This window comes from Leptonychotes weddellii, chromosome 12, assembly GCF_054177405.1.
Source record: "Leptonychotes weddellii isolate Sample4059 chromosome 12, ASM5417740v2, whole genome shotgun sequence".
In the NCBI taxonomy this organism is placed as follows: Eukaryota; Metazoa; Chordata; class Mammalia; order Carnivora; family Phocidae; genus Leptonychotes; species Leptonychotes weddellii.
In genome coordinates this window covers 57,593,464-57,665,552 of record NC_138380.1, presented here as the reverse complement: position 1 = coordinate 57,665,552, position 72,089 = coordinate 57,593,464, and the positions used below count along the sequence as shown (strand labels likewise).

At 36.8% G+C, this 72,089-nt stretch overlaps 1 pseudogene; it reads left to right on the top strand.

The window, feature by feature from the left end:
* Positions 1 to 14,650: 14,650 nt before the first annotated feature.
* LOC102735219 (cilia- and flagella-associated protein 276 pseudogene) lies at positions 14,651 to 33,174 on the top strand (annotated as a pseudogene).
* The last annotated feature ends 38,915 nt before the right edge of the window (positions 33,175 to 72,089 follow it).

Genomic DNA, 72,089 nt, shown 5'->3' with positions numbered 1-72,089 from the left:
TGTTTAGCAAAAGTACCCTACTTGAGAGACATACAATTCAATTAAATGTAGATTGTGAGTTTCTATATTATACCACCACCCCAGGTACTAATTTTTCAGGAACATGTGAGATAAGAGAGAGAGAGATACAGAAAACTTCATTTAATACTTTTAAATGTTTTTGAAATAATAATAAAAAAAGAAATGTAAAGGGAGATCTTTCAATAGATTTTTTTAAGAACTACTGAATAGCCCCTGGCTAACTGAAAAAAGAAAATATATTCACTGCTTTTGCACTATGCATTCATTTTAACATAAATGCTATAATTATAGGACATAAATATGCCTTTTTTAAAAAGATTGCATTGTTTATACATGGTTTGTACTATTTAATATTTTGTGTCATTGAACTTCAACTTCTCTTAGCAAAGAGAATACAATTTAAAGATACAGTAGGAAAAAGAAGTGTTACCTATTTTATAATAAATTTGTTCCATTGTTTCATTAAAATTTGGCAAATGTTATTTAAACTTGTTAAAAGTCATAAAGACAGAGCTTGGTATGTTATTTAAATAAGTTACTTGTTGCTTTTATTTATTTGAAGAGAACTTATTTCACAGAAAAAATAATACATTAAAAATATACTAAGTTCTCCCCATCCTTGTAAAAAAAAAAAGAAGAAGAAGAAGAAGAATACACTAAATTCTGGTTAATAATTCTGGCACATGTAAAAATATAGAATCATTATTACTACATTAATGAAATCTTACTACTACAGAGGCAGAATATTCTGTTTGAGTAAAAGTTCCTGAATTAGATCTTGACTGGGGTCCCATTTTAACACTGCAGAACAGGGCAGATATTATTTTGCATCTAAAAATTTAGAACAAGTTTAAATAGTTGTCTCCTTGATAACAGAAGAATATTCAGCATTATTCTTGCTGCTCTAAATGCTTTTAGCAGCACTGATTTCCAAACCATCTGCCTGCAAAATCTATCCCAAGGTAATTAAGCAAATTGATCCAAATTGGAAATGGAATTATTTAATATTGTCTATTTGAATTTTGAAGAATGTCCACCCCAGACAACTAGAGTACTTTGGTTTTGACATACTAAGCTGATACAGAATTATTCATTCCTGAGAATTAGAGAATTAATTAGAGAAAGAGGGCATTTGCTTCTCTTGGCCAATTCATTCACTCATGTCAACAGTATGAACAGATTAGTCTCCCTATTTCCCACCTTGATGGAGTGTTGATCCATCTCATCTGCTATATCATCAAGGTATCAGGATATAAATTAAAGAGAGATGGTTTAAGAGACAATTATACAGCATCTGGGAGTTATATCTGGTGAATCAGAAATCAACCCCTAACCACTTATGAACAACATGTTTAACCTACAAGCAGCTTCTGCCAATCTATGTTGGATTTACACAACTAGCTCCAGAGCTGATTTCTGCCAAAGTCCAATGAGACAAAAGAACACTAAAGATTGTTTTCTAAACATTTCCATTTTTGTACCTCAGCATTCCCATCCATAGAAGTCTAACTTATCTATTGACCAAGATAATGTAATAATATATTAGGCAATTAATAAAAGCCTTCCACTTGTTTTAGTCTTTCATCTCTCCCTCTTTCCTTCTTGTAAGACAGAAATAGTAATTATCATGCTTTCTCCTTCCTCGAGGAAACTTTGAGAGCTTAACTCACTTTGAGAACATCAGTCACCTATTATTTGTAAGATTTATTCATCTGACACATGATATTTGTTTTTGTTCATTTAGTAGATGATATAGTAGATGGTACCATGATGGGAGAATTGAGGATATTTCCCTCTTTCATAAAGTATCAGAAATCCCAGTCCCAACGCTGTTGATTAACTCTGCTGAAACAAACATAATCTATAACATCTCCATGAAACAATCCTCTATAGTCTCACCCTTTATGTAACACAATTTTCACTGAAATAAGTTGGATTTTCAAGGCATGTCCCCTACCAACTGGCTAAGAAAACTTAGTCACTCTCTGAAATACCAATAGCTACCAACAGTTGATTTGGGCACATAACTCAGCCATTTAGATAAGGACAACTAAAATACCATGAATGTCATGCTTCCATGTCTGAATACTTTCTATCTTTTTAAAAGCTGTTTAAAATTAATCTCAAGGGACGCTTGGGTGGCTCAGTCGGTTAAGCGTCTGCCTTCGGCTCAGGTCATGATCCCAGGGTCCTGGGATCGAGTCCCGCATCGGGCTCCCTGCTCCGTGGGGAGCCTGCTTCTCCCTCTGCCTCTGTCTCTCTCTCTGTCTCTCATGAATAAATAAATAAAATCTTTAAAAAAAAAAAAATTAATCTCAAAATGTAAAACCCAATGATCTACCCATATAGACTAACACTGAAAAGTTCGGGGAAATAACCAGTGAAGCCAAGCCTGCAGTAAAAAGAATGTCTTTGACCATTCCTTCCTAACATATGTCTGTGAACTATCTCTATTTAAATAAACAATGGTTCCTGACCAGAGAACCGACCTGTCACTTCTTACTTGTACATCTATTCAGAGTCTCTAATTGCTAATGTCAGTTCTTGAAGTGTCAGAATCTAAGCCCTCCAAAGTGATCTTCTAGGAAAGATTTGGTAACATTTATTCTTACCATGAACTCTTTCTTACCTTTCACTCAATTTCTGATAAAGTTGTTCAATCTCGTACTATTAACATTTGGGGCTAGATAACTTATTATTGGTTTAATTTTATTTTATTTTTGTTTTGTTTTGTTTTTTTAAGAGAGGAGAGGTGGTATGTTCTAGGCATTATAGGGTGTTTAGCAGCAACCCTGGCCTCTACCGACCAGACGCCTGTAGCAACCCCTCCTAGTGTGACAACCAAAAATCTCTTCAGACATTTCCAAATGTCAGGAGGTGGGGAGCAACCAGGTCCTCTGCTTGAGGACCACTGTAGTAAAGACTTTAACTGATTTTTCATTACAGCCCTATCACTTCTCCCCCCACCCCCTTTCTGAGTGTAGCCTGAGACAGAAGGAAAAAAAATCCTTTTATCTGCAATTGTTTTCCACTGAGGTAAGGGAAACCAGTTTCCCTCTCTATCCAGTCCCATACTCACTGCCTTCTTTCAGAATTATAATAATAAATATATTTTTAAATTAGAATACATTTTTTCAGAAAGGAGTAAAGATAAAATGCTTACATGTGTGGGTACATTTTAGCCAAGTAGGTCTCCTTCTTTAACTGCATCCCAGGAAAATAAACACCGAGATGTATATGCAACCAGTGTAGATTTTGATAGGAATAAATTGGAAACAATTCAATTCTCCAGTAAGAAGGAAAGAGAGATGAACTATGTTCCAGATATACTGGGAAGTGTTATTTATGGCAAATTTTAAGTAATATTTAATTTACTTATTTAAGGAAATTTAAGGAAAGTAATCAGAATCATTGGGAAAAAAAGTCCCACAGGGCAGTATATACATTACAGTACTGTTTGATAAACTATAAATATATATAGGAAAAAATGTGCAGGTACAGACACCAAATTATTATCAATGATGTCTTGGGGGTACAGATATTAAGTATTTTTCTTATTTTCCTTTGAGATTTTCTATGTTTTATACATTAAACATGTTACTTGTGTAAGAAGGAAAGAGAGTTGTTTAAGAAGATTATCTGTTTTCAACTATTAAGCTAACAAAAATTATTGGTGGTTATGACTGCTGATTTCTTCAAACTCTCAGAATTGTACACTAAAATTGGTGAATTTTACTGTATCAACTATTTAGAAGCAATATGAATCCTGTGTGCACCATACCTATTCAAATCAATTTGGCTTCTTTTTCTACTAATAAGAAATCAGTTTTGAAACAGTATATATTCTTGAATAAATAGAAAAAATATTTTATATGGATAAAAATAACAGATACTCAGCTCATAGCTCTTAAGGAATGTGAAAAAGAATAACTATCGACACTGAAATTGTTCCATTTAGTAATAAAATGGAGTGCTATTTTCAATGAACATTTCTTGTAGTAAAATTGTATTTGTGAAGTGCTGTCCTCAAAACTGCCACTTAATTATATCTGAAATCTAATCAGGTCACTTATTTAAGGAAAGAGATTGTAGGACTCCATTAAACACTAAGCCAAGAAACAATTGAGTTCTGGAGTTTATTTATTCTTCTATCTGTGTAGGAAGTTATCTAGAAATATTACTTCAATTAGAGTTCTTTGTATTAGCTTTCTCCTCCCTTCAGTGTTAAAATAAATATTTTTATATCTAAATAATTTAAAGAAGTTTTCCCCTAAGGCTGAATAACTGCTATTTTTCTATGCGTTATTTTTCTTGGGTTAAAAATTTTGTTAGGTCCATTATAAGTAAAATATCAATAAGGAGATAAGAGCTAGCATAAAGCCATCATGTTCCACAGACTGCACAGATTAGATGCAAATTGACTCAGGGGAGGAAAAAAATGGGTCTCCCAATCTTCACATGTTATCTCTCCTCTACCACACATCCAAAAAAAACCTTCCCAGGAACCTCAAATAATTGAGAAGTTTAGTTTTTGTAGGGAAGGGTTGTCTTTAAGTTAATGAAAACCCTCCGCTCATAATTGTTTTATTTTCTCATCCTCACATAATTAGATCATGTAAAAAGAGCACTTCAAGCTTGCTTAAAACAGTACCCTTCAAATCTTGTCCCATCAGCTCTGTGGCAGTTCAATCAATATTAGATAGCATCAAAAATCTATTTCCTGTCCCTGACAAGAGAAGGAGGTCCATAAGATTATCTGTTCTGAATGGCAAATGCAAACTCCATACTATCTCAAAATGCCAACTATGCTGTTCTTACCTACACGCATTATTGGAACCATGGTCAAAGCCATGTTCTTTTAATTACATAAAACTTTAATTTTTAATTATGATTGAAAGATAGTGTACGGTAAGCCACCAAATCATCTCAAAGTCACTGAAATGCTGAGATTGTTTTCTGTCAGGTGTTTCATTCATATTAACTGGTTGAAGCTCAGTCCTTTAAAATTAATTTCTTTCGGGCGCCTGGGTGGCTCAGTCGTTGAGTGTCTGCCTTCAGCTCAGGTCATGATCCCAGGGTCCTGGGATCAAGCCCCACATCGGGCTCCCTGCTCAGCAGGAAGCCTGCTTCTCGCTCTCCCACTCCCCCTGCTTGTGTTCCTGCTCTCGCTATCTCTCTCTCTGTCAAATAAATAAATAAAATCTTTAAAAAAATAAAATAAAGTAAAATTAATTTCTTTCAAATGACCATCAAAAATGAAACTGAGGGTGCCAGTGAAATTCTCAGAATGATGTATGTGCAAAATTATCGGACACAGTTTACCAGGAACAAGGAACACAAATCTCAACACCTTCTATTTCCTTTCAAGAAAAAAATTAAAATATAGAAACACTTTTGCTAATCTTTAACTGAAATACCCAAAGGAGTGAATACCTAAAGCTCACATGCTAAATCAGGATATCTGCTGGCAATCTCCATTTCACTTTTATAACATCTATATAAAAGAAAATTTAAAAAAGAATTATCATGGAAAGTTTTGGGAAGAAAAGCAGGAGGGAATGACAATAGCTAGCTAACACTTGACACTTACCATGTGTTAGGCACTGCCTAACTGTGTAAGTCTGTGAATTCATTTAATACTTAAAACAATCCCTCCTGGTTGGCACTGTTATTACCACCATTTTTAAAATGTAGAAACTGAAAACAGTCTTGTGGGATTCAAACTTATTTTGCAACAAGCTTTTAATGAACAATATTATACATTTCAATGTATACCATTCCTTATTCATAATCCATGTGTACCATGCCTAGCAGAATTGTATTAGTTTAAGCAGTGCAGTTTTTTTAAAGATAAGCGTGGAAATTTTTTTCTTTCAAAGAACTATCTCTAAGATTGAACATTACTATTATTTGTGTTCCTATTTTCTAATTTGTTAATTTCTGATTTTATCTCTATCATTTCTCTTTTCTTGCTTTTCTTCAGTTTGGGGTGACAGTTCTAATTTATCTGATAATAATGGTATAACCCTCTTGTTTTGTTTACTTGATAAATCTTATCCTTTAACTTTTAAACGGTCCATGTCCTTTGTTTAGGAATGGTCAAAGCATCGTAAATGCTGATGGAGGGTTTTATCTAATTAACCAAATTTGAGAATTTCTTAAACTTCTATCATGAATTCAGTCCATTTGCATTTATTATCAAAGACCTTAAGCTTGGCATTATACCCTCACCTTGTTTTTTGCTTTCCTTTTTAGTTTACTGAAACATTCTCTTTGTTTTCTACATTTTTAAAAATGTAAATTTCTTTTCCTTCAGCTATTCAAAATCGTGTGTATTTGAATTATAGTAGTGACTACCTTCCGTTTTTAAAGACCTTACCTGACTATATTTCTCTAATTGCCAATATAAATAATATAAGCACATCTATTCATTTGCACCTGTGTTATAGAAGAAAAGTAGCTTTCTTTTATTTCCGATTACTTCCTGATTGTATTGTATAATTGAACATTTTACAGAATATTGATTATTTGTTTCAACTTATCTTCTTTTAATACTCAAAATAGAAAATCATTGTAATTGTAGATGTTAAAAGTAAATGTTGATTAATATAAATCAGCAAGTCTAACCAAAATTACAATTTTGAGGAATGACTGGCATCACTGGGAAAGATATAAAGAGTGGCCATTATGGGGTGGAGGGATTTTACATGAATAATTGTAATGAGCTGAATGGTGTCCCCAAAAAGATATGAATATGTCCTAATCCCTGAAACCTGCGACTATTCCCTGATTTGTGATGACATTAAGGATTTTGAGGTGAGGAGACTGACTGTTCTGGATTATCTGGGTGGGCCCTAAATGCCATCACAAGCATCCTTATAAGAAAATGACAGAGTGAGATTAGAGGGTCACACAGAGGAGAAGACAATACGAAGATGGAGACAGAGACTGGAGTGAGGCCACCACAAGCCAAGGAACACCTCTTCTAGAGCCTCCAGAGGGAAGGGGGCCCTCTTGACACCTTGATTCCAGACTTCTAGACTCAACCATGAGAGAATTCATTTCTGTTGTTTTAAACCACCCAGTGTGTGGTAATTTGATAGGGTAGCCCAGAGAAGTGGATACCACAATCCATGCCTCCCTTTGACAATTCTAATGGGACTAGGTAAGAATGTGAAGTATTTTAAATTATATTTTCGTTCTCAAACTGCATTTCTTTCAATACTGTTTAAGGATGGGGCCATGCAAAGTGACTGAGCAGGGTAGAGAACGACAGCTAACATTAACTAAGTGTTTCCCTCCTGGAGGTACTTGTCCAGATACTTTACATACATTAAGTCTTTTCCTCATAAAAGAAGACTGTGAGGCTTCCAGAGCTTAAGCAATTTATACAAGATCACAAAAAAAGTGGCAGCGGTAGAGCTGGGATTACAACCAAGGTTTTCAGAATTTGTAACCCAAAATCTTAGTGGCTAAAAGGCACTACATTGCTTTTCATTTCAATTGTGCCTGTTCCTTTCTTATTCAAACGTTCTCTTCCTTTTTGTCAAAGAAATTGAAATGATGTCTTAGGCTGTATGAAAATTGATCTCAAGTCATACGCTGACATTGTTTCAACACAGCTTTGGGGAAACACTAATATTTCTGCTACCTGGGATCTCTACTGTTGATTCTAGAGTGCCAGTTAAAGCCTGTTGTGTCCAGACGCTTGCTGTTCACGAAATCTGACAACCTTCCCCATCTCCTCTAGACCAGTAAGCTCTGACATAGTTACTCTAATCTTTTCCTGACCCTCTCTCATAAGCCATTTTTTCCCTTCCATAATCTTTACATAATCATTTTTTTAGGAGGAGTATTGTCTAAACCAAAAAAAGGTTGAAACTCTTAGAGTGTCTTGTTGATCATTATACAAGGACGAAAGGTTCAGATCGGATTGTCCTGGGCAAACTGGCATGTACGGTCACTCTAGTTATTTATTTAGTGCATTAAATATTTCAATTCTGTCTTCCCTTACAGAGTGTAAGTCCTAGAGAGCAAAACACTGATTTATTTCTGCTCTTCATTCTATCCCCATTGCCTAGTACAGTGCCTGACACTCAGTGAATACCCAATAAATACTTGATGAATGAGTAAATCAACCTTGATATACATAGAGTTATTTTATATGGTGGTGAGAGGCACGGCTCATATTCTCTCTTTTTTTTTTTTAAGATTTTATGTATTTATTTGCCAGGGAGAGACAGAGAGAAAGAGAGAGATAGAGATAGAGAGAGAGAGCACAAGCAAGGGGAGTGGCAGGCAGAGCAGGCAGGGCACGGCTCATATTCTTATAGTACATGGTAAAATTCTTTAAGATTCACAAGTAACTATGTTGAAAAATATTGGAATTATGAAATGATTTAAATTATTGAAAATACCCTGAGCCAAGGCAAAATGAACACATCCAAATCAGACTGGCTCAATTCACAGGGGGACGTTTTAGCATCATGAGGCAGGCATTTCTTTGCTTGGGCATCGCACAGCCACAAGCAGGTGTTCCGGCAAATCAGACTTTCCCCTCATCCAGTTTGATCCTGTTCCTAGAGCCACAGGCCGAGTCACCTCTAGTGTGTAGTTCAATTTATTACGGCACTATACACTGAGCACCCTGTAGCCTGGAAGTGTGTAGAACATTAAAACGCATTTTCACTTTAAAAAAAAAATATATTATTGAAATATAGAAGGCCATGGACATTATCTCTAATCCCTGATCTTGCTAAAAGAGCTAAAGCTATTGCATGATTCTTATAATCGGTACATGATTTTAAGACCCTTGTCTGTAAAAGCCAGGCTTTCCATAGACTCTGTCATCTTTGCAAGGACTTATTCTGGTGTTTTTTGTTCATTTGTTTGTTTTTAATATAAACTGATGATATCCAAGATTTATTTTCAAAAAAAAAATGACTAGTGGACCTTATTACTTACTAAACCACGACTCAGAAGCAGAAATAGATTGAATTTGTTTGTTAACTAACTTGCAAATATTAGCCTTCCTTAAACCCACTTGAAAGCATAATGGACACCACACAAATAGATGTAAAGATTGCCCGTACTACAGGCTTGTAATTAGGCCATTAATAAGAACTAAGGGCCACTGCACACTTTTCCTGAGAAGATATGATAAGAGTGGTAACAGAAAATCTGGCATCCTTACAGTCCCATTATCAGGTCCAGAAAAATTTTGGCTGAATTGAAGCAGAAAAACAATTTACCACATCACCAATTGAAACAGGATGTTCCAGCTCATCCAAAGTCTACTTACTGTACATTTGACTCTCTCTTCCAAGAGGCTTAGAAATCATTCACGGTCAAATAACTAGTTGTCGAAAGATAGACTGACAAGCCCAATGTAGGCAAGGTAGATGCTTGTACTGATTTAGCTCCAGCCTATCATGGTTGAGCTGCTCAACCACTAAGGGAGTAAAAAGAGAGGGAATAAGCTATATGGACTAGAATTTAGTTTATATTTTAGAAGACAGAGGGCCCAAAGCAAGAAAAATCCTAATTAAATAAAGGCTGCTTTCTCTATATTATCTCATTCTTTCAAAATCTCTTTGACAATCTTGAAAGGAAAATATCTTCTCTTGTAAAATTCAGTATGTTAAAGTCTCTGTAACTCACACCCCTTAGATGCTGTTCATTAGAAATATCTGTCCATGATTTTATGAATTTCAAAACATTTTACATCTGTGTTGGATAATGTACTTAATCCTAACAGAATTGAAAGAATGTGAGATTAAATGTTGCAACAAAAGGAAGTAGAATCAAAACACTTGGTCTTTACTTGAAAGGCTTTCTGAAGAGGTTGATCAATGGAAAGATATTCAAATATGGAAATCAATCCAGCTGTCAGGAAAGTTTCACCCTTGTCCTTTAGAAAAGGTTAATAAGAATTTATTATTAATGGGCCTGAACTTATGGTTTCAGATGAAATGTGAGTAATAGTAGTGAGCCAGGTACATCATTTCAGAAGTAAAATAATGGCATGAGGTAATTTCTAGGGCACTAAATGATTATTACCTCATCCTAGTGCAACACAAAACTGGGAAACACTTTCCTCATTAGATATAAGACAGTTAAACGATAGTTTCTCAAAGATAACCCTGAAGTCCTCAGCCTCTTTGCATTGCCAGTGGGCATCTAGACTCCTGGAGACAAAGAGACCAGCATTTAAGACCCTCCCGTGGTGTGGCCACTTTGATGTGCTATGACAGATGATGGGTACAATTTTACAGTCTGTCCAGTCTTATTCCAAACAACTCAGCTTATTTTTGCTCACAAGTTTTATATATATATATATATATATATATATATATACATACACATACACACACACACACACATACATATTAAATATTCTTTATTAACACTAATATGGATTTCTAGAATAAAGAGTATATTCTGCTGATACCTAATTTATTACTTCATTCCTGGTCCAAATCATATACCTTTAAAACTACATTATCCTCATGCAATCGTGTCTAATGTAAGATTCTGCACTACTTAAGTTATATACCTGTTGTATTGCTATTCATCACTTTTTTGGAAAATAATCAATATGATGGGTGATATAAGTGATTTCAGAGGAAGGATTTGCTGATGAATATGAATTTCATCTCTCCTTTCTTCCCCTGACCACACTTTTGTAGACTTATTCATCACCATTGAAAGAGAAGGCTATAACATTCCAGAAGGGAAACAGTCTCTGGAAGTTACAAATTAAATAATGAGCTCCTAGAAACTTTTAAGGACCCTCTACTGAGAGAATTAGCATCTACTAAATATTAAGTTATATCTTTCTCCACTGAACTTCTTTACTACTAAGGGGAAGTCATATTTAGAAAATAGCTTTTCCTAAATTAAAAAATAAAACTTTCTCCTTAGGATAGCATGTGTGATTAAGCTATTTTAACTTGCTTCTTCAGAAAGTCAGTAAAGGATGGAAGAATAGATGTAAAGAAAACTGGCTTTAAGTAGAAGTACAGATCTTTTGTATTTGAAACACACAGCCTCTCTAACAATAGATAAGAACATTTTAAAATGTTATTTTTTCATTGTGTTTGAAATAACAGGATCAGGTTTTCATTTTTGACTAGTCAGAAAGTCAAGGGAGTATAAATAAGTCAAATTTCCACACCCATGTCAAATCAGTTGTAGGGGGTTCCTGAAGTGTTGACTTCTCAATGTGTGTGAAGCAACAATGTTATTGCCTGCTACCATATGTAAATAAGACCTCCAAAGTCACAAATGCTTTAATATGAAAGGCCCTCTCCATGCTTTACTGCTGCCCTACTCAGCACTATATTGCCTTAAAAAACCTATCCTAAGAAAAAGAATTAATTAGAATGATTGCCCAACTTCTTCAAAAGGACTATCAGGGGCACCTGGGTGGCTCAGTCGGTTAAGCATCTGACTCTTAGTTTTGGCTCAGGTCATGATCTCATGGGTGGTGGGATCGAGCCCCCGCATCAGCCTCCATGCTCAGCGGGAAGTCTGCTTGAAGATTCTCTCTGCCCGTCTTCCCTCCCTCCCCTCTAAAATAAATAAATAAATCTTAAAAAAGAAAAAAGGGGCGGGGACTATCAAAGCTTTCATCCCATCAAGCCTTACTTCCTTGTTTGTTTCAGTCAGGATATGACAAGAAGTCCAAGCCTACCAGCTCATCCTTCATTACAAACAGATCTATACACTCTTCAAACTGACCCATTTTCTGCCCTTCACTATCTTTCAAACTCTACCACTGGGCTGCATTGTATTCTCAACTTCTTCCCTAAATTTCCCTTTGCCTTCTTAAACCTGAAACCTGGCTACCTATGAAAAATGTACTTGTCTTTTAGCACATAGACTTCAGGACTTTTTTTCTCCCATATTCCCATACTATAACACTCATAAGTGTCCTCCTTAGTTCTCCTATTCTTCCTGATAATTGGTATGTTATTCTTCCTTAAAAGCTCTAGCATCCCTGAAGGGCATTTCATCAACTCCCTCACCGCAGTCTTCCTTGTCTCATTCCTACACTGACCTCTGGGCACTGACTCGCACTTTTGGAAAATCTTGTCATCTGGATTACATTCTTACTCCACCTTATCATATCAATATAAGATTACCTAGCCAACTCTTCACCTCCACAAGTCTAATTGTCTACCCACCTCAGGCAACATTTGTCATCAATAAGGGCACCACCAGCAAAATATAAATTTTTAGCATCCCACTTTCTGACCAAAATCTCCTATGTTTCTAGTTCATTTACTTTAGTACCTTCACATCCATCTTCTCCCCATTGATACCTCCAATCATTTGACAATCCTCACTTTTATTAGTTTTCTATTGCAGCTGTAACAATTCACCACAAATTTGGTGGTTTAAAATAACACCTACTTATCCCAATTTCTATAGGTCAGAAATCTGGGCATAGTATGGCTCAGCCAGTTCTCTGCTTAGATTTGCACAAGGCCCAAAGCAAGGTGTTGGCAGGGCTGCCTTCCTTTCTGAGATCTCTGGGTCTGATTCCACTTTCAAGCTCTTTCAGGTTGCTAGTAGAATCCTGTTCCCTGCAGTTCTAAGACTGAGGTCCCCATTTTCGTGCTGGCTGTTAGCAGGGGTTATTTTCAGTTTCTGGAGGCCACCCACATTCCTTGACATAAGTCCACTCTCCCTATTTCAAAGCCAAACAGGTTGAGTCCTTCTCATTCTTCAAATCCTTCAACTTTCCCTCTGCTTCATCTCTCCTCTCCTCCCAGCCAGAGAAGGTTCTCCACTTTTAAGGGCTTATGTGGTTAGATTGGAGCCACTCAGATAATCCAGGAAGATCTCTCCATCTCAAGGTCCACAATCATGACCACATCTGCAAAGTCCCTTTTGCCACAAAACATAACATTTCCACAGATTCTGGGGATTTGGGTGTGGATGTCTTTGAGAGGCCATTATTATGCCTTCCACACCACTTTAACTGCCCATAATCCCTCTCACCTCCTCTCCTTTCCCTTCTTACACAGTTTAGATTTCATGAGACATCACTGTAGCCCCATCCTTTGTAAAATTTCTCCATCACTTTATCCCTTTCCTTCTATTTTATTTGCCTAGAAAAACTCTAATTCTGTCTAAACCCAACTTTACACCAATTCCACACCTCTATACAACAAGCTGACCATGACTGGAGAAGAAAACACCAGAATTAATGGTATATATCTCATTTTAGTCCAGTCCTGCTGGCCACCCTCTATGTATTATTTATAAATTTAGCCTTCTCTTCTTCAAGACAACTATTTCACATGTTTTCCACTCTCCTTAAACTTTTAATACTCTCATCCCCAATTCCTTTGCAGCAGAGAATCATGTTTCTAATTTCACTGAAGAGAAAAAAGAGAGAGAAGGAACTACTCCTATATTCCCACTGCCACATTTAATCTATAGCTCATGTATTTTACTTCCATTACAGCTGAAAAATTTTCTATTCTCCTTCCTTTCTCTTATATAAGGTTACTAGATCACTGGATCAAATACTCGATTACATTTTCAAGGAGATAGCTTATGCAATTATCATTCCTCTTCCCACATCACAAATGTCTCTATTCTTTTGTATTATACCAGTTAGAATACAAGCATGGTGTATTATTTTCCATCTTAATACTTTCCCTTAATCATGCCATATCTTTACTACCATTTATAGAAAAATTTATCAGAAGAGTTTTCAGTATCTGATATCTTTTCTTCTTCACTTTTTAATTCACTGTGATCAGGCTGTTGTCCCTTTACTTTCATTGAGACCACTCTTTTCTTTATCACCAGTGAACTCTCTCTTGTTAAACCCAATGGTTAGCTATCTGTTCTCACCATACTCAACCTCTTGGCAGCAGCTGACACTGTGACCATTTTTTCCTTCCTGAAACATTTTCTTCATTTGGCTTCCAGGACACCACCTTTCACAGTTTTCCTTTTATACCACACTTACCAGTCCTCTTTAGTCCCATGGTGTGGATCTTCCTCCTTTTCTCAGCCTCTAACTATTGGAGTGGCCCACATCTCAGCAGTCCTGGGTCCTCTTTTCTACTGTCTATAAACCAATTTTCTCATTAATCTCATTAGAACTCATGATTTTAAATAACATCTATGTGTAATAACTGACAGATCCCCAGCCCCATGTTTTCCTTATTTAAAAATCCAATTACTTCTTATCCTATCTACATAATTGACATTTCAAATTTAACAAAACCAAACCAAACCCTTGACTTTATCCCTTTTGAGAGAGTCAACTAGCAGTTCCCAAATACTATTTCTTTTTCCTTAGCAAAAGATTCCCTAATTTTCAAAAGGACATATGGCTACCTAGAATCAAGACTATATTTCTCAGCCTTTCTTGCAGTTAAATATGGTCATGTTACTGAGGTCAGGCCAATGGGATATAAGTAGAAATATCATGTAAAACTTCTGTAAAGTGCCACATGCAACTTCTGGAAATTATCCTTAGAGGGAAGGTGAACACCTTCCTGTCCCCGGCAATGCTAACCCTCAAACGACAGCATGTTTCTCCCCAGATAGGAATTTTACTAGTAGATTATACTGCCACATGGAGAGGGAGTGATGTTTGAACATGGCCTTTAGACTCAAACAGTCAAGCTTTACTGGACATGGTAAGAGAGGAGTTGACCGTTTTTTCATTCAATAATATCCCTTGCCTCCCCTTAACCAGCAACTTCCCATTAACCTGGATCAAATATAAAGTACATTGTATTTAAAACATTCTAAAATCAGGATTTTAAACACGAGTATAACCATAACCCCACTTTTAATTTAGTGCCCCCACTCCATCTGCTGTCATTCTATCACTTGTAAACATCTCAGAATGTTCACTGTGTGCAAAACACTGGTTTGAGTACAGCAGTGACTTACTTCAGTGAGTATCCTGGAGTAGTTAAGCAAGGAATGAAACCCATCAAACTTGCGAGTTAGGAGGGCATACATGTGCCCTATCCATCTGTGGGCTTAATCCTGAGGTAAGAAGCTAAACTATTCCCAGATGCTCAAAGAAAATGTCATATACTTTGCTCTCACTTGTATCTATAAATTGAACATTCCACTGTAACTGTTCCACATCTCTGGATACCTTCCTTTATAGATGATGCAAAGGACGTAACTGATCATGGTGGGGGTTTTGGCAACAGTATGGAATTCTGCATGTGCATTTCTATGTGCTAATCTTATTCTTCCCTTTATTGTTTTGCTATGCCTTTTGTATATTGCTTATTCCCTCAATTTTTTATTACCACCTAAAATTCTTTGTGGAATACAGCTGAAATCATTATGCAAATAAAATAAATTTCTTGTGTCTGGAATGGGTTAACACGGCTGCCAAAGCACTCAGCAGGAAGTATGGGGTTTGGATTCAGAGCTGACAATCTATGTTTAGGTGACTACTTGGCCATTCTTTACCATACAAGTAAGATTCTTATTTCAGGAATGCTCCCCTTTGCTTAAATTTAATTGATTATGCATTGTCATTCTTTTATATTAATCCCTGCTTTTTAAATGTGTTTTAAGATGGCTGACTGACTGCATCATTGAGACAGAGATCCACTATCTGGAATAAGCACCTCATAAACCAATCACTTCTAGACTTTTCAGGCCATCAACAGTCATTTTCTCACATAGAAAAGCAAACCAGCCCTACCAAAGCCTTTCATAAGTAAAGGCTGAAATTATTCAGAACAGATGAGGTTCAATTGGAACAAGACTGGCATAAACAGAAACCTGGTAAAATGATGTGGGAAATCAGCTAGGAGGATGTGAAGTGACACTACCCTGTTATGTGGTGCATAAATAATAGAAATTATTAAAAAGACAAATACAATAAATGTTAGCATTCTGTTTCCCTTATATGCAGAGTGGACATTCTGAATCTTCAAGGTATCTTTTAAACATTATTTTAATGAAAAGAAACATGAGCAAATGATAGGGCTACCCATGTCTCCTTTCCCCTCAAACCTAATGTTATCAAGGAGAAAAGAAAAAAATAGAACTGTCATCCATCATTCTTTTCCTTTCATTTCTATATCATATTATCTAGTCACAATTTCCACACATTTCAAAGATTATGTATTAGTTCTTAAACTTCCAAATATTAGAAAGTAAAGCATGGGGTCTATATTTTGTATACACAATGTTAACTGATGTGGGAGAGCAGTACAGTGATTACCTCATTCATATGGTAATTTCTTACACGATACAGACACTTTCCAGGACAGCCCAAAATCCAATAACTCAACATAATTATGCAATGAAAATAGAACTTCAGGTAAATCACTATTTCAAAAACAGAAAGCAGGATCTCTGAGTGAATTTAATGCTTTAGGGAAGTTTAAAGAAAGATTAACTCAGTGAAAATTGTCAAAAACAGCAATTTATGTGGTAGTTCTATGTCAACTTACCTAAGCTGAACTACATTTCCTAGAATTCCCTGTCCTATATGTTTTCCATTTGGTTGGGCCACAGAAATTCTCCTGAGAGATTTGGGTGGCCCAAGTAAAGAGCAGTCATTTTGTAGCTCATCAACATTATAGCTGACTGGCTGACTCATTTTGTTGATGTGTGGCAGTAAGTAAGCCTGCAAGTACTCCACCATCCTCTAGATCCTCTTTTAGCTTCTCCAACTCCTGAGTCAGGTGTGTGTATTTTAGCTCCTTAACAAAGCTTTTGTGGGATCTCCATACCATGAAAGTCAAAGACAAGAACTGACATGTTTCAGTCCATCCTCATGGACTCTACCATTTTATATCTATCTTTCCTCACAACTGTCTTTCTTGTGAACTTTGAGTTCCAGGGTCACATAGGAAGTCAAGGACCTTAAAAGAATTTGTTTAACCAGCTCTAAATACTATCTTGGGTCAAACTGCTATAACAAACACAAATCCCTTAACACATACATATATATATATCTCCTAGCATTTCACTTCTCAAAATGAGTACTCACTGATAAATCACAATCCCTCATATATATATGTCACTTAACACACCTATAGATATGCCATTTAACACAACAGTTCTCTCTAATTCCATAGCCCTCTATATATGGGTCAGCTAGCCTGGAAAGAAGGAAACAATCTCATTTCTTTTCAGAGGCAAAACACAAATGCAACTACTTTGTGGTTCTGAAATAATTGCCTCATTTTCTCCTTTTAAACTTTACACAGTTCCAATCCAAATGATTTGGTGATCATTAAACTCCTGTAAATGTGCTGCATAATTCTGGACTGTAAACATGTCCTCAATTTTGGATTCTCTTTCCTCTTGCCTTGGACCAATAGAGATCTCCCTAAGACAGCTCCATCATTCTTCCACAGGAAAAAGGGAAATTCATGCAAATTATTCATACAATAAGAAATTTCATGTTTTGGAATGAATACATATAAAATATTCATAAATCTATATATGTAAGATTTGTCTACTTCATTGTATCTAAATTACATTTCAATTAAAAAATAAAAAGGAAACCCATGTTTTATGTTTCAGTAATTGCCACAGCATGTATTTCAACAGAATGCCGTGGAGGATCAGGGCCAGGACCAAGAGACCAAGATCACAGTTTTGCATAAATTAGGTCTGTTAGCATGTTTACTCATCATACATACATATTTCTTCAATATGAAGAAAATAACCATATCCATTTTCCCCATAAATCATAGCTTCATTGGCTTCTTATAAAATCAATGTGTTCACTGCAAAAAGAATAAATTCAAGCACTTCAGTGAAAAATTTTTAAAGAAAGAAATGCTATCACCCAGCAATAACAACTTGGGAAACTTAAGTCTGGTTATCTTCCAATGTATACACACATACACACAAACAGAGAAACAACTAGCTAAACAACTAAATAGTAAAATAGATAAAACAGTATATAACAATGGGATTCTACCATAGTTATAAAACAAGCACTGTCTTTGCTTGAGTAAAAATCTTCATATCCTCAAGTAAACTTAGTAAGTTAAATAATCTTTCTGTGTCTCGGTTTACTCATAAGTAAAATTAGGAAAAAAGTAGAACCTTTTTATAGGATTGTTACAAGAATTAAAGTAATTATTAGATGTAAAACACTGAGATCATATATTCAGTAAATGTTAATTATTATTTCATAGAGGAAAATAGTTTATTGTGTAAGACTTTAACAGAGGAAAAATAAACTGAAGACATAGCTGATTAATGTTTCTTTAATACTAGTTCCTAAAGATCTCTATACTTAAGAAGAAAATTGTTAAAAGATATCAATATGTCGGATTTATTTTTGGATATACTTCTTTTTACACAGTATTTCTGACAGCTTGTTAACAAGAAAAAGGGTGTGAGGATAACACTGATATTATTATATGTTAGCTATATTATATATTATAGTTACATATTCATTTTATATTTATATTACTTTATATTTTTATATCATTTTTCTTATTTTGTCAAGATTTACAAGATATTTTTTCTGTTTTGTATTCATGATTCTCTCATAATTCACCCTCTTAAATGTAGTTCATATTTAAGTGGCTTCGATGGTCATGACTAGTCATTGTACTGCTACTTTTTCATTTGAGTTCTTTATCTGGATTTGCCTCTTGATGAGTTGTATTTCAATTTATTCATTTATTCAGGAATAATTTGGGGGTTCTATATCTCTGAGTTTTCCATGTTTGAGATGCTTTCCTATTGCCTTAATCCAAAAATAAATACTGTTGTAACTACTCATAGGCTATTGTTGACCAGAACCTTACCAATAACATAAACAGTTGATAAACACGTATTTTGTATGTTATATGTATCATATACTATATTCTTACAATAAAATAAGCTAAAGAAGCTAAAATGTCGTTAAAAAAATCATAAGAAAGGAAAAAAGAAAATCATAAGAAAAAAGATCTCTCTTTTTTTTTTAAGATTTTATTTATTTATTTGAGAGAGAGAGACAGCAAGAGAGGGAACACAAGCAGGGGAGTGGGAGAGGGAGAAGCAGGCTCCCTGTGCAGGGAGCCTGATGTGGGGCTCAATCCCAGGACCCTGAGATCATGACCTGAGCCGAAGGCAGCTGCCCAACTGACTAAACCACCCAGGCGCCCGAAAAAAGACATTTCTAGTATTGTACTGTATTTATTGAAAAAATCCACATAAAAGTGGGCCCACACAGTTCAAACCTATGTTGTTCAAGGGTCAGCTGTACTTATCTGAATATAAATAATATCCGTGGATCACAGTTCTTCTTTAGAAATCTTTAGACTTTGTTCCATTGTCTTCTAACATTGACAGTGCCTGGAGAAGACTGAAAGTAGCTATTATAGGGGGAAATCTTCCTTTAGAATTATACTTTTCTGGTTCATTTGTTGACTTTTCTATGTCAGGAATGCCAATTATCTTTATATTTTATCTTTTTTGTCTGTTTTCATATCAGTAACTGTCTCTATCTTGCTCTATCCTCTAGGTCAATGATTGTGTTTTAGCTTTCATTCTATTTTTGCTGTTTTTAATTCATTTGTCAGATTTGCAATGGAGTTTGCTGTTGTTGTGCTCATTTTATTTCTTTTATTCTTTGATCTCATTTTGCTTCTCATTCTATTGTTTAACACCCAGTTCTTGTTTTACAGAATTTATGTGTGTGTGTCATAGAAAGTTTTCTTTTGTTTCTTGAGTTCTCTTACAGTTCAGTTTATTTTATGTGATGCGACGTCTCTTCTTTTTTTCTTTAGTCTTTTTGTAATAGTGTGTTTATGTTGTCTCCCTGTATCAGTTCTTCAATCAATGTAACTTTGCAGTTCCTCCTGAGAAGAGGCAGAATCGATCTCCCCAACCCTTAACTTCAGACAGAACTTGTGGCTTTTTTAGCCAGAGATATGGTGTATTTGTTCAAAGACTACCCCTCAAGAAACTCTGTATACTTCTACTTCCTCTCTTAGACTTCTGTCCAGCCATAATGTGAACAAGCCTGGGCTACCCAGCAAGGGGAATGAGAGACCACATGGAGTCAAGATGCACAGTCCCAAATGAGCCATCTGTGATGACCTGGCAGCTGAAACAGACTCATGACTGAGCCCAGCTGAAATAGAAGAACTCCCTAGCTGAGCACAGGCCAATTTGCCAATCTCCAGACCAGTGAATTAAATATATCCTTGTTATTTTAAGTCACTGAGTTATGGTGGTTTATTATGGAACAAAATATAATTGATACAGTCTCCATGCCATTACTTTTCATCCTCCATGCCTTAAACATTGGCAGCTTTATTCAGAACTCCAGCTTTCTCTAATATGAGTGAATTTTCTTGTGCACTTTCTTCTTTATCTCAGATAATTGGTATCTTCTATACCCTATGTTTCCTTCTCCCATACATACAGTTTTATAGGAGTGCTGGCAACTACTTCTTGTCCTTCTTGCCTGAGGGCATGGAGATGGGGTAGCATGGGAATTGGGAGGACATTCAGCATTTGCTGGGTTTCTGGACTTGTTTCATTCTTCTGAGATGCCATAACTGTTTCTTATCTGACTCCCATGGGCTTTAGCTCATCCTCCTAAGACCTTTTGGTTCTGCTAATGAACACTGATTTTTCAGAGGTGGATAAGGATGTCTACTTATTTTTTTTTTTAACTTTCAAATGTTTTTCCCTGTCTTTTCACCAGGTTACCTATTCACCTTAAAAGGCCGTTTCTCTGCAAATTGGGTCATTAGTAAAATTATTCAGTTTCATTACATATGCTTCTTTCTGTCATACAGAAAACAGGTGTTAGTGGTGAGGGGCTAGGCTATATCTCACCAGAATTTTCTTTCTCCTTAATCAGCTGCCCTTTTTTTAAAAGTTTATGGCCTGATATTATACCTCTTTTTCCTAATTTCTTTTTTCCTTTTTTTTTTTTTTTAAAGATTTTATGTATTTATTTGACAGAGAGAGATACAGCGAGAAAGGGAACACAAGCAGGGGGAGAGGGTGAGGGAGAAGCAGGCTTCTGCCGAGTAGGGAGCCCGATGCAGGGCTCGATCCCAGGACCCTGGGATCATGACCTGAGCTGAAGGCAGATGCTTAATGACTGAGCCACCCAGGTGCCCCACCTCTTTTCCCTAGTTTCTGGCTACTTGTAATTTATTATTTTTTTCATCTACCAATTTTTATTTATTTTTTAAATATTCGGGTGAGAGAGATTTTACTTTATTTTAGCCATAAGTTTGTCATATATGTATATGTTACACAAGGTTATTCACAGTAACATCACATTCACCTGTTATTTTTCAGAGAAGTCAAACCCAGAAGTAAAAAGCTCTTCATAAGTCTGAAAAGGTGAATCTGTCACTTCAATTGTGTAGTTACTCCTGCCCTAAAGATTGTTACCACTTACAAGATTCTTGAAAAGGCTTGATTCCTAACTAGGTGACAACACTTAAAACAAGTGTTCACTGTTGGAGAGGTCTAAAATTCATACAAAATTAGGGTAAACTGTTCTAGGAAGCCAGCTTGAGGTACATAGGATTCTTAAACCTGCCCAGTTCTTTTCCTTTGTTCTCCTAGCCAGAACCCTTCATGATGAATAACATGTACTCTGAGGCCTAATGCTTCCTGTGCTTCCTTTGTCCTCCTGCTTAAAAAGGCTTTATGTTGGAGAATCCCTCACATCCTGCCTTTTTTTTTTTTTTTTAATTCTCAAAGCTGGGTTTCTGGTGACACTCACTTTTAGCTGAAGGGATTTTGTATTTGCAGCTTATTTTGTGGAAGAATATAGTAAATTGGTGACCTCCTTTCTCCTGTCTGCTATGTAGAGTTTATTTAATTTAGCCTTTTGATATAAAACAGGTGTGAACTAGAAGAGGGCAGAGGAGGGTTAAAGAGTCCAGCTGAGCACCCACAAGTTAGAATCTCCAAATGCTTCTGGAACTTTTACAAATCAAGAGGTGAAAGATTTCAAGTGGAACCCTGAAGAGAAACATCAAAAGCTCCCTCTTTTCTATCTCTCCTTCAACAATTTTTTTTACTATTATCTTTTAAAAGTTTCTGTGGTGGAGGGATAAAATTGGGAAGAATTTTGGGAAAATATTATAATGTAGACATGAAATAATATATAAATTCTTTGTGAAGTTTTTCTTTTCAAGTCAGACTCAAGTTGTCACATTGTTCTTGTGTTGCTTCAGTGGAATGGCATCCGAATTACACCTAGGATCTTAGGGAAGCTTTCATAAAAGAGAGGATAGGGTACCATTAAGATTCACAGGCTTACATCGGCATCCATGCACTATTTCTGAAAATTCAATGTTACTGTTTTCTATGACAATAATTAACATCCTAAAGTAACAAATATATTCCTGTTATGATCATTGAAAAGAGATAGGAAAAATATGAAAATATCATAAAGAAAAGAATTTTCTAATTACTCTTCTTCCTTGTTCAATATACTACTTCATTGCAAAGGCAGTTGTAGGAGATTTCAGTTGGTTTTGTATACTTAGCCTCCATCCCTTATGATTTTGCTATCGGAACCCATTTTTACCCCTTTACATACAGTGTTGACTACTGTTTTCAGGATATCGCTCCCTCTTCTGTCTAAGGGTTGGTGGGCACAAAATCCAAGCTTGGACAATCAGTTTCTTCTCCACTCCAAACTTGGAATTTAAGTCTTAAGTATAATGACATATTATGAAATGAATCCAGGGGCACCTGGGTGGCTCAGTCGTTAAGCGTCTGCCTTCGGCTCAGGTCATGATCCCAGTGTCCTGGGATCGAGCCCCGCATCGGGCTCCATGTTCCGCGGGAAGCCTGCTTCTCCCTCTCCCACTCCCCCTGCTTGTGTTCCTGCTCTCGCTCTCTCTCTCTGTCAAATAAATAAATAAAATCTTAAAAAAAACCCTGAAATCCAAATGGCTCTTTTTCATCCCAAAGGTGAAATTATGAAGGATGTTTCACACAGGGAGTTTTAAAACCTATTGATGTCTGTATCTACCCAAGAGACCCTGAATTAATTGGTCTGGAGTGTAGCTTGAGCATCAAGACTCTTAAAAATTCCTTAGGTTATTAAGAAGTTCAGTGAGAACTAAGAACCACTGCTCTAAGTCATAAGAGACCTAGTTAGTTTCTGCTACCCTGATCTGTGAAATGCCCTGATTCATACCTTTTCAAAAACTGATTATTCCACTTTTTTTTTAAATGCTGTAAACTACCTTATGCCAATAAATATTGTCTACATTAGCCAAGTCAGTTTCTGTTACTTGCAACCAAGGAACCCTAATCGTAATTGTGCTGAAGATTGAGTATATGATGTTAATTATCTAAAAAAAAAAATACCTTGGGCCACCTGGGTGGCTCAGTAGGGTGTCTGACTCTTGATTTCGGCTCAGGTCATGATCTCAGGGTCCTGGGGTAGAGCCCCGCATCAGGCTCCACACTCAGTGAGAAGTCTGCTTGAGAATTCTCGGTCTCCCTCCCCCTCTGCCATCTCCCCATTTGTGCTCTCTCTTACTCTAAAATAAATAAATAAATCTTTAAAAAAATTTAAAAGTATCTTCCTAATAACTCTTCTTTCCCTCTAAAATAAGCTCCTCTACCATCCACCAGACCTCCATAAACTGTCACATCGAGTATTGAGCATCAAGGGCCCTTGGCCAAGGAGGGAATAGGGACAGGGACTATAATTTAGTCTACAATCTTTTTGCCAAACCATGTATCCTTGAAGAGGAAAATTACCCAAGGCAGGCCCAGGCTGGCAGGCCCCAGAAGATGGAAAGTTACTAGCAATATTAAGAGATCACCAGAAGCCCTACTTGAGCAAGAGATAACCAGCCATTTCTGCTTCTGTAGACAGGCTTCCAAACACAAGCTTCCTGCACTGCCCTAACTGCTACCCTAACTGCTGTTCCCGCCCAAAGCAAACCACCCCCCCACCCCCAGTTTAAAACCACCTACCAGCCGTCAGCACAGCCCTTGGAACTTGACCCCCTGCACTGCTCTGTGAAAGCTCTGTAACCCCGCTACCTGGGGCCCAGAATTTTGAGTGTGAGCTCATCTGGGTCCGCTGGTGTAAAAGAAACCTGAGTTCTACTTCTCCGAGTGTCGCTTGGTTTCTCACCGGTCTGACTTATTTTTCTGTAACATCCTGGCAAGGGAATGCATCGGCCCTGGGAAAAGACACTTTTTTTTTTTTTTTAATTTATACAAAGGCATCATCTGGTTTTCAAGTCATAAACCCATGGAACTAATCTGCCAAAAGGAGGTGTCTTTTCCTAATTTGCACAAAGAAGACCTATTTGGTACTGGCCCTGACAAGCCACATTCTAGCATGATGAATCTTTTTTTTTCTTTTAAACTTCAATACTTAGATTATCTTATCCATTTAAATACCCTAACTCTCTCTCTTTCAAGATCTGCCTCATGACCACTTTTCTTTAAATGACTTCAAATAGGTAATAGGAAAATACTTTTTATATTATTCCCATATTTATTTCAAGACTTGGTTATTATTCATTTCTGTTTATACCAGTGTCTAGAGATGATTTTAATTTACACAAGGAAGGAACATGTCTCACCTAATTATAGTGTCAGACGTTGTAGAATCAGAAAGTTAAATAGGTTAAGAATCATTGTAAGGGAAAGTGGAGCTAGGTAGGGAGAGATAGGTAGGGGGCTACGGGATCAGGCTCACAAAAATCCCAAAAATGTGGAGCTGTAAGGAAACCAGAGATAAGGGAACAAACCAGACCATCCTGTCCCAGGTGTCAGAGGTGGGGTCTTGTTATAACAGCTACTTGTGACCAACAAAGAATTACCAGACCCTAAAAAGGAAGTAAGTCATTGAAGGTGTTACCATTAGTCCTTATTCAATGGTGTTATCAATAGAGATGTTAAAAAGATTTAAGTTCCCTGGTTTAGCTTTCTATAAAAGACCAACCCTAAAAGCCCTCCGTGGCAACCCGGTCCAGACCCCTCTCACTCCTGAGAGTTTTTTCTGTATGCTCACTTAATAAAACTCGATCGCTTTACTCACTCTCCTTTGTCCATGAGATTCATTCTTCGACATCGTGAGACAAGAACCTCGCTCTCCTGCTTCAGTAACATCTACCTACTGACTTAAAGCAGTGTTGGTGTGTTGGGTGTTTCTTTTCCCCTACTCTAGGTGAAAAGATTGATAAAGAAAAATGAGGTATTGATTTACTTATCTAAAAAAATATTAAAACTTTTCACTTAAATTCTGACAGTTTTTAAAAGAAATAATGTTTATTAAAACTAAAAAGTTTTGGGGTTCCTGGGTGGCTTAGTCAGTTAAGCATCTGACTTTTGATTTCAGCTCACGTTGTGATTTCAGGATCATGAGATCAAGCCTAGCTGAGTGAGGAGCCTGCTTGAGATTCTCTCTCTCCCTCTTCCACTGTCCCTCCCCTCCCACTCACATACTCTCTCGAAAGAAAGAAAGAAAGAAAGAAAGAAAGAAAGAAAGAAAGAAAGAAAGAAAGAAAGAAAGAAAGAAAAAGAAAAGAAAAGTTTTGCTTTCAAGTGATTTGACATGATTGGACAGTTTCAATGTATTTAGTCAATTGGTAGATGTGAGTTTGAATATATTCTCCTAATTATGACTTTCTCATACCAAATTCATAAGCTGTCTCATAATGAAAATTAACAGAAGATTCTCAACCATAATATGTATTATACATGCAGCCATGATCTGAGAGATGCAACTTCAAGTATTTCAAAGATCATGATTATCAGCTTCTACTTGCTTAAATTTATATCATTGGTACACAGGATTTTTTATTCAGTATTTCAACATCGGGGCAATTTTCCTTTTACAGTTTGACATAGCCATCTAAAGTTATCCTTTAGCTTGTTTTATTTGATTTAAGTTTATATTTTATTAATCTCTCAGTATAAAACTTTAACAGATTAAATTTGTGTTATAAGATGATTGTAGGTTACCAATCAAAAAAATATTTTCCTTAAACAAAAGCACCCAATGGTGTTTGTTATTTGAGCAAATCAGCATGAAATGAAAAGTGTAATCTTTTCACACTTAATGTTAATTAAGTCTTATACAGAGTTCATAGATATCTGAGAGAAGGAAACACATCAACCAAGAGTAGTGTTTACATAAAATATATGGGAGACAAAAGGTGAAAATGACTGGCTTAATGGATTTAAGCCTTAGATTAGCCCTGTGGTTTTACAGAACCCCATGGGTGAGTCTTTAAAATATTATGTAGAATTAAAAGAAATGTGATTATTAGTAAACTGACATTCAAAAGGCATTGTTTAAATTGCTACCACAGAGTCATTGTCTCTGAAGCTATAGACAGCCCTGATTCAAGTTCATGAATTTCCACTGAGCTCTCAATAGAATGGAGCTTAATTCATATCAGAGACCAATTGGAGAGGTTTTTTTAGGTCTGATAGGATACTATTTATAAATAAATAAAATCAAAAAAAAAAAGGATACTATTTATGATCAGTGAGAAGAAAATTAGAAATATTCCACAAAATAATCAATCCCTCACTCACAGTCTAAGATGATCTGTTTTCACAAAACATGCATTAACCATCTTTTATAGTACTTGGTGAACAATACCCCCTTTGGATTTCAATAAATCTATAATCTGTATAGTTAAATTTCATATTACTAATATGGCTTAATGGAGCTACCAACCTAAATTACATGCATTATGCCAGCTTTTCATGGAGGTAATATTTACATTTATGTTAATTTGCTAATATTTGGACTTCTGTGCTTTGAATGAAACCATGTATGATGATTGATTGGAGAACTTCTCATTTTGTTCAATTGCCTCAGTAATCCCCCATAAATACATCATTTGGACAGTCTGAAGGAAAATTCAATTAGTTTACCTATTTTTATCACTTGGCATTATTGACCATATCATCTTTGAAACTGCATTATTCCTTGAGTTCTGTCTTAAATACAGTATCCCTGTGGCTCAGGCTTTGGTATATATATATATTTACTAACACTTCAACTCTTCCCTCAAAGCATTTAATTTCAAAACTATGAATAAACTCATTCCCAATCAAATGAACAGTACCATTGGGATAAATTACTGTATTAGTTATTGATTACTATAAAACCATTTACCCTAAAACTTTGCAACTTAGAACAACAGACATGTATTATTTCATAGTTTCTGTGTGTCAGGAATCTTTATTTGGCATATCTGGGTACCTCTGGCTCAAGATCTCTCATGAGATTCAAGCTAAACTATGTCATCTAAAGCTCTGATCTCACCTGAAAAGCTCAGTTGGAGAAGGAGGGTAATGCACTTCCAAGCTCACTCGTGTAGTTGTTGGCATGTATCTGTTCCTTGCCACACACATGGTCTCCAAGGCAGCTAGCTTTCCCAGGGCAAACTATCTGAGAGCAAAAGAGAGCACCAACATAGAAGCTGAAAGTTGTTTTGTTTCACTTTGTTTTATAACCTAATCTCCTAAGTGACAATCTTCTTCTGCTGTATTGGATTCATTAGGAAAAATTCACAAAACCCAGCCCACACTTGAGGGGAGATTACTCATGGGTGTGAAACACTGGGGGTGGGGATTATTAGGTGCCACCTAGAAGCTGCTTACCACAACTACTATTGTTAAATCCAAAATTTTTAATTCTGAACCTGTGATAGTCTCATCCAACATAAATGACCCTCTTAGTTTCTCTGCAGTAACACCCTTCTCCTCACCATGCCAGGTCAAAGTTTCATGTATCTTTCAACCCTACTAAAAACCCGATATAACTTGTTGAGACTCAATTTTCCATTACATTTCACTTAGATGTCTTTCTCATTTCATAGCCACCATCTTAATTCAGATCCCCATCATCTTTTTCTTGGTCTATTTAGTTATCTTCACAACTGGCTTTACCCCTTAAATTCGTATTCCATACTACTGCCAGAATAACTTTCCTACCACACAATTTTATCAGGAACTCTCATTCTAAAACTTTAAGCTGTTCACCAACTGCCTGCAGGACAGAGTCCAAGCATCTCAACCAGACCTCAACCTGATTTTTACTTATCTCTTCCTATTTTTCAATGCTGCATTCTAGCCAAATTAGCCCATTCACTGTATCCCATAATATGCTTTGCATGTTTTTAGCTCTACATCTATGTTCTTTAATTTGGATTACTTTTCAACAATTCCCAATCCTAGCATCCTGCAAAATTCATTCAAATCCAATACCCTCTTCATTCATCCCTTATTCACTTATTATTCATTCATTTAAAAAGTAAAAACACTGGTTGCTAGATGCCATGCATTGTATGCATAAGTGATAATTAAATGTTGATTGTTTTAAGTTTTAAGTTACCCAGCTCCCAGTTGTCTGTTTTACAAAATTTTTGAGCCAGTGGTTAACTAACTGATCTCAGATCCAAATGGATATGTCTAGTAGGCAGTTACCAAGTAATCCAAAACTTAGAAGAGAGGTTTAGACTATAAGCCATCTCTTATCACTTCAGCTGAAAGTGTTTTCCTTTCCCAGAATTCCTATGCACTATGTGCCTAGACAACTAATGTGACAATTATCACATTGAATCTCATATTGTGAATCTTCTTAAATTCATAGAGTCTCTGTCCCATCTAGAACATAAAATTTTAATTATGTTTTTTGTGCTTTGCATATGTAGGCACTGAAGAAAAATTTATTAGATTGATGGTTGAATAATACAAAAGAAATAAATTATTTTAGTCTAAATTACATCATTAATTGGCCTGTGGATCTCTTTCCATTCTGTGTTTATTTTTAATGTATTTCCCATTTATCATATCTAAGTGATCCTACCAATAAATACTTGAGCATCAATTTTTCCTAGAATGGGCTGTCTGGTTTAGTTGTCCCATTAGAAATAATTAAATATCTAAATGACTTTATCTTACAGCATAAATGTTTATTATAAAACATCATTTAGAAATTCTTTTAGGAAATAAGAATTTAACTTCCTTAACCATTAATACTGATCAGAGGATACTATCAAAACCTTATATATTTGCAACCAAATAAACAATGTCAAAAGATCAGAGCTTGTCTGTTTGAAAGATTATGACAGACACTATGGCAGCCTAACCAATCACCTTCTTCTCCCATGCCCTCCATTCTTCCTTTCCAGCAGAACTTGGAATTTGTTCAATCTTGTTGTAGAAGACTACAGACTCAGAATTTAGAAACAAGATTTTGCCATTTATAAGAAATGCATTACAGAAGGGAAGAGGGAAAGAGTTTACCAGCCAGGGGCTGAGAACACATTTCAGTTTCTTAAGGCATCAGAATTAAAGCTTGTCTTTTACTTTGGCGTATTTCCAAAACCCCTTTCCAGATTTCCCTCAGGATCACCAGGGAAGGAGGATCCTTGTGATACTCAGGGAAGATGAAACCTCAGATGTTCAGCAAGCTGGAGGAAAAAAAAAAACCTTTAAGATCTAAATAAGCAAACTTCAAAACAGCTATTTAAAAGAATAAAATAAGATATAATTGAAAATCATAGTAACTCACTAAAGCATCCAGGAATTATCAATGAGTTACATTTACTCAAAAGAGTAAATATGGATCTACAAAGAGATCACAGTGTTCATCCCAAAAACAAAAATTAAGAACTTTGTTAAGTAAGATCTTATTCTTTTAGTATACAAGGCATGAAGTTCTATTTATGACGGATGCTCTGATTTTGTTAAGATGAGCTATGAAAACAGGAGCTTAGGAGAGGCCCCTATGATAAAATGATGTCTGAATGAATTACTGTGGACACATGACGCTTGTCAGCAATTGGTTTAGGAATAAACATAAATAAGTCTTAGGTGTTAAATATGAATTTCTTGGTGAAAGGCAATTTGAAGGCAATTTTTGTGTTCAGAAAAAAATTATTCATACATTTACTTTGATTTAAAATTTTTTAAATATTTATTTATTTATTTGAAAGAGAAAGAGTGGGGGGCTGGAAAGGGAGAGAGAAAGAGAGAGGGAGAGAGTCTTAAGCAGATTACTTGCTGAGTGGGTCTCGATCCCACAACCCTGAGATCAGGGTGTGAGCTGAAACCAAGAGTCAGACACCTAATTGACTGTGTCACCCAGGCGCCCCTGATTTTAAAAATTTTAAATTCATTTTATTAAAGTCACATATTTAAAAAGCCAGTCCCCAAAGTTTCAGCTTATAGATTTATTATAATTCTATTAATAATCTAGCAGGTTTTAATAATTGGTTTTAAAGGCCATTTGATTAATGGCTGACACCATTTACAAACTTAACTTCAAATGTTTTAATCTATATTTATAAATTAAACGCATTCAAATATTAAAGGATTTAAATTATTTTACTTAATACAAACTTTTTGAGTTCAAAATTAGCTCTTTTATATTTAATAAATGTATTATTAGTATGATGAATCTTATGTTGTCAAAAATGTTTCAACATTGTATGCAAACTTAATAAGACTTTAATGTAAAACACAGATCAAAATTGGTATTTTAATTTTATATTTTAAATGGGAATAACCAAGCCAACTTCTAAGTCTAAGTCTACTGGAGCCAATTTCTTAAAAATTACAATTATATAAAACATCAATTATATAACCCCATGGTTTGATTATCTTAAACTTTTTGACACTGAATTCTCAATCTTCCCAGGGTTGAAAGATGCTTAACTATTTAGGTGATAGTTAATGTCATAACAGGCAATTTTGAGTAGTAACTTCACCAGAAGTTGTGATTGCTTAACAACTGTATATTTTGGCTGCATCACTGTGTTTTTGTTTTTGGTGTTTTTTTTTTTTTTTAATGTATATCCTGATAGAGTATCCTTTATAAGCTAAATAAGGTTCTCTTCACGGACTAGAACAAGGATTTTATAACGAAGAGAGCAGTTGTTCTTAGTGTCTCAGAGGCAGCAGAGTAGGTGTCCCGTTTACACACATTAATTATATGATTGCATTTTGCTTTTTAGGTCTTCAAATATATACATGTTCTGGCTGTCTAATCCTAAAGATAATTAAACTTGAGATGATCTGATCTCTTCATAAGTTCCCTAACTTTTAGGACCATACCACTTTTATGATATAAAGTGATTTCTAATAGAACCCTAGAGATTTCTCATGGTATTGCCTGATTATTCAAGGCACTTCCAAGACCATTAGACTGACACTGACCAATGGCCCCTGAAGGGAAGCCTGCTGTGGGCTTCTGGAAAAATAAGAGAGATATACAAGAGGAAAGCCATTCTTTAACAGGATGTTCTCCTGTCCACATGGGGTAATTAGAGCCCTTTTGTGAATTTGAGGCAAGCCTGTAAAACCTAGCAAATGTGCCAAGTTTGATGGAGGCAAATCTGGGGTATCTACCCCTAACTTTTTATTTAATAAGATAACACATGTCTTTTGGCTTGGCCACTTTCAGTTGGATTTTCTGTCACTTGCAGCCCTATTCACCTAACTAATAAAATAATCCAGTAAGACATCCACATAATCGGGGTACCTGGCTGGCTCAGTCGGTAGAGCATGTGGCTCTTGAGTTCAAGCCCCACAGTGGGCATAGAGCTTAAAAAATATATAAATAAATAAAAATAAACAAGTAAAAAAGATGTCTGCATAATCAAGTTATGAAGTTCAAGGGAGCCATACTGGCAAACCCCATATTATATCAAATAATGCCACCAGTTTCCAACATATACCTAGCAGTGTATCCAATACAAAGGGTTTATGCAAAATAGATTCCATGCAAAAAGTATCTCTAGGCATTTATTATCTAATGGTTACGCACAAGTAATGAAAACAATATAAACAGACAGAAGCTAAATAGCTTATATTAACAATGTGTCACCTAATACATAAGCAAATGGTCACTTGGGTTATTGTCTTTTCTAGCTATCTCTGAACACATAACAAACAACCCCAAAACTTAATGGCCTAAGACATTAGCACCATTTATTTTATTTATGGAGCTGGAATCTGATCAGCTTGTCTCTAATCCACTCAGCATCAGCTGGGAACACTTGAAGGCAGGAGGCTGTCATCACCCAAAGGCTCAACATTCAGGGAGAACGCAAATATCTGGGGTTGGCACAGCTGGGGCTCCTCAGGTGTCTCTCTCCATCTCCACAAGCTCTCTTTATAGGAACTCTCTGGTATGGCAGCTTCAGAGTAGCTGGACGTGTCCCAAGAGGAAGAGACACAGGCGGAGGCTGTACCACTTTTATGACCTAGGCTTGGAAATCATGCAGCTTCGTTTCCACCTCATTCTATTTGTCAAGGTCGTCACACGGGCCTGCCTGAGTTCAAGGAGAAGGAAACAGACTCTACCTCTCGATAGAAGAGTGGTAAGAAGAGTATGTGGGACCCGAAATATTAATGCACCCATTTTTGATACAATCTACCACACTGTGACAGCTTGGGTATTTCTCAGTTAAATCAAAAGTGATTTCTTGAAAGAGACAGATTGTTAGTCAAATCTTAAAGAATTTGAGGAACCTGGACTGTCACACTAAGTCTGCTTTTTAAAGATAGCATATTTTAAAGCAGTCATTTCTGAAGTATGCAGTTGATATCAAGAAGCAAAGAAACAGACCCGAGACCCCTTCCAGCACCCTACGTTGGATAACGATGATACCTTCCTGGGAAAACTCCGGGCTTCCAAGAAACTGCCATATAAGAACCCAGCTCACCTTGCTCAGCAACAACAACCCTGGAGTCGGCTCAGCTCAACTCCCACAATCACCTCCATGAGGCGGGATGTTTCCTTTTTTGATCCTGAGATACCAAAGGATGACCTGGATTTCTGCTTAGCAGCCTTGTACAACCACCACACAGGGACATTCAAGAACAAAAGTGAGATACTCTTACACCAGGAGATCACCCAGGATACCCATGGAATCATCAAGACCCAATTCCCTGGAGAACTTTTACCCCCTCCTCCGCCACCTTCCATCACTTCCCGAGCTAACATCAGACACTGGATCAACCCTAAGAAGGAGTCTATCCACAGCATCCAGGGATCCATAGTGTCCCCTCACACTGCAGCCACCAATGGAGGCTACTCCCGAAAGAATGATGGTGGCTTCTTCTCTACCTAATGTTGACAGGTCCCTGGACTAAACTAATCATAATGGAACATCCTGCTGCCCACCTCCATTAAATAGAATTGTGCTGGAAAAAAAAAAAAAAAAAAAAGAAGCAAAGAAACAGACAGTTCTACTTACACGTTCTCAATGCCTTCACTATCCTAATTTATAAATACCCCAAATCTAACCCTTGTCCCCTTTATCTATGTGTGCAAAATAATCTTAAAAGTAAACATCATGGAACTTTTCATGACACAGAATTTGACTAAATAAACTCAAATATCTTCAACCTTTTAAACCCTTCTTTGGGCTTAGATGAAAATAAGCTATGAAATAAACTCCAGTGGATTCTAACATAGAGGAAAAATTAGCCTTAAAATTCTTGCTTTGAACTAAAACGCAAGCTCTTTCATGTCAGAGATTTCTGTTGTTTGTGTTCAATATTCCATTCTAGTCCCCACCCTGCCTAAAGCACTGCTTTGTAAATATTAAACGCATGAATTGATAAAGCTAGTATGTATAGGACGCTTTAGTTAATAAAGCACTTTCATATATTTTACTTCACAAGAACTTGTGATGTAAATATTATTATTGGCCCCACTTAATAAAATAGAAAAATCAATAAGGTAAGTGAATTTCCCAAAGTCACAGAAATAGTGAAATTAAGAAATAAGACTTAGAACCCAAATATGTCCCTGATTCAAAAACCCATACCCTTTCTACCGATTATTGATGTATTTTAGATATTTTCATGACTTTCACTGCAATATTATTTCTGGCATGGATTTGTGCTTTGCTTGATCCTCCACAAAATACCCCAAAGTAATCATCCTACATAAAACCATCAGCCTCGGATGCTGCAGATCCACTGTCATGATTATTGTTAAATTTTCAAATTCCTGCATGAGTAATCTTATAGGTTTTCATCTCTCGTTTTATTCATTTGTTAACAGTTCTAATATAGCCTTAGTGAATGTTTTCAACACTAATACCTAGCATGTAACCCAAAATTCCTTTCAACCAAATACAGCTAGGGTGATCAGATTATGCAGACTTTACAATGTTAAGGTTAGGGGGAAAAAAATGTAAAAGAAAGGGTCAGTAATCTGTTGTAGCATGTTAACTTATCAAAGCAATGATAAATATTTAACACATGGAAATATCTAATAACAGAAACCAACTTTGTTACAAGGAAGGGCATATTCATATGTAATACATGGCCATAATTAGAGCACATTTGCATATTTACCTTGGGGAACTTTTCTCAGGGAATTTAATTTGCATTTTGACCCAGAACTCTCTGAAAAGAGGTATATAAAGAAAAATGGAAGAAGTTTTTCCAAATACATGTATATAAGACTTCTGACTCTCTGAACCTTACTTTGCCCATATATTAGGGAATGTTGAAAGAATTAGATGAGATAATGTGTTCATAACAAGAGAGAGACAGTCGTCACCGAGAGTGAAAGACATTATCCCCCTCATCATTCTTGAAGTACAATGGAATGCCTGTCCCAGACCCAGGGCTCAGAGAAAACTACTTTGTTGCTGGGAGTTCAGAGCAGGAAGGACAAGGAGGGGTAGGAGAACATGATGCACCAGCAGAGTTAACACTGAAACAAAGCTTCCAGGTATTTTCTATTTGGAAAAATCAGAGACTGGAATTTACCTTTAGAATAACATGCTCTCTCTTCCTGGGAAAAATGCCCAAGAATCCTTATGGTTATGCAAATATAAAGCAAACCTGGTGGGTAGTATTGGAACTAGGGCTCCAAACAGCAGCCTGTAACACACTGTACTAGAAGGCTTGGCACTACTCTTGCTATGTGCTGTTGCCTTTAGGAGTAACCATTCAGAACCAGGACCTACAGCCCCCAGGGCAGGCCCGAACCCAGACCCTTAGCTGAACTCTCCCTGTGTTCCAGAGATCAGAGAAAGAAGTCCCCACCCTGCGAGAAGGATAAGAACCAGGAAGGCCTGCAGCAATTGGACTGCGTACCAACACAGACCCTTGAGCCCAAGGAATAGCTCGGGGCGCCACGAAGAAGAACAAGGCATTGTCTCTGTGCAAGGACAGCGAAGGGGAACGGTATGTGATGAAGTCACCAACAAAGCAAGATCCCAGTTTCTGGAAACTGGCACAAACAAAACTTGTGGGTGACTCTGAGCCAGGATGCTGCCCTAGATTCTTCACTCTCCCATCTCCGGAACAGTCCCGTTTCCCAAGCCTGAAGGGAAGTGGTCTTAGCCAGAGGGTACTGGGAGAATATAAAGTAAATGCAAGGGGAATCATTCTAATTACCCTAAATTGTCCCACGGATGAAAGACCAAGAAGCCTAGATCAAAGCTGCGGCTTGCATCCATTCCTGCCAACAGAAAAGAACCTCTAGAAGCTGAATCTCATCTCAGTCATGAGAACCACTGCTGGCAGGAGGGTTTTGCAGCCAGGGTCACCACTGAAGAAACAGCTGCTGAAAGCCGGGACAGGGATTAGCTGCTGAGGGTGACCTGAGAAGAATCCTGGGCATGGGGCATTGCAAGGAGCAGCCAGTCCCTCCATGCTGAGCAACGCTTGCCAGTTCAGGGACCTCTGGCTCACTCTGTTTTGCCCTAGGATTACCTGTGCACAGGGAGAAAGAGAAGTTATTCCTCTAAGGGGAGGGTGGAAATTTTTGTTTTTCATTTTCTTTCTTATTACAGGAAAAAAACAAGGGTTCATGTCAATGTAAAAGTACTGAACGTCGCCTGAGCCTTGCATCTCCAGCCAGGCAGAAGAGGGTCAGGGAGAGGGAGTTAACATCTATGACATTCTAGAAAGAATAAGTTAAGAATGAGTAGGTTTCAGTATGTATAGTATATCAGATCATCATGTTGTACACCTTCAGTATGTGCAATTCGTATTTTTAAAAAGTAAATAGGAAAAAAAGAAAGAATGAGTAGGCTTTGGAAAGCCTTTTGTTTTAAGCATTATTTTTTTCTGAGTCTCTAGACTAAGGTTAGTTGTATCTAATTCTAGAGAACACGAAAGTTAATTCTCAACCTTTTCCAAAGGTGGTGGTATTCTTGTTGTTGTTGTTATTGTTTTGTTGTTGTTAGAAGCCAATTAATCCTGTGCTATTTCTATGAATAATTGACTTTTCTATTCATGTTTTTTTAGAATATAGGTCTTTGTTTTATGGTTTAGGTTAGTCTCAGTTTTATTATAATTAACACACCTTAAATAAACCACTTAAAATTTTGGTTAAGTTTTAAATGTGTTCTTAGTCTTCCCAGACTCTAACATTTTAGGGGAATTTTCAGTGAACAGAGAGAGTTCTGTCATAGCTAACAAACAAGAAAATCTGACACCAACACTCAAGTCCATCCAAAATGACCAAACATTTTTTAAAGCAAGAAATATAAATAAAATACTTACTTTAAAATGTATTTTTACATTAAGACTGAAAATCAGGATTTACCTCACATGAAAGCTTGCAGCATAATTCTAAGTAATTAGTTTAATCTATATTTTCAAATATAAAAAACGTAATAACAGCTCTTTGAAGCAAACATTATAGAGAGACTTTTAAAATTAAGATGAGAGCAATTTGATCAAAATACTTTCTTTTTCTGCTCAGTTCAAAGCCTGATTCAAGTCAAGAGGTCATATGGTGCTCTAGATATATTCTTGGGTTTTCTCATTATTCCTCCACTCATTCCTACCTTCAGGAGTTTATAAAATTTCAGGTGGAGGCAAATAGAGAGCTACCTCTCCTTGAATGGGAAAGAGTATTCTGTGTTCCTTAAGTATTTACTGGTAATTACTGATTTAAGGTATTTTGCTTAAATCTTGCAGTAGATCAACCTGGGTAGTCATTCCCCTATGCTAATTGGCTCATTAACATTAAGACTGTCTATGCATAGCTGTTTCATTTAAAAACCTCCTTTCATTAACTTCTGATGTTGTTTGAGATGAGAATACATAAAGTAAGATCTGGTGTGGCTTTCTGTATAGTACAGTTATACATAGGTTGTAAAATGTCTATGATAGCCCCAAGTAACAATTACAGCCATAAAATAACTTCAGGTGCTTAGCCACACGCTAAACACTTGAAGTGGTAAGAGTAAGTACAGCAAAGTGCATCAAATATATTTCTACAATGTTACATCACAGATTTTTTTAAATTCCTATCTTATATTCTAAATTTTTTTTGAAGATTTATTTATTTATTTAAGAGAGAGAATGAGAGAGAGAGAGAGCATGAGAGGGGGAGGGTCAGAGGGAGAAGCAGACTCCCCGCCGAGCAGGGAGCCTGATGCGGGACTCGATCCCGGGACTCCAGGACCATGACCTGAGCCGAAGGCAGTCGCTTAACCAACTGAGCCACCCAGGCGCCCTTATATTCTAAATTTTAAACAATGAGTGTGTATTATTTTATGATCAACAAAGCATACACTCGTTTAAAACATATAAATGTTATATTCTCAATGGAATAAATTATATAGCCACTTAGGTTTTACACTGAAATCTAAAAGAAGTCAATCCCCTTCCAAAGGAAGGTGGAGAGAGAAAATTCTGTCAATGACATTGTTTCTTGTTGCTTCATGATATGGCAGTGAAACTACATTCTACCCAGTCCCATAGATCCTGGTTCACTTTGCCATGATGGCATCTGCAGACTCCAAAGGGCCTATTCAGTGACAGTCCCAGGCCCCCAATTATCATTCCCTGAAGGACTGCTAGCCTCAGCCACTGACTGTGCTAGAACCAGTTCTCACCCATAACTTAGTCGTGCGTCAGCTCTGGATTACCAACTTCAACCCACCCCCTTTCCTGCCCCTAGGAGGAACTTCACCTGGCCAGGTCTTCTTAAAATCAGAGCTGAAATAAGGCTCCTGAGCTCCTAATTAAAATTAAACCATACCCCGGTGGTCAGAATCCTATAGGTTTCTCAGGGAGTCACTGTTTTAGTTAGGTCAACAAGAACTGAATAATGTATTAATCTCAGGACCATGGCTGTCTCCTGACTCAACATTTGAATAACTATAATGTGTCATTCAAACACTCTCACTTCAATAACAAGGTCTAAGCCAAGTAACTTGAAGTCTACCCTCTGGACTGGCATTTTTGGTCCCTCAAAGTGAGCAGCTCATTAGCCTCAGCTTTTGAGGTAATCCTATTACATTTACATTCCAAACACTTAGCATATTAGTGCCTTGGACTAGAACCAGGACCAAAACTCCTATGTCCTAAATAAGTCTAACATTTCCCATTGGGAAACATTTTGTCTGATTCTCTCTCTCAGTTCTAATAAGTCATCAAAAGCTAAAGCTCCACTCCCACTCCATACACCCAGAAAGGACACAAATGTAGTCCCCTTTCCTGGGAAAGTCTCAAGGCTCTGGCCACCATCAACTGGAAGGTATTTTGAACGTTAAGTGGAACAATCAATCTGTAGGTCCAAGTGATGACTTTTACAAATTGTTGGTTGTCTTTTTTTTTTTTTTAAGATTTATTTATTTGAGAGAGACAGGGAGAGAGAAAGTGCACACAGGGGGAAGGGCAGATGAAGAGAGAGATAAGCAGAGTCTCTGCTGAGAGGGGAGCCCGATGTGGGGCTCCATCCCAGGACCCTGAGATCATGACCTGAGCTGAAATCAAGAGTTGGATGCTTAACCGACTGAGCCACTCAGGAGCCCTGTTGATTGTCTTTTAAATGTGCAACTGAGTTGAAAAAGTGAATATTCTATTTCACATAAAGGCAATCTCAGCATGGCAATTTTCCCATGAGAAAAAGTAATCAAGAAAGGAAAATATCTTCTGTACTGTATTAGATGACTTCTGCATTCAAATAACATCTTCCTTGAGGCACCACTAGGTTCTTCCCATACACAAAAGAGTTTGGGGTGTTCTGTTTCTGGTGAGTGTTTACTTGAGAGAGACAAACATTTCTAGACTGAGAATCAAAGGGAGCAAGTGTTATAAGAATAATAAAGGAAGAGTAAGGAAAAGGCCTAGAGGGCCCCACAGGGGACACCTAGAAAAGAGGTTGAAATATGATGCCCTGGATTTGCAGTGAGCAGAAAGAGGAAGATTGGAAGGAAAAAGTCATTAGAAAAAAGCAGTAAATGTTTTTCTCTGCTTTTTTCAGGAAGGGAAGAAGTTGCAAAAAGAAAGAAATGCAATTCTGATATGATTCACCTGCTAAAAATAAAAACTCATTGGAGAAAAATCAACTGCTATGTGAATGACTAAGGACTCAGCCAGAAGCCAACATTAGAGCAGCATCCTACTGAGACAGAATAACAGCTAACATTTATTGAACATTTGCTAAGTGCCAGGCACAGTTCTAAACATTTTATATGTATTAACTCATTTAATCCTCATAATAACTCTATGAGGAACTGAAGCCAAATAAAATCCAGGACCAGAGTGTGGGATGGAGGATAGAAAATCTCTCCTGGCTCTTTGAGGATTATGACTGATCTGGTGTCATACTCAGTGCAACACTCCATGAGCCTGGACATTGTGGAATTCTTGATCAGCTTCTGTGGGCTGCAAATCCAGTGTTTTATTTTCAAAACAAAGACAAAACAAAACCTCCTTAATGAAGTGTGTGAAGCAATACGCTGAAATATCTAGTATATTTTCCAGGAGCTGACCAGAGTCAAGTATGTTTCCAGGGACAATCCTTACAAAGGCTTATATTGATATTCGAAAAATAATGACTGCTTCAGCCTTGTGTTTAGAAGAAAAATAAGTTGTTCAGCCAGAGGCACCTGGGTGGCTCAGATGGTTAAGTGTCTGCCTGCGGCTCAGGTCATGATGCCAGGGTCCTGGGATCAAGCCCCACATTGGGCTCCTGGCTCGATGGGGAGCCTGCTTCTCCAACTGCCTGCCGCTCCCCCTGCTCATGATCTCTCTCTCTCTCTCTCTCTGTATCTCTGTGTCTCAAATGAATAAATGCAATCTTTAAAAAAAAAAGTTGTTCAGCCAAAGTAATACATATATAAATGAATGGAAAGATGGAGCCACATCTCTGAGAAAGGTGTCTGAGGATAGTTTTCTCTGAGCTTTTTTTTTTAGCTTAAGTTTTAATGGAAGTATGAACCTCAAAAAATTGGGGGTGACACAGGGAATATATAAAATATATAAAGAAATGACAATAGAAAATACAAAATAAGGAGACATTGATCGTGAACATGTTTGTTTTCACCATATCTTGGCGATTTTTGAGTTTCCATTGAGAACCAAGAAATACACGAAGAAAATGTGTTAAAACACAATTTTTCTAGTTAAAAAAACAAATAAACAAACCAAAACAGTCCGGTCACTTCATAAAGGTGGCTTTTCTTTTTATTTCAATTTTATGCAAAAATTTTTCTCTGCTCTCTCAGCAGTATTCTTTACCCCTTTAAATTTCCAAACTGTTCTGAAGCTATTTTATGATTGTTTTCAAAGACTTCTGGTAAAGTATGCGAGATTGTGTGTGTGTGTTGTGTGTGTGTGTGTTTGCTCACGCACACACAAGTGCATTCATGTGTGTTTTTAACAGTAAAAATAAGAAACTACCTTTCCACTTGGGTTAGAACTGAGATGAAGTGAGGAATGGCCGCCACCAAGCAGAAAATGTGCTCACTTTATGTGTGCCAGTTAATTACGACACTTCAGAGGCGCTTCCGAAAGGATAAGGCAAGCTGCATAAATTTAGCTGTAATCCAGGCAGGCAAAACTAATTTGCAGGGGATGGCCTTATCTAGCCACTGCAGCTTTCTCAGAAAATTAACCTTGGATATTTGGGCCCAATTCAGAAAGTGTTTGATTTTTTTTTTTCCCTTTCCCTGCTCAGCATAAGAGAATTTTTGAATTCAATACAATACCTGACTTTTAAAAGGCACGATGAATGCTGTAGGCAGTTCAGAGTTATTACTGACAAGCAAAAATATATATTTTATATATACATATAGATGATTGTCCTTCATGCCCATTATCCTGCCTTCTTACATGTGCATCAGAGAGTTTATCAGTGTAGGTATAGGGGGTTTCTCGGATTAAGAGAAGGATGCAACTCATTTTTTATGTACTTAGAAAAATTCATCAAAGTTCATTGCAGAATAAGTCATGCATACTGACTTGTTCGTTCCAGTGGAAATGAAGAAATCCCCATAAAAATAGAAGTTTAATGAAGTGTTGGAGCCAAATCTTGCCTGTCATTGCAATTATCACTGAATTCGACCCTTCCTAGGTGTCCCACTCTTAATTAATCTCACACAGCACAGTTAAAAGCTTTCCATATTCTTTTACTATGCAATCATTCATTCAATCAACAATTACTGAAGTCAGCACGGCTTCATATGTTTTCTCATTTAAGCCTTAGACTCACCCTATTTGTACTTCACTCCTTACACCAGTGCAAGGGGCAAAGATTTCATACGTCAGTGTTTCCAATGTGTGTTTAAATTTCTCAAAGCAATGACAATATATAAAGCATTGAAAGGGTTCTAGTATTTGCATGGTAAGGTTTAAGGTTCCCCCCACCAAAAAAATTTAATTTTGTTTTAATAATGTCTTTAGAATACAAATATAACTAGTTCCCATTTTTCTAACTTTTAAACTGCAAACTGAATTTTTATTGACCAGTTTTAATAATAAATTCATAAGAAGCCCCACATGACCATCAATAATGGCTGAGCTAGAACTTTAACAAAAAGTTTTTTTAATATCCTAGCTACAATATAATTATTGTTTTACTCATTTTAAACCATAGGAGTTACTTATTCTAAAGTGCCATGAACTCAACTGGCAATCATTGTTCTCGAGGATGTTACAATTAGGCAAAAAGGAGCATATTTATAATAATAAAAGAGCCATTTTAAAACATAGATTGCACATCGAATCATGAAATGCGAAGCAATGACTCCCATTTGGATCTAAATTTTCCTCATGCTTGTTCAATAGCCAGGGCTAAATGTTATGGCTATTTATAGTTATACTCTAGGGTGAAAAGGGGGGATTAGATGTCATAAAGAATCATACATAATGCATAAAGACTCAAACTGTATTTTATGAGAACTGAAAAATTTAAGAAACCCTGGCTGAAATATGGAAATGTCGCGTCAAGTAGAACTTCCTCATATACAACAAATGCTAGTAAAAATTTAGCAGACAAGAACACAGTAAACCCTCAAACCATCTTGGTCTGATCTGCATTTCTTGTACATATAATATATTTTAATGAGGAATTTGAGTAAATACATTGAGGCTAAGTTTGAAGGTCAATGGGAAAAAGATATCACTATGGATGCCAATACTTTAAATATCTGCTATCTGTAGAATCGAAATTACAAAATAATTGAGAAGATGTTTGCTTATATACTTTTACTTAACCAATAAACCTTTTGTAACTGACTTTTTAAAAAGGCTTTAATTTTTTTTAGAGCAGTTTTAGGTTTACAACAAAATTAAAAGGGAGGTAACAGATTTTCCATAGCCTCCCCAAACCCCACAGAAGCAGAACGTCCCCCATTATCACCATCACTCACCAGAATGGTACATTTGTTATCAAATATGAATCTACACTGACACATCATAATCACCCAAAGTCCATAGCTTGCTTTAGAGTTTTAATTGACTTGTAAAAGATATTTTCTATTGCAGTTAATTTCTAAAAAATTGATCAACTTGATTATAAAGAGATGCAACTTACTATAGCAGAACAAAACAGAACAAGGTTCTGTAACTGATCTGACCTTGCAGCGATCACCCACAACATTGTAAGTCCTGTTAGGTCGGGAGATTCTACCTAACCGCTCAGATTCGCCTAAGGTCTAACATAATGTCTCTAACATAGAAGAGGCACAATAAATGCTGGCCAAATGAATGTGTAATTGCATATATGTATGGATGCTGGATGAAAAAATGAAAAACACTTAAGTTGTGTAATTTACAAACAGACCTCTATGCTTTATCGTCTCAGTGCTCTGAGAAGCTCTGGGGTGCCCTTGCTGGTAAAGGACCTAAAACCATAACCTCTAATTCCCCCTTTTTATTCCCACCGCCACCCCTTTCCTCTCACCACACAAACACACTTTTCATCTAACTTCAGCAAGAATAACTCTAATTTTAAAAGTTTATAAAATACAGTGATACTTTGAAAGAACGGTTCAAGTAACAGTTTGATTTACCTGAAAATCTCCCGGGACACTTCTACTATATAAAATAGAGTACATGTGTCTTCTATTTGTTCAGTCTTTCTAAAAGGATGCATTAATCTTACCATGTCACATATGCTACACAGAACGTGGTTTTTATTTTCATTTGTTCAGTTTTAATGAACAATTATATTTACTGTTTCATAGTTAAAAAACATTTCCAACCTTTGGACTTCATTTTCTCAATTATTCTAAAATGATCTCTCATAATTTACTAACCCTTCCTAAGCTAAAATTAATCACATAACTCTTCCTTAGACTGCCACAGATTTTCAGAATTTACTCAACAAAATGAGTCTTCATTAACACAACATACTCCTTTTATTCAACCAGCATTTATAGGTTGGCTATTATGGCCTAGAGTGTTGCATAACACTGAGAGTAACAGTACTTGCTCTCACAAAGCTAATGATATTCATTTACTTTCTGAATCTTGGAGAGTTTTATAAATATTTCAGAATCATATGCAGTTTGTAATAACCAAGTCAGCTACAGTTTTACAAATATATTTTAAAAACTATAGCACTCCTCAAAATTTCATCCTTGCCCCATTTATTGGGGCCACAGTAGAAGTCACAATATAATGCTGATTATAGCAGTGATGATCAAACTGGGTACTTTAAGAGAAGCATGCTACGAAAGGAAATGGTACATCTTTTCAAAAGCGGGATCCAGTGGGGCACCTGGGTGGCTCAGTTGGTTAAGTGGCCAGCTCTTGGTTTCAGCTCAGATCATGATCTCAGGGTCCTGGGATTGAGCCCCACACTGGGCTTTGCTCTCAGTGGGGAGTCTGCTTGTGGATTCTCTCTCTCCCTCTCCCTCTACCCCTCCCCCAGAATTCTCTCTCTCTCAAATAAATAAATAAATAAACCTTTAAAAAATAAAGGATCCGGGGCGCCTGGGTGGCTCAGTTGATTAAGCGACTGCCTTCGGCTCAGGTCATGATCCTGGAGTCCCGGGATTGAGTCCCGCATCGGGCTCCCTGCTCAGCGGGGAGTCTGCTTCTCTCTCTGACCCTCCTCTCTCTCATGCTCTCTCTCTCGCTCAATAAAATAAAATAAAAAATCTTTAAAAAATAATTAATTAATTAATTAAAAAATAAAAAATAAAGGATTCAAGGGACGCCTGGGTGGCTCAGATGGTTGAATATCTGCCTTCGGCTCAGGTCATGATCCCAGGTCGTGGGATCGAGTCCCATGTCTGGCTCCCGGCTCAGCAGGGAGTCTGCTTCTCCCTCTGCCTCTGCCTCTCCCCTTGCTTGGGCTCTCTCTGTCTCTCCCTCTCTCAAATGAATAAATAAAAATAAATAAATAAAGGATCCAAAATCCGCAGATGGAAACATAAATTTATGCATTTTATTGAGAGCCATACACTTGAAAACAAAACAAAACAAAACGACCCCTTATTCCTGCACCTACTTTTTGGGACAAATACATTGTTTTATTTCTCCTAGAACTTCAAGCATTGCCAATAATTATACTGAGGAATATAGTTCCAATTTGTCTCATTCACTATAACATAGAATAATTGCCTCCAAATTTGGGTACATAATCCTCAGGATGTGTCCAAGAGGATTACTTCATTGGGGTGCCGGAATACCAATCCCAGTACTTTAATGTATATTTATGTTTATCAAAACGGTTAAAGTTCCCTAATCATCAAGATACTGATTAACATTGGTACCTTCCTTGGTCCACATATCAAAAGTAAGGGTGCTGCCATGTAGTGGGTGAGGTATTCTGAAGAAACAATAGAAGTCCTACCATGTGAAGGGGTAGTTACCTTCCTTTTGTCATTCTTTTTCAGTATATCATGATATATCACAGTTTACTTATGCCCTGTCACATTAATTCACTGATTACGTAGCATAAAGCAATCAACCATTATAAAATGGACATATGAATTAGAAGATACACACAATCAATTTGAGATTGGTGATACTACAGTCTCAGGTGAATAGCAACAGCAGGACGGGCACCCCTACTCCCAGTCCAAGCTCTTCATCAGTCATGTTACAAGACCAAAACAATGATAATCCAATTTGCCAAAATGTCAGCCTAAAATATCCAAACTTATAAGGCTACTTGAGTGATGAACTTATATCTACTCTGGTCAACTATGACCTGTTAAAGAAAACAAAGTAATTTCTAAAAGATTGTTCGGTCCACTTTTATCATTTTTTTCTTTCCATTTTTAGATATGCTATATATAAAGTAGTTCAGCCATATAATTTATACATAAATAAATGAATACCAGGAGCCGTACACAGAAGTTTTTACTAATGGGGTTCACAATATAAAAACCTTGGAGCCCATTAACCCAGAGGATTACACTTTATTGTTACCAGGGTCCAGGCAGAGGGCACAAATGCCCCTTCCCATCTTGGTAGGAATCCCAAAACCCTCCTATTTCTACAGACAGAGGATGATGACTGAAAAAAAGACAGCCACTACAAAAGTAAGATACTTCTGATTCTATTACACCTGGTAGCATGCCTCTCATTTGAGCTTCCCACAACAATAAAATAAGTTCATAGATAATGTGCTTTTACCATCCCCCTCCAAAGAACTAAAAAAGCGGCTTAAAAGTAGATAACTATTAATCCCTTTTATTTAGCCACATATGTGATAAAGAAGGAATTTGGAAAAGAGATGGAGACTTATTTACTTTTTTTTTTTTTTTTTAAGAGAGAGAGAGAGCACAAGCTGGGAGGAGCAGAGGGAGAGGAAGAGAGAAAATCCCAAGCAGATTCCACACTCAGTGCATAGCCTGGCACGGGGCTTGATCTCACGACTCTGAGATCATGACATGAGCCAAAATCAAGGGTCGGACGCTTAACCGACTGAGCCACCCAGGTGCCCCAATTTTTTTTTTTTTACTTTTTAATGCTTCATACAAATAAACCTTCAGTGCCTAAGCTTGATGGTAAATCAGGTTCCATTACTAAAAATGTTAATGTGATTCCTCTTGGATTTTGGGTCTGGGGATCTGTGCCCTTACAAGAGGGCATGTTAGACAGATGGTTAGGATGAGCCTTTATAGTCTAGCCACACATCCCCTAGTCTGAAGAAACTGCATTTCTGATGGTATCTGCAGGCCTTAGGAAGACTAAGAACTGAAATCAATAACTAGAATTTAAAATAACACCCATTAGGTCTGAAATTTCCCAGAGGAACATTTTTAATGCAGGCTTAGTGTCCATTAGCTAAGATTTGCCCTAAACCTGTAATTTGGGTCTATGTTCTGATTTTCAGATCATAAGCCCAGATGTTTTACTATCTTCTAGATTCACATACTTAACATTCATAAAATACTGGAGGATACAGAATTTTAAGTAGACAGTAAAGAAACACTGTGGTGAGCGACATAGGAGAAGTGTGAACGAAGTGCTACAAAAGCATCAAAGGCTGACTAATGACTCAGGAAAGTCTAGCATTAGGTTCTATGTTGAATAGGTCTCCAGTGATGACTCATGTGAGCAAGAGCAGAGAATTATCCAGGGGGAGTGTACCACATATGCAAACGTATGGAGGCGTAGGTGTTCACAGGAATACTAAAAACTTTCCAGGTGGTTTCGTTTGGCTGGGAATTGCGTGGGCAAAGTTAGGGCATTGAAATGAAGAGAAGAGAGGGAGAGAGCGGCAAAAGTTAAGGCCAGTAAGACAGATCAAGATGAAATTTTAAGAAGCTTTTAATGTTTTTGGAGAATTTAGGTTTTGTCCTGGGCAACTACAGAACCATCACAGATTTTTAATTATGAGAGTGGATAGATTTTTTTTCTTAGAAAGAGTTCTTCCAGGCATTTTGTTCTCATCTATTTTGTAACTTCTGACCCAATATTTACTGAGTTTTGACTGTGTGTTTCTGAATCCCTGACATTTTATGAAGTGGCTGACCCCACATCTCTTACACATGGACTTAAAATGCGCTCTATCAGCTCTAGCCTCTGATGTTATCTATACCCTATAGATATCTACCTGATATCTATATATCACCACTCCAATCCTGACTTTGACTTACCTTAAAATATATAAATATATTTGAATAAACTCTCAATGGTCTAATTCAGAAAATCTTTGAGTATTATACTTTTCAGATTCAAAAATTTATATTTTAATATTTTAGGGACTTAGACATCGTGGAAATGTCTCCAAAGAGAACTGAAACAAAATACAAGTATTTTCTGATCCTAGTAATTCAGGAGAGCAAATTAAGAACAACGTTTTGAATCATTTTTTGTTTTATTACTTCTATACAACCATAATGAAGTGAATTCCCCTCTCTACTCTTTAGAGGTGAGGCCATGTACCTTTACAGACAAGGAGGGGAGTTATCCAGCCTCCACTAAACAACTCTGGTGGCAGCATCGCTGTTAAGATTCTTTATGTTGATGTTTAGCATAAAGGACTTTGGACGGCAGGAGGTCATAGAGGATAGGATCATTGCAGCAGAAAGAGTTGAATCACTTCTGAAACTGTGCATGGTCTTGCCCCCTTGCCTCAAGCATCCCCCTCTCAATCCTCTAACTTTGGCCCCACCAGCAGACCAATGATCAGCTGTAATCAGGCTGAACTAAGAAAAAAATCAACTTACAGGCACCACACTTTATACCTTTTTATTTCTTCTTTCCTTCATTTTTAATGTTTGTAGTTTAGTTACAGAAATTATCAAAAATAACCTCTACACTGACATTTAAAGAAGCAAAAGTGCTAACTATGATAACCAAGAGGCTCTTAAAGGTAACTAATTGCTAACAAATTCTACACACTCATTATTTAAAAATATTATTTTCACAAAATAACTCACATACTTTTCGCTCTTTTAAGTAACACTTCGCCGAGATTGCTTTTCTAGAATTTAGCCATGCTGGTATATAGTAAAGAAAGTTTTACTAACGAGACATCAAAACACCAAGTGGTTACTTTTTAATTTAGCCCAAGGTAGAATTCTGTAGTTTAAAGCCAGTGATCCATTGTGAAATTCAATTTCCCAATTGCTTAATTAATTTATGTATACAATTTAATTATATTTAATATGTATGCATATGTGAAATGCAGTAAGCTTCCAAATAAAAATCTAGGACAGGATTCCAAAAATACCTGAGATTTCACGTTTTTCTGAAGACAATCAGCAGGCATTTAAAAAATTAATTTTGTGTTACCCATTATGAAGTAAATACCATTAAAAGACCAAAAATAGCCACTTACTTGTGAAATATAGAAATTAATAGACTATACTGCTTCCTCCAGCTCCCCACCAAAGTCCTTGTGAAGCTGCCTCACCCATTTTTGTTCTCTGACTATCCTCCATAAACATCTGAATTAATAACCTAAGTTTATCTTCGCCATTTATTACTTCCTTGACAAACTTAAAAAAAATTAATACTATGTAGAAATAAATACCAGGGACAAATTAAAGGGACAGCTCTATTATATTAGAAATGAACACAGGAAAGTCACACACAAAATTCTGTACTGTCAACCAAGTGACAACAAAATCACTTGTTATTGTGGAAAACTATTTACAATAGAAAAAAATCTATTGTGATGTTCATCTCAGATGTTTTGGCATCAGGACACTGATACAAATTTTATAATACTACTAAAAATTAATTTTGAAAATAGTGTTAGTAAAAGAACATAATTGCGATTGTAAAATTTTGAATGCAAAGAGCATAGATTTTAGGGTGAATTTGACCTGAACTCACATTCCTTCTCTGTCACTTATCCATCTGAGCCTAAATTTCTTCATCTGGAAAATATATGCTCATTCATTTACTCATTCATTCAATAAATATTCACCTAGCAACTACTTGGGGAAAGTACTGTGCAAAGCTCTGAAAATATATTATGTGTACAATATCTGTACTCTGCCCTCCTGGAGCTTACTTTGTAGGCAGGGAAACAAATATCAGACAGCTAATCACACATATATATGTTTAATTATCATTGTGACAACTCTGAACGAAAAACATTTATCAGGGAATCCTGACTTCTCTAACCTAGAGTCAGGGAAAACTCCAAGAGGAAGTGATATCCAAAATAAATTTGAACTGACTGGGAGTAATTAACTACGTATATTGGGGAAAAGGGGCCTGAAGAGGAGAGGAAACAAACAGAATGGCCTGAGAGCAGGAAGAATATCTGCTTCTTCAAAGAACTGGAAGAGGGCCAGAGGGATGGAAATGCAGAGAAGGAGAGAGTGAAAGGACAGAAAGCTTGCTGAAATGGACAAGGACCATAGAATATCTGTTAAGTATTTTAGTTTCCAACCTAAGCACAAGAAGGAGCTACTGAAGTGATTTAAGGTATAAGGTGTCTTGAGAGCTTTGACATTTTTTGAAAAGATAGCTCTGGTTATAGTGGAAAAATGGATTAAATTGGAGAAGAGTGGGATGAAATGCGGGAAACCAGCTAGAAAACCATTGCGTTAGTCCAGCTGAGAGTAACAGTCATTTGCAATAGAGTGGCGGAGATGGGAATGGAAGAAGTCAAGAGACTCAAGAAACGTTTAAGTTACATTTGGCAAGACTCCAACTTAGATTGTATTATGCTTGATGAGGCTGGAGTGGCTAGGGTCAGTTCTGGGCATCCTGAGTTCAGGGTGCCTGTGAGATATCCAAATAGAAATGCCCATTAAGCAGTTGGATATAAGGATGCAGAGCTCAGGGAAGAAGTTAGAGCTACAGATATTCATGTAGATCATAATATTATCTCATATCAGTGAAAGACATGTACTCTGAAAACTATAAAACACTGATGAAAGAAATTGAAGATGACACAAAGGAATGGGAAGATGTGCCATGCTCATGGATTGGAAGAACAAATATTATTAAAATGTCTACACTACCCAAAGCAATCTACACATTTAACTCAATCCCTATCAAAATACCAATAGCATTTTTCACAGAGCTAGAACAAACAATCCTAAAATTTGTATGAAACCACAAAAGACCCTGAATAGCCAAAGAAATCTTGAAAAAGAAAACCAAAGCTGGAGGCATCACAATTTCCAGACTGCAAGTTAGATTACCAAGCTGTAGTGATCAAAGCTATAGTATGGTACTGGCACAATAATCGACATACAGATCAATGGAACAGAACAGAAAACCCAGAAACGAGCCCTCAACTATAGGTCAATTCATCTTGGACAAAGCAAGAAAGAGTATCCAATGGAAAAAAGATAGTCTCTTCAACAAATGGTGTTGAGAAAACTGCACAGCAACATGCAAAAGAATGAAACGGAACCATTTTCTTACATCATACACAAAAATAAATTCAAAGTGGATTAAAGACCTAAATGTGAGACATGAAACCATCAAAATCCTACAGGACAATACAGGCAGTAGCCTTTTTGATATGGACTGTAGCAACTTCTTTCTAGATGTGTCTCCTGACTCAAGGGAAACAAAAGCAAAAATAAACTATTAGGATTTCATCAAAATAAAAAGCTGCATGGCAAAGGAAACAATCAACAAAACTAAAAGGCAACCTACAGAATGGGAGAAGATATTTGCAAATGATTTATCTGATAAAGGATTAGTATCCAAATATATAAAGAACTTATAAAATGCAATACCCCCAAAATGAATAATCCAATTAAAAAATGGGCAGAAGACATGAATAGACATTTTTCAAAAGAAGACATACAGATGACTAACAGACACATGAAAAGATGCTCAACATCACTAATCATCAGGGAAATACAAATCAAATTACAACAAGATATCATCTCATACCTGTCAGAATAGCTAACATCAACAATACAAGAAACAAGAGGTGTTGGTAAGGATGTGGAAAAAGGAGAACTCTCTTTCACTGTTGGTGGGAATGCAAACTGGTGCAGCCACTGTGGAAAACAGTATGGAGGGACAGAACTATTCTATGATCCAGCAATTGCACTACTAGGAATTTACCCAAAGAATACAAAAATACAATTCAGAGGGATACATGCACCCTGATGTTTATAGCATTATCAACAATAGCCAAATTATGGAAACAGCCCAAGGGTCCTTTGACTGATGAATGGATAAAGACAATCTAGTACATACACACACACACACACACACACACACACACAGGAATATTACTCAACCATAAAAAAGAATGAAATCTTGTCATTTTCCATGATGTGGATGGAGCTAAAGAGTATTATGCTAAGTGAAATAAGTCAGAGGAAAACAAATACCCTATGATTTCACTCGTATATGGAATTTAAGAAACAAAACAAATGTGCAAAGGGAAAATAAAGAAAGAGGCAAACCAAGAAACAGACTCCTAACTATAGAGAACAAACTGATGGTTAACAGTGGGGAGGTGAATGGGCAGATGTGTTAAATAGGAGATGAGGATTAAGGAGTGCACTTGTGATGAGCACTGGGTGTTGTATGGAAGTTTTGAATCACTAAATTCTACTCCTGAAACCAATATTACACTAGAATACAATTCCAGTTAATTAACATATAGTGTAATATTGGTTTCAGGAGTAAAATTTAGTGATTCATCACTTATATACAACACCCAGTACTCATCACAACAAGTTCCATCCTTAATACCTATGGCCCATTTAACCCTTTCCCCGCTCTTCTCCCCTCCAACAACCCTCAATTTGTTCTCTATAGTTAAGAGCTAACTGGAATTTATTTATTTTTTTAAGATTATTTATTTATTTATTTGAGAGAGAGAGAGTGCACAAGCAGAAGGGAGGGGCAGACAGAGAGGGAGAGGGAGAGGCAGATTCCCTGCTGAGCAGGACCCTGGGATCATGACCTGAGCCGAAAGCAGACACAACCAACTGAGCCACTCAGGCACCCCAAGAATTAACTTGAATTTAAATAAAAACTTAAAAAAAATAATATTACCTCATATCTGTCAAGGAAATTCAATATAAAATGTGCCTAGTAATGTCTGAAACTTAGTAGGTACTCACAACACTCCTAAGCAACCTCCTCTTCTATATAGTGAATTTCTTCCCTGAGTGAGGACAGCTAGTCCCAGTCCCATTTTCCAGACTAAAATCAATAAATGAACAAAGTAATGGCTTTGATTCCACAAAGTATCCTTTTAAATTACCTCTGTGATGATTCTAAGAACATCCTATAGGTCACTGAAGTAAAGGAAGTTGTATCTTAGAGCCCTATCCAGCCATTTGGCAGGGAAGAGCAGGCAAATAAGAGCCCCAAGGTTTCTGTAGAGAAAGATTCAAGTGATAGGAAAAGCTTCATATGGTAAAGCATATGTTAAGTCAACAATGTTCGGTTCCAAATCTCTGAGCCAAATTTCTCAAAAGGAGCCCCTGCCCTAGGAAACAGCTATGCTTCTCAACCTGCGTGCTCCCTTACTGAGTTTTGGGGATGCCCAGACATTCTGTGGTTCCTTATGTGGTAATTATACCTATAGTTTAAACACAGTTCTTTCCAAAATATATCATTTGGGGGAAAATCATGACCCATAACAAGATACTACTTACCATAACTCCAGGTCCAAGTTTATTCCCAAGCAAAACATTTATAGACTTTGGTTGAGAGAAAGACCTGTTATAAAAAAAATAAATACCTCTCCCCTATCCAAGCAGTAGATGGGGTAAAAATCCTTCCTTTCTTTTTCTTTTTTTCCCTCAGAACAGGTTATAATTAATCTCAAGAAACTGAGTAGTGAGTGTATATTATCCATGTTCAGACTTGTGGCATCTGTCCAAACTTAGTGCATTTCAGTTTTAAAAAGAATCTTCAGAAATACAATTCTTGTCAATCAGCCAGTAGCTGCCTACACACTGCTCTAACAATTATTTGAAGCTTTATTTTTCTTACCCTATATTGGGCTCTTTTGCCCCAAAGTACTTTGATTCTGCTCAGAAATTACAAAATTATGCTATGAAAAGCCCTGAAATCTAAAGCTAGGTTTATTTTTTACATAGATGGATAGATGGTAGATGATAGATAGATATAGATACTTTATGTTAAAACATTTAAATTTTGTGTGAATCAGCCAAATCAAGATCATTCCCTTTTCCAGTCTAAGAAATGCAGATTTCCCCTGGCCATACACAATTGAATCAATTAAATTTTTATGAAACACAAAATTCTGAGAAACATAAGGACACAGTATAAAGAAATTTTTCATGGGGCGCCTGGGTGGCTCAGTCGTTAAGCGTCTGCCTTCGGCTCAGGTCATGATCCCAGGGTCCTGGGATCAAGTCCCACATCGGGCTCCCGGCTCGGCAGGAAGCCTGCTTCTCCCTCTCCCACTCCCCCTGCTTGTGTTCCTGCTCTCGCTCTCTCTCTCTCTCTGTCAAATAAATAAATAAAATCTTTAAAAAAAAAAAAAAAAGAAATTTTTCATGATCTCTTATGAAAAATTTAAGCTGAAATAAAAGCATGATCCATTAACCTTACATCAGAGCTTATACATTCTGCAAGATCAAGACCAATGGTGACTTGCAGTTTGTGGAAAGCAGCACAGAATATTAGAAAGGGTATATACTGTGGGGTTTTTGGTAAGTCACTTAACACGTTTGCACTTGTTTGCTAACTCTAAATGGGGTGATAATTCCTACCTGCAAAACTAGCTGAGGATTAAGCTATTATTGTATATACAGCTGTCACAAAGGAAATACTCATAAATGGGGGCCATTACGATTTATTATTGCTAGAATTATTATTGATCTGAATTTCATTTTAAGATCATTTATTTAAGCATTGCACCATTTCTTACCCAATATCAGTTCATCACAGGAAAAAAAAAAAAAAGAATTGCATGCTAACACCTACCCTGGCTTCCCCTAATGTAATAACCTTAGGAAGGAATTAATAAATTCTATAGCAGAGAAATCTTTTTTTTCTTTTAATCTAGCATACTAACATTTTCTTTACTTGTTTGACTTCAAACAAAACTGAAATAGTTACCCTCTCTGTTTTCCAAAAAAAATCCTTATCAATGTGTTCTACACACACACTCTGGGAAATTCTGTTCTTAAAATTACCCTGTGCTTCAGGCAAACTGAATACCTGTCCATTCTGGAATTACATTCGTGCTTTGACCCACCGGGCCATTTCCATATTGTCCGCTCCATCTTCAACACCTTAACTTCTCTTCTCTGCCTAGCAACCTGTGCATATATTTTATTTCTACCACTGTGATGGAAGGTTTTTGAGCATCGGATTACATCAACTTAATTTTATAAAATCTCTCAGAATGCCATATATACAGCAGAGATTTTCCTATTTGTAACCCGAATGAATGCATAGTCATAGCTTACATACAAAGGCCCTTAGGGTGGGAAGATGAAAATTAGGGGGGCGGGAATGGACAGTGAAAATCATGGGGGAGAAACAAGCTCTCTCAGCCATTATATAGTCAGGAGAAAAATACTGTTTCTATCCCTGATGGTGGAATGAGATGCAAGTGGAGCTCCATTGCCTGCAATGTAGAGGGAAATAAAGGAGCAAAACTAGCAAAAGAACTAGTACTTACAGGTTCTTCCCATAGAGGACTTTTTTAGAAAAGATAGAAATTAAAAAAAAAATAATTTCCAGATTCTCAACTTCTGTATATATTCTGTCCCAAACCTAATGTGCCTGTGGAGCCACTGAAGTTCCAGTTCTCCTTAAGTTTCCCCCTTCCCCTTCACACTCACCAGCTTTCCATGTGACAAAAGAAAGACACAGCTCTCCTATGGCTCATTGCCTCCCAAGGTATAAATCTTCCACAGCAGCAAAGGAACAACTTTACTACTGCTTTAATCAAGGCATCATAACCAACCCTCCGACCCATCCATATAATTTGATATCTTACATTTCATAGTTACATATGAAAGTTTATAATATGTTTATATTGTTTTGACCAATTGTATATTAATATTTATAATGATAACTCAAAGAAAAAAGTTTAATAGTTAAAACCTTTGGTTATATAAAAAAATAATTTCAATTTATAAATGATTTTTGTTGCAGAGAAGTATGATAGGGTGATCAATAAAAGTCTTTCAAGCATAAAAGTATATTACATTAGGATAAAATTCTTTGCAGAAAGTAAAATGAAAGTACAATTCAAGGAGAAAAAAGAACAATGTAAAATTTCCAACTATTACATTAGATCTTATATAAACACAAAATATGTAGATGATGGTGACCAAACTACTTGTAATTTGGGGTATTGCTTTAAGACATTTAAAAGAATGATGAAAACTTTTATTTCTTAATGTCAATACTTATAATATGCTGGTAATTATATACTTTCTAACTATTTCAGTTGAATATGAAAAATTGTAAATATCTACTTAAAAATGTGTGATAGGTACATTTTTTTAAGTTGTTTTTAGAGATGTGTGGGCAAAAAAGAGACCACAGGCTTAAGGCTAAATAAAAGAAAAAGTTTTGAGCCTAATGACTACCACCATACCTCTAGATTAGGGGGGAAAAAATGAAGAAAAGAAACAGCTACTGATTTTTGGTGCACACATATACACACACCCTCCTTTCCCTCATTACAACTGACCCTATCCTTTGCTTCTCTCCTCCACTAGCTCCATTTCTGTCACACCCTGGTGGCTAAAGCCAATGATTTCATTCACTGGCAAGAATCAAAGACCAGGAACCTAAAATTACTCCAGAGCAATGACCTATGACTGTCACCCTGTCCCCACCCTTCAAGGACCCCCACTTCTGTAGCCAGAGAATGCAGCAGGAAATGGAGGTCCCCAAGGAAGTAGCAACAAGGACAGTGACCGGGGGGGGGGGAGGCCCATGAGAGAGTGTACTGGGGTTAAGTGTGCAAAAAGGACTTTGAGTGAGGACAACAGTGGGCCACTTCAGAAGCTGAACAGCCTTAGAGATGATGCTATGACTAGAGGTTGTGGGCCTTGAAAGATGGAGCAGCCTTTATAGGCTATGTGAACAGATGCAGTGGAGCACTTGTGAGCCCTCTGGGGCCTTGTAAGGAGGGAGAGACTTGGATTCAGTGATCAGGGCAGGGCTCTGAGCCAGAAGACAGGATGATAAAGCCCTGAGGCCAATGCCTGTGACCTTTGACTGCTCCTGTCGCAGGCTTAAGACCTCTATGGTTGTCTGGGCCCCACTTAACATTTTTAGCTCTGAAAACCCCCCTTAGAATCACTTTCACTCTGTCCTCTTCAATCCTAGTGTCAAAATCACACAGAGGGCTAAGAAAATATTGACTTAATTAAGGTTTAAACATGCACAATTAAAGAAATAGCTTAAATCCTAAAGTTTTGCATGTTGATTTTCCACATTAATCAAATTCTGACGATAATTACTTCATCTTCCACTTCATTGATCTGGGTATATCGGGCTACCTCCACCTGAGGGAAAAAACACCAGACCACAACACATTCAGGCCCATTTTCAGATCACAGGATTGCAGAGTCAGTCCTGTCAAGGGCCTTGTGGGCAGGAACAATGGGAAGTGTGATCCAAGTGCTTAGTATTATCAAAATATGTCATCAACAATGCTTTCGTCTCTCACCCATGCACAAATACATGCATTTTCAGGTACTTGCCAAGATGTCAATTCATTTAAAATGGTTGAAAATTATTTCCCTACATAAAATAGTCAAGAAAGTAGGCTTTTAAAATTTATTTCTGGCCAAAGAAAAGTCCTCTAGAGCTCCCTTGGATAAATCTTTGTCTACGCCTGGAACCTGTGTGCTATGACTTGAAGAAATGAGAACTCCCTTGCAATCAGATGACCTCAATTCCAACCCAACTCCACCATTTATTATTGGTGTTACCTTAGCACCACAGATACTTCTTCTGTAAAATGAAGATAGTGTCTGCCTAAAGGGAATGTTAAATAAGAATACAAGTAAAACTGGAACCAATGTTAATTCCCTTCTTTTCTTTTTGACACTGGAAAAGTATTATCACAGCATTAAATGCTTGGATTTGAATCAGTCTCCACCTGAGAGCAAAAAAACAATGAAATGAAATAGATTTTAAAAAAATACGGACATTCTTGTGGGTTCAGCAAAAAGACCAACTTTTAAAAAAAGCAAAAACTTACAAATTATATGAATCTAGGTTAATTGTTCAGGAGCTTTTTCTGGTTGCAGTGAGCACTTAGAAACTTAAATCACTTCTGTTCATGAATATTAAATCAAATACATCTAATTTAGCCTACATTGATCTCCCAACATAAATAAGTGAGTCATAATGAGCCACATAAGAGTATTAATTTTTTTAAATGAAAGAATACCAAGAGGATGATTTGATTTTAAGGAACTAGTTTAATTTTTTAGAAAGCAACTAAAGACTATAGATATGCCAGTGGAAATATTTTGGATAATAATAATACTGGTGATAATAATGATAGTGATAATAGTGAAAATTTAGCTAAGACTTACTGATACTTATGTTCCAGGTTCTGAGTGCTAATACGTATTACAGGCCCTGGTGTGACAATTTTATTTATATTAATTCCTTCCATCCTCACAACAATCTTACACAATAGCCATTATTGTTGTTGTTGTTGTTCCCACTGTAAGAATGAAGAGCCTGGGCCCAGAAAGTTCCCCCAAGGAGAAAAGAGAGGAGCTAGGAAGTAACCCTAAGATACACTTGCTTAATCACTAACTGGTAACATGCCGGAAATAGTGGATCTGAGGAAACTGGAAATAAAAAGTAACCTGCCAAAGGAATCTTCCTTCTGATTCTCTTCTTATTCCACATCCCCACAGCACAGATATAAGCACAGATCTTTTGTTAAAGCCAAAAAAAGGAGCATATTCTGCTTAAATCAATTTTATTAGTACACATTTAGTTTCCCTTTTAGCAGTATGATTTGAAACACTTAGGAATATAAAAACACTGATAAGATTTTCATTGTTGTTTTTGTTTTTACTGGTGAAAAAGACAGTCAATCAAATACAAATTGAGAGATTTTAAAATGTATACCTATTTTTATTATGCTAAATAAACCCTTTAGCATATTGTAAAATACATGTTATAATAATAAGTTCCCATTTACCAAGTTGATACATAAAATGGTAACAATTTTCTACAATACTTAAGACATGAAAAGGTAGAGATAGGACGAGTAAAGTCTTGGCTTTATTATTATTGTTGCTGTTACTTCTATTTCAGAATTTATGGTACTTTTCTTAGGAACTGCAACCTGTTTAAGAAAGTGGATCCTATCTGCCATGAACAAATCAATCACTTCTAATCCATGCCTAGGATTTCAATATGATCAGCAGATAGTCAGTGACACCTGAAGGACTCTGTTTGCATGACCATCAAATTCTATGCTAGCACCTGAAAGCCCTCTCCAACTTTGTTACACCATCAATAACACCCGTGGGCCTCAAACTATCATTTACTCACGTATTTATAGAGGGAGTGACAAAGGTTGATTAGTTTACCCGGGGGCAGGGGAGGGGGAATCCTCCAAACAACATCATATCCATTTCAAGGAATCAGCTCCAATCTCATAGAACAACTGCATTGTAATGGCAATCATAAAAGCAACAACCAAAGGAGCATTATTTAAAGTCATAACCACTATTTGGCCTTGGCCTAAAATCTTTAAAGACAGTGTCTACTTTAGATCTACACCATTCTCAAAATACTGTCAGTGGTCAAGCAGTTTTTTGGTGCCTGCCATGTGCCAGTGATGAGATAGGCCCTGGGATCAAGTGGATAATTAGTAGACATAGTCTCTGACCTTGTGGAATTTATGGTCTGTGTCTGTTCACCTTGATGGAGACTGGATTCTGTCTGGAAGGCAAGGAATGACGGTAAGATGATGCAGAAAGGTTAAGAGAAACAGGAATAGAAGAGATGGTCAGAAACAAGTGAGAATGAGATAATAGAATACATTTGAAAGTGAGAAAGAGAAAAGTCTCCAAAGACTCAGGAATACCCAGCACTGCCCTATTCAGTGATCTGAGAGTACCCTTCTTATAACTTTTTTATAATACCAAAACCTTTCATTATTACGGCAATCTTCATGAGGAGCCTAACTTTATATTCTTAGATTAATATTTATAGTTTCTAAGGCAAATAGTAAGTTCCCATATTTTATTATATTATCTTCCTTTTTCATTAAAAGTAACATGTACAGAGATCAGGATCTAACAATGAGGTGACAAAAAGTGAAAAACTGTAAATGTCAGCTCCTCATGAGCTGAGAAGCTTAATGACTGATATTGTACCAACAGTGTGTGTAGGCAATATACACAACATACATGTATTTTAATCATGTATCATCTGAATTGTATTTGAGAAAAGTACTAAAAGCAGGAATAAATAAAATTAATTTTGTGTAGCTATAAAATTCACTTATTTCTAAGTGGATAGTTTTTTTACTATTAAATATGTATATTATACATGTGGTGAGTAACTATATTATATACCTCCTATATTTAGCAGTTAGAAGTCATGATTATTTATAAAACAACATTTTTAGTCATTAGGTGACTATGTCATTTAATTTATTGAAATTTTCAAACATCTTTATTGTAATGAAATTGCTTTAGAGCATATATAATATTTCCTCCATTCCTTTATAAACCTTCTTTTGATTAATAATTAGAAAAATTAATTTTGTTCTTAGTATTTATTTTAAGGTAAGCCTTTTGTGAAAATAACGTTAAATCTTGGTCTCAGCCAAAAAACTTCACGTGGTTTACTTTATCAATAATTATGGAAACTGTGACCAAAACAGCTGACCATCATACCTAACATAGGCTCAGTATTTCTGGTGTGGTATCAATGATGATTTAAAGAGGATTCCCTAGCAATAGATAATTTAGGTAAAATCAGTGCTGGAAGTTGAATGGTGAATGAAATAGGCATGATCTCTGACACCCTAGAGAGTGCAGCCTAAGGAGAGGAAAAGTATTACCAATAATGGATCTCTATATTTGGAAATTATAGACACGACAGAAATGATGCCTTGAGAAAGACCCAAACTTCAGCCTATACATTATACACAGTTTATGAAATGTTTCACATAAGATACAACATTGGTGCTCTATCTTAAATTAGTGTGGAGTTGGTATTACTCTAAGCCTGTCTCATTAGTACGTATTTCTAAGATACTACTGCTTATAAGATGTATACTTCTTTTAAAAGATTTATGTATTTATTTATTTTTAGAGAGTGCATGCGAGAGTTGGGGCAGAGGGAGAGAACCTTCAAGCAGACTCCCTGCTGAGCACGGAAACCAGCATGGGGCTGGATCTCAAAGTCCATGAGATTATGACCTGAGCTGAAACCAAGAGTCTGATGCCTAACCAACTGAGCCACCCAGGCACCCCTAATTTTTTAATATTCTGTTAAGAATAAAAAAATAGGGCGCCTGGGTGGCTCAGTTGGTTAAGCGACTGCCTTCGGCTCAGGTCATGATCCCGGAGTCCCGGGATCGAGTCCCTCATCGGGCTCCCTGCTCAGCGGGGGGGCCTGCTTCTCCCTTTGACCCTATCCCCTCTCATGCTGTTTCTCTCTCTCTCTCTCTCTCAAGTAAATAAATAAATAAAATCTTTAAAAAAAAAGAATAAAAAAATACTGCCAATTAAAGATGGCACACCCTTCTTTGTAAGATACATCCCATTGTCAGAAGTATTAAAGTATAAAAAAATGTGCACTTGGAATCAGTGAAATCTGAAAAGGAAATCTCACTCAAATCTCCTGCTGGCCTAGCCTTTTCATCATTAATCCTTCTCCAGTGTCCTAAATTGGTTCATGTCCCATACCCAGTGTCAGAATAGTGACTTCCATGCAGCAAATCTTCTTTACTAAATTCTACATAGTCTGCCCCTCTTTTTGCAATAGATCGACATGGCCACTTCAGAGAGCATCCTTAATCACAGCCCTGTGCCTTTTCCAAGACTGATTGTAATGTGTATAGCACAAGTCTGTACAATTGTTGAGACTAAGAAAGCTCATGCTTTTCTGAAGTGCTTCCTGACAAATGTCTTGTGATAGTATTACCCACCTAGTGGACTGTTGTTACAAAGGTAAGGCTGCAGTGATTGAAAGAAAGAAAAGAAAACAAGTTCCTGGGAATAAATGAGACAAGAACATGTGGCATAAATTAAGGAGAGGCAGAGAAGAAAATATAAGCTTCCCAGGTCCTAAAATCTCCTAGGCTCCCTGCTGACCATCATACAACCTAGCTGGAGTAAAGATTTTGTCTTCAGATTTTCAATACCTTCCTATCCTCTAAAGATTGACTATGCTAAGGACCCTAGGTTTGTGGTACCTGCTTGTCCAAATGATGCGATAACCAGTGCAAGTCCAGCACATTCCTGAGTAATTGTTGCAAGACCAAGTAAAACAAAGGTCAATTCCCCGGATACAGAACTATGTATTTTGAGCTAAAAATGGCTTCTTTATCCTTGTATATATTTTATTTTTTCAATTATAATTTTGTTCTTGTTGTTGTTTTCAGGAAAAGGACACCTATTACGTTGAATGTTATCAGAAGTCTCTCTCACTGAACAGGCGTTGGGAACTTTGTTACATCCAATATGACAGAAGCCAGCAATGTCCTGTCCACAGCATCAAGAAAAGGGCATTAGTATGTTCATGTCTAACCATTTCAAGTCTAGTTATAATTGGAATAATCTACACAATTCAAAGCGTGGAGCACACTGGCTGCTGGAGTTTTGATTCCTTAGTTAGAACGTACTAATATTCTAACAGCATTTTGTGAAAGAGAGAAAAAAAGTGGCCATTTTGAATCACAGAAAGTTCATTTCCAGCACCTGCCCAGGGACATCTGTAAAATGGCTAATGAGAGGAAAATATGTCTCACAAGGAAGGATGTTGCCTCTGAACTCTCAGTTCTGTTCTCACATCAAGGAAACTAATCATTGGGGATAAATGCCCATACCGTTTCATTTTTAGCCTTACTGAGGAGAAACCTATTATTTCTTTCACTCCCTGGATGAGACAGAAAATACTCTCTTACAGTCTGACAACATAAACAATTATGCGATTTTTCAGATTTTCGGGAAACACTTATATTTTATTGCAAATGCAGAATAAATTATGAATCACATAAGTAAAAAATTATTTCTATTTCTACAATTTTACAGTGGTTACAGATAAGACCAAGGACAACTTGCATCTATGTGTAGTGACTGGAAGTGGTCCTGAGAGGACTCTGGTACAGTTGGGCCCACTCCTGTCTATGTCACTCTGGCGGGGCAGCAGTGGGGGACACTTTGATTGTCATCTTCTTACACCTCTGGTCTGGGGGAAAAAGTCAGCGATAACCAAACTACACGGATTGGATTTCCCAACAAGAAAGGGGAGAGCACATACTAGAAGGGTGTCGAACAGACAAACAATGGAGGTTCTCCTAAAAGAGATGTTTGAATGATATGGGTCCATCATCAACTCTAAATCCCCTGCTTGTCACTTGGGTGTCATCCATTTACTGCACTATCCTGACAAGAGACAGCATGGTAATACTTCCTTCCAATGTCAGTCCATGAATTGCCCTCATATATCTCTTGAGATAGACAGCACATCATAACCCAAACATTCAGAGATCAGCAAACTCCACCCCTGATTCCAGCCACATCATTGGCTTAATATTTCTAACTAGTGTTGACTCCTGATCCATGGGGTAGAAACACAGCAATATATTAACTACTATTAACTATCGTTAAATAATAATTGAAATAAAATCTATTTCCTATGATGTAGGTGCTTGTTCCAGACCTATAGTATGCCCTCTTAGTATTTTCAGTTTTATAAGGTTTTATTTCAAAATAAATCGACCATCCTTTACACTGAATGCTGAGGATGTTTTTAATCTTTGCTTTAATTAAAAATGAATTTATGGTACGTTGAAAATTATATGAAACACCAAAAATCTACTGAGATTCATAGGAAAATGTCCTTTTTCCTACCTTCTGAGAAAGCTAGCCTAAATAATTAATGTACATTAAATATGTTTTGGGGTGCCTGGCTGGCTCAGTCAGAAGTGCATGTGACTCGATCTCAGGTTGGCGAATTCGAGCCCCATGTAGGGTGTAGAGATTACTTAAATAAATAAAACTTATATATATATATATATATATATATATATGAAAGTTATTTAGAGCTATCATTGGTAAATAATGAGATATAAACAGAAAAACACTGAAAATTAACATAGTTTCTAAATAAGATTAATAATTATTAATAGACTACTCATTTGGCAGTTCAAATCCAATTTATGTTACTGGCTGCAAATATTGATTAGCATTGATATAATAAGAATATAACAATCCACTCTTTTTTTTATATTGATCCAGCTCTTAGAATTATAGTATACACTTTAGACAATTAAAAATGCCAGGCATTTTATCATATATCTGTTAAGATGACGTCAGCATTGAGGAAAAAAGAACTAACTTAAATTGGCTTAAATATTAAAGAACTTACTGACCCATCTACCTGAAAGACTTAAAGTAGGGTAGGCCTTTAATTTGACTTAATTAAGAGACTTCTCTCCACTCTCTTATAGTTCAGCATCTTGTTCAGACTGCAGAAGTCTGGGCATTATATCTTTGCAGGACAACATGGAGAAGAGGAGAAATCATTTCCCTGGATACAAGTTTTCCCTTTTCCAGAAGTCTTCAGCAAACTTGCCTCATACGCTTTAGCCCAAATTGTATCAAAGGTTCATTTCTACACTAATCATTGATAAACATAATGAATAAGTCATTTTCACCCCTAGAGCTTGGCAAAAGGTCAGCTACTCCTTACAGTAATGATCTGCATTAAATTAGACTTCTTATAGGAAGGAAACGGGGGAAATGGGTGTTGTTTCATCCTACTGCCCTAGGATGAAATTCAAACAATGTAATATTTTGCTAATGAACATGAATGGAACTGTGTAATTTAGAAAGGTGTTCAGGGGCGCCTGGGGGGCTCAGTCAGTTGAGCGTCCAAGTCTTGGTTTCAGCTCAGGTCATGATTTCAGGGTCGTGAAATCGAGCCCCGCATCAGGCTCTGCACTGGGCATGGAGTCTGTTTGGGATTCTCTCTCTCCCTCTACCTCTGCCCCTCTTCAACTCACGTACACGTGTGGTGTGTGTGTGTGTGCGCGCGCGCATGCTCTCTCTCAATAAATAAATAAATCTGAAAGAAGAAAGAAAGAAAGAGAAGGAAGGAAATGTGTTCAGTATTTGGCTTTTCTTACATCCTGAATGCTACATTATCTGAACTGACCATGGAATTTGCTATAGGCATCATCCTTGGAGCCTTGCCAACACCTAGCATGAATCTGTATTTTGGGTGCTGTGTTGAGAAAGGTCAGCCACCCTTTCCTGTCCATTGTTATCTCTGGTTCATCTACATAAAATATTCTCGATTTGGCCAATTTGGTTCATGGAAATTTCAATTAGCAATAATTGTGCCTCTGATAAACCTCATTGGCTATGATACTGTGTAAAGCTAGTTCATGGAAATTTCAGAAAATTAACCATGTATTTAACTTTTTGAGTTGTGGAGAAAATTTTTTTCAGTATAAGAGTAATATTATCATTTAAAAAGTATTGACAATCAGATTTGAAAATCATTAGTAATCCAATCTCTCTAATTCAATCTTTATTAATATTGTGGCCTTCTTTTTTCTACTAAGTACATTATAAACTTCTCTCTATATACTTATGTAGTTTACATACCTCTATTCTTAAAACTTGCATAAAATTTTGGCAAGTGCATGTACCTAATATAATTGACAATACTGAAGTGGAAAAAATAACTAAAATATTGGCTCTTTCCTATATTTGTCATCACTTTCATGACTTGAGAGAGCTAATTTCTTGTTTTCAAGCTATCCTAGAAATAATGTCATTGTTCCCATAAGACAACATGGCAGCATGACTGCCTATCTCTCCATCTGAACACCGTTTTTAAACAATAAATTATAGATCCAGATAAAGCAAAGAATTCCATGATACAACACAAACAAGAAACATACTATATTTGAATGCCAGAAAAATTAAGAACATCGTTAAGAAGGAAGGTGTAGTATCAGAAGATATGGTGCAACGCAAATGCTGGGGAAATCTCGTAGAAGTCTCTTACCCTCTTTTTCTTTTTTTAAGATTTTATTTATTTATTTGAGAGAGAGAGAGAGGGAGAGAGAGAGACAGCATGAGCAGGGGGGTGGGCAAAGAGGGGCAGAGGGAGAGGGAGAAGCAGACTTTCCGCTGAGCAGGGAGTCTGATGCGGGGCTCGATCCCAGGCTCGATCCTGGGATCATGACCTGAGCTGAAGGCAGATGCTTAACCAACTGAACCACCCGGGCGCCCCTGAAGCCTCTTACCCCCTTTAAATTTAGTTCACCCACATAACACATTGTCCAGGTATAAAATGAGAAAAATAATCACTGCCCCTACCTGCTGACCCAAGATAGGGAGATTGTTTGATAGTATTTTATAGTTTTTGGAAGAATATTTATTTTTCTGGTTACAAAAGTAATACATGTTTATTGCACAAGTTTTTAAAAATCCAGGAAAAAATATACAGAAGGAAATACAAGCTATCCATAAACCTATTATTCAGAAATAACTTTTAATATATCCTTTAATGTTGTTTCTACAATTTGTATTTTTAATATGAAATTTGATACAGCTCTGTACACTCCCTCTGACACTTCACATTGTGAGAGTTGATTTCAAGCCATAGCATAGGAATCTAAAATTGAATGACATATTATCAGAGACTGCACATTATGTCAGGGCAGCAAATCAAAGAATGATCTTCAATATACATGCATCAAATAATTCTCTGTTATGTAGGCAAAGCAAATTCCTCTGATGGGGTCACCAGGCAATAGTTGCAAAGGCAGTGGTTTCCTGATGTCCTTGTACTCTTCCCCAAGAAATACTAAAAATGCAGGGCCACAGTAGGTCAGCAGGGATGAGCTCATGGCCAACTAATACTGCAAAGCCCTACACATGCACGATATGGAAAAGATGATCATCTGTGTATTCTAAGCACCTTAGTTCTAAGTGAAATCTCTAGAGTCACAACCCCATACAACACATCCCTGCCTAACCACTGAGCATTCACCTGGAGGTTTCTACACCACCTCAAGGTATCTAGTCCAAAAGACTCTATCCCAGTCTCCCAGCTTGAGTCTGATCTCTCCCATTCCAGAGGCTACAGCCATGTGTCCCCATGACACCAATCTGACAAAATGTTTTATGTAGTATTAGCCTTAGAAAGTCAGGGCAAAGAATCAGAAATCTACTGGTTTGAAAAATAAAACTTTTCCATTACTTGTGGACACCTTTACATTTCATGTAGAGGGTTGATCCTAGACAAACAGTCTAGAAATAAAGTAGAATATTATCTTTGTATTTGCTTCTATAAAATGATATGGGCTTCTTCCTATAATTCAGGAAAATATTCTATGGTCTGTGTGCACCTGGGTATGACAACTGCCATTGCAAAAAAATACACATGGTTTTCCTTCCCACACAGTTGACAGCAATGTGGATGTTTCTGTGTGAGAATGTAATGCAGTTGAAACATCAATATCTTCAACCCTTATCTCTCCCTTGATCTTTTTTTTGTAATGCTATACTCCTCTTTCATCAATTTCTGTTGAGCATATGTGCATGGTCCACTCTCTCGGACTGGAACTTCTCTTTTGTTTCATGTTTACTGTGACCACTCATAAAAGTTGCATGGTAGCATCTGGAATCAGAACTGGAGACTCAGTCTTCACCCCACCAAGCAGTTGTATGATGTTAGTCAAGTGACTGAAGGTCACCACACCTCAGTTTCCTCATGTAAAATGGAGTGAATAATGTCAAACCTTCTTATGTTAGAGTTATTTTAAGGTTCCGATGAGATAATGTTTTTTGTGAAAGCTCACTCACTAAAATACAAGTATAATCATAGCTTCCATGCTTAAACCCTTGGATGACTTCACTCTGTTTAGCATAATCTCCAAAATATGGACTTACGGAGTCCTTCGTTATCCTGCCTAATTTCTATCTAGCCTCATCTCCTGCGTCTCTCTTCTGGCACTCAACCGTCTAGATACACAGCTCACTTCATGGAGTCATTTTACTTTCAAATATGAAATGGGGGGAAAAAGTTAATTTGACTACCTTTTGAAAACATCTGTTACCTCACGGCAAGTTCTTCCAAAGCTTGCCTCCAAAATGGTCTTTCAGGGTATGAATCACAGCTACCAAGACTTTTGCATGCTGTTCTGCAATACTGAGAAAGATCCTTTGAACACCAAAAATGTAATATTAATATTGGTGATCTTGATATCATGACTTTACGTCTGGCCTTCACAAAAGATCATTTACTCATTTCAAAACTGTTCCTAAATCAACAGGTGTTGTGCTCTGTTCACCTAATTCAGAGTGGAGTCAACAGCAGACGGATAAACAGCTTGGCATTTGGCTTTGGCCCTACTGCAGAATTGCCAAGAGAAATCCAAGCATCCTGCATCACCTGCCTTTTCAGAGGCTTCTGTTGTCATATGAATGGCTCATTTTGTGACTCCAGCAATGCTTGAAATTGGCTGTCTGGTATCACAGAATGCCTGACCCTGACCAGGGGGCAAATGTCAAACCATGCCAGAATGTGCAGCTTGGTTTCAAAATGACTGGCAAAATTCACTTCTTAGGAGAAGGGCATTGTGTTGGTTTGATGCCAAGAACTATGGAAAATTATCCCATATTTAATTTAAAAGTTCACTTTGCTGCTTGCTAGTCAGCCATTGTAAATACTGAAATCATAGAATTGCACCTCCTATTTATCCTTTCTCCTACTTTTTTCACCACCATTCATCAAAATCTTGAGTGGAAATACAAAGCACTTGATATAGTCTATCTAGAAGCAGAACTTAAAATGGATTTTCTTGGGCAAGTGATCTATTGAGGTAGCGTTTTTGAGAAATTAAAGGAAACAGGTAGGGTGGGGGAAGAAGCTGGATAATGATGTAGCTTCAGTCTAGTTCCACAGGGAGCTTGGGAGCATGAATTGAACCTCACAGGTTGTATCAACCAGAGGCAAGGGGGCTTTTATCAGCCAAGAGTCAAAAAATAATGCAGCCATGAGCACTGAGAAGTCAACACTTACAGCATGGTGGGGATGGGTGCACCAGCCTAGTAAAGGGGATCTGGAAAAAAAAGGGGGGATCTGGACAGGGCACAAAAGATTGTACCCACTTCACAGGTCTAACATTCATCCCATAAATCTCTGCCATCATAATTACTATGATATGTTATAACCACTGTTTTTGGTAAGGAAGCCTATACATACATACATATACAATGAAGACTACTTTTGAGTTCTGAATTGGGCTGTACTTATTCCAACCTCATAAAACTAGCAGGAAACTGAGAATTTAGAAAAGATGTAATTTACTTTTATCCCAACACATTACAGATAGGTGATCATAGTCTATAGAAAATTCACATTAAAAAATGGATAGGTACCAGTTTGGGGTTTTTTCCTAAACCATTTTATTTCAATTCCACTATTATTATTGCAAAGGCTTATTTTTAGAAAACAAAGTAAAAGTGAACCTGTTCTCCAAGACTCATAACCTGTGATGACCAAATAAGGATTTATCTTACCAGTTAGAATGGTAAAACTCATCCTGATTTCACAAGAGCTAGTCTGGAATTGCAATCTTGAATGCAAACCACAGTGTTTTCTTTGAGAGATTTCAAACACCACATAATGACTGTTTTCAATGTTCTCATATTCAAATACTCAGGAGTATTTTTTCCTCCTTCTTGCCAGATTTTCCAAGCTTAAATAAATAAACATCATTTTGAGATTTTACTTCTCATCTAACATTTTGTTTTGTTTTCTTTTACACTACAGAGGACACAGGACACTAATTGGCCAGACCTAAAAAACTGAAGCTGTGGGTAAGCCAATTTTGATATTACATCAATGCCCTGGGCAAGAGTGCAGACATGTTATAACCTTGCAGACCACATGTAAGTGAATGAATCAATGGCTTAACGTGGGACCCTAGACTATCAAGGAGTAGAGAAATTGTCATATCTTAACCCTTCCAGTATTCCAGAAGGAGAGGGAGTTCTACCTCGAAGATAATGAAGGTAAAATGTCAATGCCCTTCCCTTTCTCCTGTTCTGTCCAAAGCCTGGGAGGGGACCTACAGTGTTTTCACATGTTCATCTTTTTTCTAAATTTTGCAGAAGCAATATATATAAGATTCCTTTTCTTAAAGAGGAATCCAAAAATTATAAATTTCAGGTCCTACAAAACTTTGAGTCTGCCATGCTTACCCATCACCAAGACCACATCTTTCCATCTAAGTAGCCACATTGGGAGGTGATGAGTGGAACTGATTTTTTGTCACCCGAGGCGCACACATCTTTGAGGACAAAGCAGAAGATTCAGAGCCTGCTTTCATCAATTCATCATCCCTATGGCTAAGATCTTTATTTAGCAATGCTTATGGTTGAGGATTCCTACCACGTCTAAAGGAAAAAACACCCTGTGAGGCACTAGGATGTGCAGGCTTCGTGGTCCCTTTTAGTTTTTCTGCTCTGCTTGCCACACATCCTTAAATGGCAGTCAGGCAAGGGGCTCCCAAGCATTTATCTGAGGATATACGACTCTCTTTATCCACGTGTCTGCAGCACCTGAGTCTGCATATGCCATTTAAAATTAAAAGGCCACAGCATTTCAGACCCAATCATAAGACTGCCAATTAAGGTATCATTTGTCTTTCCAAAAAAAAAAATAAAAAATCATTTGGGGCTATTTTTCTTTTATCCCTAGGCCCTTATTTACTGTAAATTTCCAGCAGACAGTATGGACTACAGCTGCTCAGCCTGTTTGAAAACTATCCAGTGCAGATTCATTTGCAAATGGACACTAAATAAATACTTTTTGATGATATGTGATGATGTGGGAAAGATTTTCATTAAAGGTGTCTGATGGGGATCAATCTTTACGAAAACACTTCTGAGCCAGGGTGACTTTTTCAGAGTCATGACTGAACCACTTCAATAGCTACTAGGTATGGAAATCCCTACTATTTACGCCAGCTCCATGAATTATATAATGCCTCTGGAAACTGAATTCATTAATAGTGTCAGAAAATATGTTTTAAAGTCTGAGAAGAGCTAAAAATGATTTCTTCTCCTCTAACTGGGAAGCAGAACACTAATTTTATTCAAAGGAGAAATACTAGTTTTGTTTACCAATGCAAGTTCCTTAGCTTACACATCAAATTCTACTTTTGACTAGATCTATTCATTTGTTATTTTCAAAAATATATATATATTTCCAGTATTTTAAAACAAGCAAATGTATGCCAAGACTTAGAGTAATAAAATGACTTTAAAACAGTTGTCTTTGCCAGTCAGGTAATGCTTGTTTCTGTAAAAAATAATGCCAAGCACTTTTTTTTCTTCATTCTAGCTTGAGTTATTAGGCCTGAAGCTCCCAAACAATTTTTTTCTTTTTTGCCCTGACTGTGCTCTTTGGAGAAAGCTTGGATTTCATTTTGAGGTCATGCAGTGGAGGCAATATAATTTTATAAAATCAAAGGAGGGAAAACCTGAATCTCTGCTCTCTTTTGTCCTCTTTGTTTATATGGATAAGGGCAGAGGTCTGTCTGGGTAATTCTCTTTGCACTTTTCAGGGGAGTAGAGAAGAGGCTCTTCTCTCCTGATCTTCCCTTTAAGGATTCCTGGGCCCTGATAGCAGTTTAACTCTCTGTCCCATAGGCCCTACCATCAGAATTTTGATGTGCAAATTAAAGTCACACACTAGAAAAAATTAGCAAATCTGGCCACTAGTTGTTCATTGGTAAGCCTGATAATCAAAAATAGTAGATTTGTTGCCTACTATAACATAATATAAAAATAGGAAATTGTTTGGTCATCATAGCTCTACCTTATCTAAACCACAGTAAATTAATTTTAGTAGTCAAAATGGAAAGAACACATAATCTAGATATCACATGTTGAGATGTGCACAAAGTGTGTAAAAGCTTTCACAAAAGCCAAGAAAGTTTTGTGAAAGCTGCAGGTGGTGAAATTATCCATCCCATCGAGGCTCTATTTTAATAAGTTCCTTTAAAGATATATTTTTATTATATCCTACAGCTATTTAAAAGGTGTTTTAATAAACACTTCTCTTTTATAGCTGCCAATCTTTTTCATCGTCTCCCTATGTCCCACAGAAGTTATCAACATCAACACGCCATATCTTAAAAGTATTCATTAACGGGGGTAATTATTTGAGAGTTGGGCCTCTCTTTTCCACTTCATGTTCTTAATCAATGATTCCGCAGAGTTGCTTCACCATGTGGGGTTTTGTGCGCTGAGTTTTTTCCTCCATTTTGGGTCACACCAGGGCTGCTTCTGTGAAATTCAATTAGAACCTTATAATAGTTCTCTGTAAATTTCATTACTTCAAAAACAAACGGTAAGATCTTGAAAAGAGCCTACAACTGCTGGAGAGAGTTTATTAACACTTTGTCAGAAAATGTGTTTTTTGCCTTAGGCAGATCAATCAAACCCACTTCAACTGGCAAGTCCCTTTGCTCTCAATGTGAAGAACACAGACTTGTCTCATCCCCTCAAAAAATGTTAAAATCACCCAGTTCCTCATAGCCATAACACTATTGGGGAAATTTTTCCCCTTTCAGTTCGGAAAAAAAAGCCACTTCTCACTTGGCATAACAATTATTTAGGGACCCTAAATGAGTTAGAAAAAAAAAAATCAGATTATTTTGGAGTAAAGAGCCCAGAGAGAAAGAAAATTCTGTAATTTTAACAAGATTTAAACCTTATTTGCCACACTTTTTAACAGAAAGCAAAGGG